General features: G+C 41.5%; 1 protein-coding gene across 5 annotated transcripts; it reads right to left on the bottom strand.

The window, feature by feature from the left end:
- Positions 1–9,781: 9,781 nt before the first annotated feature.
- Positions 9,782–52,969, bottom strand: KCNJ15 (potassium inwardly rectifying channel subfamily J member 15). Of its 5 annotated transcripts, none has more exons than XM_058523104.1 (3): positions 52,649–52,969; positions 14,564–14,664; positions 9,782–12,299 (listed from the first exon to the last, which is right to left on the bottom strand). In XM_058523104.1, exons 2-3 carry the CDS (start codon positions 14,646–14,648, stop codon positions 11,152–11,154), a joined length of 1,233 nt encoding a protein of 410 aa, XP_058379087.1. In that variant the 5' UTR covers positions 14,649–14,664; positions 52,649–52,969; the 3' UTR covers positions 9,782–11,151. The 5 variants fall into 5 exon arrangements, with proteins under 5 accessions (XP_058379087.1, XP_058379088.1, XP_058379089.1 ...); XM_058523105.1 differs by having other exon boundaries at positions 52,726–52,969; XM_058523106.1 differs by lacking the exon at positions 52,649–52,969 and adding an exon at positions 32,352–32,718 and having other exon boundaries at positions 14,576–14,664.
- Positions 52,970–67,316: the final 14,347 nt, after the last annotated feature.

The raw sequence follows: 67,316 nt of genomic DNA, 5'->3' as shown, positions 1-67,316 counted from the left end.
TCTTCCTGTGTATGAAACAGTGGGGACAATTTCCAAGAAAGAATCCTCTTTGTTCTCTACACTGAGAACCAGAAGGAAGGAGTGTCTGCCATAGCTTCCGTGCAGCCAGGATCAAACCACTACGGACCATCTGCTAGAGATCTGCTTTGTTTGTCCATTCTGCAGGACTGAGGAATCCAAGACAGTCACCATAACCGAGGGAAGCCTTTGTCTCTTCCAAGGAGAATAGGAGGAGGGTTGAGTGTAGACAAGCTATGATGACATGGGTAGGGAAGAATGGTGCTATAGGTTAAATTGTCTCCCCTCAAAAAGACACATGGAAGTTCTAACTCCCAGTGCCTCAGAACGTGACCTTATTTGGACATAAGGTCTTTATGAAGGTAATGAAATCAAAGTGAGCTCATTAAGTGGTCCCTAGTCTAAAATAACTTGTGTCCTTACAAAAAGGGGAACTTTGAACACAGACACTCACAGAGGAAAGATGATGTAAAGAGACAGGGAGAGGCTGTGTGAAGATGGAGGCAGAGATTGGAATGGTGCTGCCACAAGCCAAGGAACGTCTGGGGCTACCAGAAGTGGAAGGAGGCAAGGAAGGATCCTCCCCTACAGGTTTCAGAGGGAGCATGGCCCTGCCGACAACTCATTTCAGACTTCTTGCCTCCAGAACTGTGAGGCAATAAATTTCTGTTGTTCTAAACCATCCAGCTTGTGGCAATTTGTTACAGCAGCCCTAGGAAAAGAATTCAAATAGCATAATTCTTTCAGGAATCTGCTTGTATCTCCTTAGTACAAAGCATGTTGCCAAATCAATATTATACAGAAAACACAACTCTCTAAGGTAATCAGGTGATTGTTAAAGTGTCTGTTTTGGCTAGGTAAATATTAAATGAACCACTTCATCTGATGATGAGATATATACCTATGGCTGTAAGGATGTGCTTGCCTTCTGGCCTCCAACCTTTCCCTTGGGTTGGAGGGAGCACTGATGCATGAGCTGTGGTTTCCAGCTCTGATTCCCACTCATCAGAGGAAATGAAGATGCTGTGGGCCATTGGCGCCTCACCAGGTCTACCTTGCCCCAGGTCCTGCTCTCCTGCATCCTTTATTTCCAATGAGGAAGCCCCAGTATTTTACCCAGTTCCATTTCTGCCTTGGCCAGCCTCTATGTGCCTTGGTTTTTTGCCCCAGAAATAAAGTTTGCCTTGCTTCCCTTCTTTACTGACTCCTACTAGGAATAGGGTCCTGCCCCTGATTGGGAGGCCCTGGGTCTGGGTCCTCACTTCTGAGACTTAGCTCCCTTGATCTTATCCTTTATTGTGGATTCATGCTACACAGCCCTCCCATTTGCCCTTCGTGTCACGTATCTGCCCGTGAAATGGGGAGATTTGCAGACCTGTCTGGTGTAAGGACCCATTTGTTAGAACCTCCTTCTACAGTCAGCTCCAGGGTCTCCCTTGTGCCCTGAGTTTCTAGCTTTTCTTGGCATCTGGGTCCTGATCGTTCCTGCTCCAGCCCTGGTCGTTATTACCGCAGTGACTGTATGTGCTGAGGCCACTCATTGGCCACTGTTAGGCTCTATACACTCAGTATCAGATTCCAGCGAGCTCTGCTGATTCTGTAGTGTTTGCTTATCTCTACAAAGCTCTCTTTGTCTCTTGGCTCAATCAGCCAAGACCTTAAGATGATTACCTATCTTAGAGTTTCTCTTAGAGTTTCTCTGAAGAGCTCAGTATAAATCCTTACAAATCAAGCTTTCAGAGCTCAGCAAAACAAAGAGCTGGAAGCTTACCTCTCTGTCCACGGTTGGCAGCACTGTAGCAAATCTCTTATTATTTGCATTGCTGCTCTTCAGCATTAATTTAGCACCCATGGGTCAGGTCTGTGTTGACATAGCAGCTCATCCATGCTTTTGTTTTATCTTGATAAAAACACTTGCGGGCCAGGCAAACGCTTCTTTGCTCCAAGACCATCAACCACCAAGTCTTCTAGGCTCCTTTGGATGCACCCTGTAAGGGCTCATCCAGGAGGCAGGAGAGAGCTTGAGGAGGAAGATAAGCTTTCCCTTCAGGCAGTCTTGAGTTTTATTCCTTGCTAGCTGTGTAACTTTAGACAAGCTACTCGACTTCTCTGAGCCTCAGTTTTATCATCTGTAAAATGGAGATCCTAACTGTGCCTATTTGTTTAAGGAGATAAAATGCAATCATAATGAATGTAAGAAACTTTGAACCAAACTAGGTACATATGCTTGGTCACCACGACCTTCCTCTGGGATTTCTTGATCCTGGTCCCCTCATGTCTCTTCTTTGGCCAACTGTTTGTCCTTACTTAGATGATCAGCAGGGTTGTGGATTCTGTTTCAGCCTTGTGAGTGGCGTTCATATCCCTCTGCCCTTTTCTTCTGGGTCAATTGCTACATATCATTTCTACCTTCTAGATACTTATCCCACATGCTCAGTCCCTGAATAACAGACCCCTTGCAGCATGTTAGGCCTTCCTGTACTTCATCCAGCCTCCCAGCCTCATGTTTTCCCGGGGTGATCCATTCTGCCATCACTTTAGCCCTGATTTTGACCCATCTCACATAGAAATCAGCTCCACGGTGAGATTCCTATGTTGCAAATTTAGAAGACAGAACACTAGACCAGAAGGGAAATACCCAGGTGGCGGCACTGGCTCACTGGGTCACAATGGGTGAGACACTGAACCCCGGTGAGCTGTAGGGTCTTCTCTGATAAAAAATAGATAATTAGACATGTCCTACCTCCTTCGTTGGGTATAAAATGGACTATTAAGTGTTGGAAATTGTTTGAAGCATTAAGAACCCTACAAGTTTGCTCTCTGCAAATCCAAGGTGTGACCAGAAGTCATGAGGGTGTGTGTGTGTGTGTGTGTGTGTGTGTGTGTGGCTTGTGTGTGCAGAAGAGGCATGCTGGCAACAGGACATGCTACAACACACTTCACATGCAGCAGGTCCAGCTGGATTTGTGGTGGGGGCGGGGTAAGGAAAAGCACACACTGTTCTGTGTTTGTGTAAAACGGTGAGTCTGTTGTTTACAGCAGACTTACGGCGGATCTTTAAATCATGTGCAGATCTTTAAATCTCATGTAAACAGAGTTTACAGGGAGACATACTGTCAAGAGCAAGAATTTCTTGCAGACTCAATGGAGGCAAACCAAGAATGATACAGAAAGCGGTCCTTGGGACTGGTGAAAAGTAATGCGAGTCTGGGGCACTCACGTTACTACATGCTAAGCACTATGATGGAAATGTTAAGTTCAAGTAAAGGGATAGAAAATTTGGAATAAAAAAAAAACAAGGTAAGAGTTGGAATAAAAAAAAAACAAGGTAAGAGTTTCTGGGAAGAATATGGACTTGAAAAATTAAACCATTAATATTGTTTGTCTGACATTTTTGAAGGCAGGTGAACAAAATCAAGGATTTCTGAGAAGAGACATTCCGGCTGCCAGGATGCCATGTTTCCAGCGCAGAACCAAAGCTTGCCATGTTGCTGGGACAAACTCCTGTATTCACCGCCCCAAGGACGTGGTGTGGTGAAGGCAAAGCTGTCTTATGTCTTAGACATGGATAGCTCAGTTCTCGGCCAAGGTCATTCTACAAGCGCAAGCAGATGCCTGAGATAATGGAGTAGAAAATAATATGTGACTAAGAAATTTCGTGCAAATTAAAATTAATAAAAAGCATCCCACTGACCAGGCTCATTATTGTGTTCCAGATTACTGTACACTTTCCGGAAAACTTTTGTTTTTCTGCCCAAACAGTATCCTCAAATCTGACATCCTACTATATGCACCAGCCTTTTTAATTTCCAACTGTCACATTCTCACACAAAGAACAGAGTCTTGCCACCATTGAGAATGATGTAATGAATGAGCCAAGATTCCAGCAGAGCAGGTTCCAAAAGGGACACGTGTAGAAGGTTTGGAGCTGTGGCAGCTACTTTGTTTTGTGTGTGTGTGTGTGTGTGTGTGTGTGTGTGTGTGTGAGAAGCACCAGGGAAGAGCTTCAAGGACAACAGCTGTCCCTTGAGTGCATATCTCTGCTGTGTGGATTTGAAATAGTTGTATTGCTTTAAAGCCACACCCATTCTGATGTCTTTATGGCTTATATAACTACGTGTTTTCTTTCTTTTAATCCATCAAAATCAAAGACTAATGAAATGTAAGAGACTTTGGTAAGGAATGAGGTGCTGAAAGGATGTTGTTAAATAGTTACTTGATCTTTAACTATTGACTAAAATGGAATGATCAACAGAGCAAAAAGGCAAAGAAAGAGTTAAGGCAGGGATTTCATTTTCTTTTCTTTGATTGGAAAGGAAGCAATATATATTTCTTTAGGCACTGATAAATAATAACGTCTTAACAATTTTTAGGACTTAGTCATCCCCTAATTATTGTAGTTACCATCTATGGAAACAGTTATTTCAAATGAGTTTATCCCTGAGCTCTCTAAGGAAATATTAGCTCTCTTTCCATCCGTGCACCTCTATAATACCATTACCATTCCAGCGAAATGAGAAGAAATTCAAGACTATAAAATTTGCTTCATCGTATTTACCATTGTTTCACAGATTAAAGTGATTCCATATATAAAAAAAGAAAGGTGTTGGAGATACATATGGAAACAAGAAACGGTTTGACAAATAGAGATATGGATTTGTAGAACATGAAAGTACACATTTCAAGCTGATTTGTCGTAGGGCAATTGGGCACAGTGGTGACAGAGTATACACATATCACTTACTGTGAGATTTCCAACACACACCAAATAATAGCTTAATCTTGAGAAACATGAGTCACTATTCTGCTAAGGCAGATCCAAGCCTAAGACTAGTTTAAAAATCAGAAGAAAGCAAGGACACCCATCTTGCGGCATGGTATAGCAATCAGATGTAATGTTATATATAGCACTACCATAGAAACTTTGGTAAGTGTATGCTGCCAGGATTTACAAGCAGTGGGACCGTTTGCTTGTAAAATCTGCATGTCATTTGGGATTTCGATCTCCACAACGTTCCCGTGAATTTCATCAAGTGGGATTTTGGAGTGAGTCCTTTTGGAATGGAGATGTCTGTTTACCAAAGCATTCTTTTTGTAACTTACAATTCCATGACACCCTACAGAAATAATTCTTCAAAAATAGATCCAAGTTGGATGTTATCCTGCCTTCCTCTCCTGACTGCTGTTTAATACTCCGTGTCGGCACACAAACACGGCTTCCTCTTGCGATCTGGAAGTTTGTTTTTGTAAAAAGTCCCTGATGCAGTCATGCTTCCTGTAATGATTTGATTTAATACAACATCCTTAATCCTAATATTTGATTGCAGGTGAAAGAATATAGTTAAATTACAGTGAATGAAAAAATCATTCCTTTGAACTCCCCAACAATCACCTTCTTGGAAGCTCTGTACTTTTTCTGTAATATTAAGGACATTTGTAATAGTAACAATTATTATTATTATTGCCAAGTGGTCACATTTCTTAGCTCAGAGTCAACAACTTCTGATTTTTCTTTTTTTTTTAGGGAATAGGTACTCTATAATCAATTGTGGTGGCTCTCTTGGAGTCTAATTTTGAGTGGGTTCCAACTTTTTTTACTTGAATAATTTAGTAGGGTGAAATTGCATATCTTAAGGGGGTGGGAAGGCATGGATACTAGATAAGATTTAGCCTTGAATAAAGATAAGATCATAGTTAAGTACTGCATCATGTGGTAGGAGCTACCAAACAAGGAAAACTTGGTGATGGACTTAGAGGTTGACTCCTTCAATTCGGCTTTGCCTGTTCAGTATTGGCGAGGAATACAAAAGCCATTGACCTTATTCTCCAACAGGAGGTTGGGAATCAGGGCTCCTGAACGCCACGTGGAGGAGGACATTGAGCCTATTGTTCTAGGCCTTTCCTTGGTACACAAGCTCAGAGAGTGTGCTGTTCTACACTGAACAGAATGTATCAAAGACCCCCTATATTTGACTGAAATTTACTTTTACTAATTGGGCAAGCTAGGAAAACATCTTCTTGAAATACCCCCTTTCTCTCCTACCAGTAGTTATGAAAACCACAGCTTCCAAAATGAAAGGACACTTGCTTGTTGCTCTTCTAGAGATGAGCATAGTTTGGGATTATGAGAATACTGTCTGTAGAGTTGTCAGACTTAGCAAATAAATATACAAGACATCCAGTTAAATATGAAGTTTTTTTGAATTGCCTATGCAACTTCGTAATTTGAAAAAAATAAAATGCAAGACACTTAGGGCATCTTAATAAAGTCCATACGGGATGCAGGACAAAAGTTACTAAATACAAGACGTGTCTTGCATACATAGCATGCTTGGCGTTCCTAACTCTGGTGTTATATTCAGAGTTATATGGTCTATACTTACCTTTGGCTTTTATACTCATGTATCAATTATGTCCTTTGACATCCACAATCAATTCTTGTAATTTTATTAGGAATTAACTATCAACTCCGATCAACAGCTTTTTCTTGGTCTTTTATTTTTGTGCACCAGCAACATACCAATTGAAAAATAAAAATTCCTGTCCCCAATAATTGGGCATCTAAATGTCCACAGATTACTAATTTGGATTGATTATTTTTAAGACACAAGATTATTTGAATTGACAGAATGGATAGCAAAGATGAAGAACAGTCAACCAAGCACACGTTAAAGTTGAAAGGAAATTGAGTGCAGCAGAAGAACTGACAGAAGATGAAGATGAAGTGAAATGGCTGAAGCTTTATTTCTGCCTCATGTTTCTTTTTCATTAAGTATTTAATGGAAAAACTTTGGAAAAAAGATTGGACTTAATCCATCAGTGTTTCTTAAAGCCTAGGAAAATTGCTTCTTCTGGGAAGCCAGAAGAATATGATGACACAGTCTGTTGTAATGCAAGACTGAATAACCAATTTTTTCCTACAGAAACATTCTTTTCCACTCGTAGAAGTCACTTTATGTGAAAGTCTAGTTGATCAACTATTAGCTTTTATTTTTTACACTTTTCCCACTGCCTACTTTACTCTGAAAACTTTGTTTCAGATTCCTTTAAAAAAAAATCAAAACAATACAACAACAATAAAAATGGAGTTTACTGACAAATACTAATGCCTCAAGAAATTGAGTAACTCTTTTATTCTTTAAAATCACAATTAAGTTCTGATCATACCATTTCATTGCACATTCTAACTCTGGAGATTCCAACTCTGCTCCAAAGACACATTCCCTCTGAGAGAAGAAACCACTCATTGCAGTGCACAGGTCCAAGTATTGGTCGGCGGGTCATTCTGATTAAAAATAAACTGAAATTCACCAAGACTAAAATGTATGCAGTTAATCAATAAGAAGTGAAGTGTTAAGCTTTACACCTTCAAGTGTAAGTCTTGTCAGGGGAAGAAATTAAGTGCATCTTGGACCTACTCAGAGTCAAATTCTGGAATTTGAGTGCACACTACAGAACTTGGAAATCAAGACTTGAAATGCTAATATCTTTCATTTAAAAAAATCCCATCCCGGAAAGCTACGATAAAATAGCCTGCATTCAAAACTAGTTATTTCAAACGTTTAACAGGCAAAGAAATGTCTAGCAAGAATGAAAGCCAAGACTGAGAGACTAGAAGTCTTCATCGTGCCACAAGGTCAAATGTCTGACCCTTTGACCCTAGTGATAAAACACAGAACCAAGCCCAAGGATGAGGATGATCCTTTGCTGAGCTACCAAAGCAAAGGCCTAGTGCCTTCTTTGCTTTTCTTTTCTCTTTTCTCCTTTCTCTGGATGGTATATGAGCACCGAAGATCCAAGCAAGGAAGAAAGAATCATACTGGAGCAGAAGGGTCGTTTTTTTATATCTTAATTTACATTTTGATGGTATCAAAATCACAGTCCATTAAAGTTCAAAATTTAATTCAAAGAAAAACCAAATGAAATAGTTGCTTAAATTCACTCAAATATCTGGTCCACTCATTCATGGCATTTTTCACTTTCAGCCAGTTATTTTAGATTTCTGGAGTCTCGTCTCTGTGCTGTAATTTCCCCATGAGTGGGAAAGGGAACCACTGTGTGCTTCCACCCCCATTCCAAAGGTGGCTCATTCTGAGGGTCAATGAAGGAAACTTTGCTCTGCTCTCTAGGCCCATTGGCTTGTAGATACCATGGAAGTAGAATATATTTCATTACTGAAATAACACACGGCTTGCAGATTACACTGATTTGCTGCTATTTAGTTTGTGGTTTCTCAAACAGAACATAACATTTTGGAATGATCTCACTGAGAAGGCCTGATGTATTGGAAATGTTTCAAAATGCAAAAGGCTTTTTGGGTCAAAAACATTCCACGAGTTTGACTGCTTCTTAGTTGGGTGTTGATCTGTTTCAGTCGAAGACTGTCCAGATATAATCAAATAAGTTTGCCTCCTGAATCCTTTGTTAGCATGTTAACACAAGAGTATTTCGTACAAAGGAATAGTAAGTAAGTGTGCCTGGAAAATATTGTTTCAAACCAGAAGCAACTTTTGAGCTATGTACTGAATATTATATTACAATATTATTTATTGACTTGTGCAAGTATTGGCTTTTTAAGAGACTGCATATTTATTTTGTGTGTAGTGCAAAAGATCAGATGATCAAGTCTTCCAAATTTGGCTGAAATCGATATGCTAAATGAACATACAGATAGATTTCTCAATCTTATCCTACATCATTGTTCTATATACAGTATAAGTATGCAAGATTCCTAATTTTGATCACATTCAAATGAGCAGCGATGTAAATACTTTGAAAAGAATTTAGTAGTGAACAGAGAAACTGTAAACATGCTTATGGCATTATTTTCCTGTTGATTATAACACAATATACAGTAAAAAAAAAACACATATTACAACTCAAAGAGCTAATATCTAACTATGCTAATGTAATTTTTTGAAAGAATTAAGATCTAAAACAGCTTGCCATGAAATTAACAGAAGAATAAGAAAAAAAACTTCCTGAATAATTACAGACAAAAGCCTCTTGAGCATTGAGATTGTTCTTTAAACCTTTACAACTTTACCTCCATTGTTCTTATACCTGCATTAGATGTTCAGCCACGTTTTCTGTTTACTGGAAGGACATTTGAAACTGTGGTGACACCAAGATATGACCAGATGTGCTGTAATCCACATCACCATTTCACTGATAATCTGAATCCATTAGATTACTTTCCCCATTTTCTCTGAGTCCCAAAGTTCCTGTTCTTATAGAACCAAATATACATGAGCATATTTGTCAAGAACTTGCTCTCTCTCTCTCTTTTTTTTTTTTTGCTGAGGAAGATTAGCCCTGAGCTAACATCTGTTGCCAATCTTCCTCGTTTTTGTTTTTTTTTTTGGCTTGAGGAAGATTAGCCCTGAGCTAACAGCTGTGCCAATCTTCCTCCACTTTATATGTGGGATGCCACCACAGCATGGCAGACAAGTGGTATAGGTCTGCGCCTGGGATCTGAACCTGTGAGCCCGGGCCACCGAAGTGGAGTGCGCTGAACTTAACCACTACACCACTGGGCCAGCCCCAAGGACTTGTTCTCTTAATAGCAAATGTCTTTCACTGATCATTTCCACAATTATACCAGAAGAGCCAAAGTGTGTGTGCCTGTGTGTGTTGGTGTGTGCGTGTATATGTGAGCTCACACATATGTCCATGTAGCACCTGCACACATACAGTCTTCCTGGGTGAATATGCAAATTTGTCCTCGTTTGAATGAAATGAGAATTCACCTTTTGCACATTAAGCCAATCCTAGCCCCTTTATTCTCTGTCCCCAAAGAAATGCAGGATACCAGGCTCCTAAATTCTTCCAGAAGCAAAATGTTACCTCTGTAACACTGAGTTGTGTGAGATTTATTTAAATACTGAGGGCATTCTTTACATGTTATCAAGGAGTCATCTGTATATGAACTCTTCATCCACAGCTCCTCTTCTTCCTCATGGCCCCATCCAACATTACAGACTTCAACATCCGAGCATATTTCCTGGATTGTTACGCAGCTTAATTTTCCTTTTGCGCGAATTCTAATCAGCGAGCATGTTCTTAGCATGAGTAAGACAACCATTACTCTCAAGAATTTTATTTTGCTCTTGGAATGTCAGTGGCACTTCCTTTGTGGACAAAGGTATTTTAACAGACAAGGAATGAGATGGCTGAAAGGACTATTGGTCCATGATAATGAACTGAAGAGAGAAGGACAGATCTGGAGGCCACATGGACATGGGACCCAGAGAGCCCCATGGCTTCAGAAAGTTGCTTTGCAAACATTGTCTGGAGTGGAGCTTTTCAAACTTTCACGGGTACACAAACCGCTTGGTGGTCTTGTTAAGAGACAGACTCTGATTCTCCAAGTCCGGGTGGCGCTGGAGAGTTTACGTTGCAAAAACTTCGAGATGGTACTGATGCTGCTGGTCTGCAGACCACATTTCGAATAGACATGGGCTAGTACATTCCAACAAAAAAATTAGTGTGACAATGGCATCAGCTGCATTTGTATCTGTTTTCACAACTGTTAATTCCTGATATGATCAATTTCATTCCGTACAATTAAATCCACGAAAGAGAGGTGAAAATGGAATCATTGCATTTTGTGAGTACAGAGTCCTCCTGCCCCTGTTGAGGTATCACCAGGTAGCAGCCATTATATATAACATTTTCTATGATGGAAAAAAGAGTGTGTTTTAGAGCGATGATATTAATGAATACCGAATCACATTTCAACTCTTGACCACAATATCTTTGATACTTGGATTGAATAAATCTGATATCCTTGTATAGAAATGCATTTCCCTTCAATATCAGCATTGCTAAACGTCTGTCCATCCAGCAGGACATTTTTTTCAATTGCTCTACACCAAGTTTTTTGAAATGTAGCCCCATTTTAGAAAATTTGAATTTTGAGAGTTCGCTTCAGACAAAGCATTTAAAAGGAACCCTCTCGAACATGGAAATGCGTATTTAGCCACCAGAACAAAGGAAAAGATCAATTTTGTAGTCTGTGAGGTTTTTTAGGGTGTGTCTACACATTTTCACTTTCACAGTGACCTTTGCGTTTGGAACGAGCTCAGATGTGGAAACAGCTGGCAGAGTTAAACCGAGGCAACACCACGACCATCAGACGTTGCTCTGTTGTAACAAAAGGGTTCTCAGTTCTCTTTCCCTCTGATCCTCCTGCCTGTACTTCTCCTCAAGTTTCTGCTTCTCAGAATCCGCACAGTAAAAGGTACAGTCTGAGCTCTTCCGGATCTGCTCAAACTGACTGAAATCAGCCACATACTTTCCGTTTTTGGAGAGAGAAACCACAGGCACAAACTCAAAACCCCAGTAGATCTCCTCTGGGATATAAGATGTGCGGCTCTGGCAGACAGCGCTGGTGGATTCCACTGTGGCGTTGAGGAGGACCACAAGTTCAAACTCCTTCTCCTTCAGGTTTTGCCGTGTGAGGTCTCTCAGGGGGCTTGTCTCATCCAGCACATGGTAGAATGTCATGGGCAAGATGAGGAAGGGGCTCTCGGAAGAAGAGTCCACGTGGAATTTGACGGTGGCTTGGTTGAGGAGGATCCGCTCCCCCTCCTTGGTGACATGGGTCTGGAGGAGCTTGCCGGAGAGCTGGCACTGAATCAGGAGACTCTTCCTCATGTTGGCCACTTGGATGACCAAGCACAGCTTCCCGTTCTGCTTGGTGATGACAGCACAGTGGCTGAACTTGATGGTCTCTGCTCGCTTTTTGGGTCTGGCGATTTTTGCCAGGAAGGTGCCCGTGATGAAGATCTCAATCAAGGTCGTGATGACCAACTGAGCAACCAACAGGAAAATGGCATGAGGACATTCCTCTGTGATGGAACGGACTCCATAGCCAATGGTTGTCTGGGATTCTAGGGAAAAGAGAAAGGCACCTGTGAGAGAGTCCACTTTCATGATGCAGGGGTTGTGATTTGAAATACGCTCACTGGGTTCTAAGTCCCCATGAATAAACGCAATGGCGTAGTAGATTACTCCAAAAAGGAACCAGGTCATCACGAAGGTGGCAGCAAACAGGGTGAGCTTGTATCTCCACTTCATGTCAATAACAGTAGTCCACAAGTCTTGAAGGTAGAGTAAGTATATGCCGTCCACTTTGTCGATCCTCACGTTGCTGTGTCCACTCTTGGACATGACTCGGGGCCGGTGGGTCTTGTGTCCAGCTCCCACACTGTGCTTCACCAGAGGAGCACTGGACATGCTAATGTGAATGGCATCCATTGTCAGGCTCTTGGGAACCCCTAAGAAAATGACAAAGAAAGGCGTTCCATTACAGTCACATGTGGTGGAATGTCCAGAAAATAGAAATAGGATAATTATGTCAAATAAGTGAGTGTATATGGATGTACGCAAGAAAGGAGAATTCTGAAGGCAAGACTAATTGATTTGTGCTTGAGGAAATCAGTAGGGTAGAGTGAGGAGCACAGACTTTGGAGACAAGTAAACCTGGGTTAAACGTTGACTCCAATTTATTTACTGTGTGACTCTCAGCAAGCTATTTACCTCTCTGGACCAGAGCTCATTGATCTTTAAAACTGGAATAAAGCCTACTCCTCAAGGTTTTTGTGATGGTTAAATTAGACAATGGCTATAAAGTGCCAAAACAGAGCTCACACTCAAAAAACCGATGCTAATCTTATCTTTGTGATATCACAGTCATACACATCTACTCCGCAGAGTATCATGAATATTTTTGTATATTCAGCTATCGTGGATTTCTAATTATAAAAAATGTAAAAATAAATTGACCAAGCGTAGGGTCAGTACCAATATAACTAAAATGTACCATCTATAAGATAGTTCTTGATATAGCAATGGAGAATATGAATACAAATTTTTAAAACTTACATAGTATTACTAAAATTTTAAAAACCCTACCCTTTTACACAACATTCCCTGTTATAGCAATTCATTTTTTCCCCTAATCCAATGAATAATCTAGAATCCATGACCAGTCCTAGCTGCTAATTACACTGGAAAAGACTGAATTATCAAACCACCAAAAAAAAACCACATAGGGAATAATGAAGTTTTATTAATGGCTTGATCCATATGCTGGTTATTCTTAGAAAAGCGCTGTCGACATACCATAACAGGTGTGACATTTAGATGTGCCACACAAATTCCGCTTTACTTCTTTAGGACTAAGCAGAACCAGCATAGGGATCGATTGTAAAGAGCTAATGAATAAATAAATAAGTAGCAGAACGGACCTACCTAGAAGTGCCAGGCTCCCACACTGAGCTCCAGGGGATGCTCTGCCCTGCATTAATGACAGGAGCAAGCTGGGTGTGAGGACACACAGCATCTTATAGTCCCTGCCTGGGGCTAAAATAAATTCCCCCTACATTCCTTGAAAAAGATAATGTGAGAGATTACCGGGTAACTCTACCTGGTTGGCATGTTTTTTTTCCACCTCATTAGTATTTTAAGGATAAAAAAATTCCCCCTCTTTAAAAAGGAACCCGTATACACTGGTCTGTAATTCATGCAGTAATCTTTGCTGTGATAGCAGCATTATCTCAATAGAAGTTTTGAAAGTAATCCTCCGGGTAAATCCCTTCAAGGAAACTGAAACTGTATCCATCAGAGGCTACACCGGTTGAGGATGCAGTGGATCTGCTGGTCTTTTTCATTTTCCTGTTACATTATTAAGAGTGTGTCCTTTACTGAATGTCCCTTGACATGGTTTTATTTTCTTGGAAAGGAAAGTCACTTTTCCATTTTCATTGCAAAGAAGGGCCATAAGTCATTCAGAATTTATTTTACTGTTTGAAGCCTACTCCACTTATCTGGGGATCAATTTAGAAGAAACGTACAGAATATAATTGACGAGCGTGGGCTTTATCAGACCCTCTGCAGCACCTCTCAGTAACCAAGAGGAAAGGGACCACAACGAAAGTTTGGAAACAAAACGCCATGCTGGCATGCCGAAATGCACGGCCAAGCCCAGAACACCAGCACTGCCAAAGACAAATGATGCTCATGTACAAGAAACCGTATGTACTTCTTTTTTTAAAAAAAAGAAACTGCTAGGGGAAAGTGCATGCCATTCAATCCACTGAAATAAAAACAGGTTTAAGTTTTCCAATGTGAGTGATACACCAGTATCCTGCGGGCACAAGCAAACCTCCAAGCCCAGCCGTCCGCCAGATTCTGGAAAACTTGGCCCTGTTTATATGAAGGCAGTGCCATGAAGCTTCTGTTTTCACCTCTCTTTCAAAGGGGCAACAGGCCAGGCTTGGGATGAGCTGGATATTTTTCCTCTTTCTGCTGAAAGCTTTCTTGCTGCATTTCTGTGCATCTCGCGTTAGAGTTAATGAGACCAATAGCTGTCAGAAGTTGTTGGTCATAAATGGGAGAATGAGACATAGAGCCTCAGGATGGGAGGGTGTTGGGTTTAGCATCTCTCTGCAGAAAAGAGGGTCTGGAGGACAGTACTCAAAGGGTTAACACCTGCTCCCTCCCTCTCAACACCCTGCGCGCCCTCAGTACTGTTTACTACCTGGTAACTCACTCAGCGGGTCAGAAGGCGTCTTCTTCAAGGCAGGTGGGACGTCCTCGCTCCCCTTCACCCACCTAGCTACCATGGGATTCTGCTACTGCCTGAAAGAAAGGAGAACAGGTGGAGTTCACAGGTGTTTACTAAGAAACCGACCCAGTGAAACTGACCCTGAATGATTCCCCACAGACCGGACCGCAGCATTCACCTTCCAATCCTGGTAATCTGGCACAGTGCCCAGAATAGAGAAAAGCTTCAAAGAGTGTTTTAAGAATGAAATTGAAGCCCCAACCACAGCCCTCACAGGAGAATCCCCCTCTCTGGAGGGAGCTCAATGGAAGAACACTGTGGAAAGTGTGGGTTAACTCACCCCCATTGAGGCCCACTCTCAACTTACCGTCAGGCAGGGAGGCAGGAAGGGGAAGTGCAGAGGAAGTAAACAGTGAGAATTGGAAGGGAAGAGTCTAGAATATTTTTACCGCCTGTGGAAATGCATTATTGCTGTTGAGTCATAGAACATTAGGGTTGAAAAGATTGTCAGAACCAGGGCATTTGACACACATTTTTCAGAGGAGGAGACTGAGACCTGGGAGGTTGGTGACTTGTCTTTATTACAGGGATGGTTCATGGCAGAAAGAACGAGCTCCAAAGTCTTTGGAAGTTAGACCAGAGTTCTTGTCAGAACCCCGTGAATCCCTCTTAAACCTCCAAAGTTTGATGTAATCTGTTCTAAATTCAAGAGGTTCTTTTGCATCCTACTTTTCTGATATACTTCTTCCTAAGCCATACATATATATGTGTGTGTATATATATATATTTATATATATATCTCCTCATGTGTTTTTGTCTGTCTCACACCCAGAGGCACACGTTCACTTCACACTTCTTTTCTGGTCCTCCAATTACTGTAAATAATTACTCATTTATCATTTAAATAGTCCCAATTATCAACCTGTATAGCCTCTGTACACTGGATTCTCCCAGTGTGTTCACAGTGTATTTGGCAAACGACCTCTTCCTCACGACTCTGTTAAGATCCAGCATCTCCTTCTTTGCACCTATCAATTTACAAGTATGCTTTATCATTTGCACTTCATTATATGCTCCTAATTTATACTATTTTATTCCTCAACAGACTTTTTTTTATGAAATTTACTTCACTGTTGACACACACACTCTGATAATTTGATGTGACTGCCTCAGTTTTTTTTTTTTTTTCTTAGTGATTCTGCAATTTACCTGGTTCAACTTCTAAAATGTTAAGGGACAATAACTGTTTCCCAAAAGTTAAGGGGGGAAAGAATGATACAAGATATTCTCCTCTAATGTTCCTTCTTCTAAATCTGCAAATAAGCAATATTCCATACAAACCATTAGTAGTTTTCCTTCATCTCTAGAAATTGTGTTTATCTCTTCAGTTTTCATTATATTGTTCCAATATAGGTTGGGACTGTAATTCTTAGAATGGAGATATCTTTGTTGAAGTTAAGTCCTTGAAATTGTTACATAGAGAGGTCAATGTCACTCTCTTGTACTTCAAGCCAATAACATATACATGGCGTGAAGTCATTTGGGGCTTATGCTGTGTAGCAGTTGCTTTCTGGAGATAAAGAAAAAAAAACAAACACATTTTTGAAACAGAACTCAACAGTAGGCACATTGGAAAAATTTCTTAGCTATAAGAACTACGCTTCCAGTGTTAGGGACAAAATGATGAGAATGGAAAAAATGGAAAGGGAGTTTCCATCATCATCCACAGGGAGGAAAAAAACTCTATCAAAGAAAGGGGAGCTTATAAGAATGGATGACAAAGAAATCAGCCATAGTGAGCTGGAACACACTGTCCTGTCAGAGAGAAATCAACCCGTAAATGGCCAGAAAGCCACTGACCAGTTAGAAGAAATTCATATGCAAATAATAAATAGGAGTACAGTCAGAAGTGGTCCAAAGTGGGAAAGATGCAGATAAATAATAACAATGGCAAATACAAAAGATTCAGATAAGTAATAATAATAATAAAGCTTCAGATCAATAATAACCATAATCATCATCATAAATAGATAACACTACCTCACTTTGTACCAGCCACTCTTCTGAGTGCTTTCTATTTGTGAACTTAACCTCATACCAACCCTGCGAGCAAGTACCATCATTATCCCCATGAGGAGGAAACTGAGGCACAGAGAGGTTAAGTGAGATGCTCAAGTTCCCATCCGCTGGCATGTGGCAGGAGTGTCCCTGTGAAGCTCCCCTGCCCACACTCTTGGCCATCCTGACGAAAGTGCTCAAGCTTTATCTGCATCAGGACCAGCTGGAGGACTTGGGGTTTCTGATTCAGCAGGTTTGGGTTGGACCCCAAGAATTTGCACGTCTAACAAATTCCCAGGGGATGCTGCTGCTCCAGGAACACACGCTGAGAACCACCACACCGGGATACACGGGTTGAATGATACCAACAGCTTCTCGCCCTTGATGAGCATCCTTATCTTCTAACTTTCCCTTAGCATCTGAAATAACACGATTGCACACAGGCATTGAGAACATCTGTTTATTAATTTTTAGAAATGTCTAATCTCCACCATCCTTATAGATGAACGCCGGCTACCCTGTGACCCAAGGCTAAATATTAATTTTTTAAAGCAGCAATATATGGAGAACCTGATCAAAACTATAACAGATTATTCATATTTATTATATAAATGTTATATAAATGCTATGTTATAGAATAGGTAAACATTATATGTCATAAAATTTATATTATAAAACATAGTAAATATATAGATATTATGATATATTCTTTATATTATGTTAAATATATATTATAAAATAATATAAATAATTCTAGTAGAAATATTAGCCAAAATTAAGTACAGAGAAGTCTTTAATTCCCATAATAGGCTTTCATCCATCACTTTTACTAGCCAACCTGTGTTTACATGATATCTCTTTTTTTCTAACTCTCAAAAGTGGGATCCTCCAGCTAACTGTTACGTGATGTTTTGTTAGGGAAAAAAATACAGTTTAACAATGATTTTTTTCCTCCTAATTCGTAAAACACTGAGACTTTCTAAAAACTTAGAGCTCTGTGGAGTCAAATTTTGGAAGTTTTCAATTTGCCCATCCTGGGAAAAACGTCTGTGTTCCATGGTAGGCTAACAAGATATAGGCACCTGCAGAAAAATAACTAATAAAAATAGCAAGGAGGCAACAGCACCCTAAATCCAGAGTTTCTCAACCAGGCCTCCCGTGACATCATTCCACATGCCTTCAAATGGGGTGGTGAGGCACGGAAGAATGAAATCCAAATCAAAACATAACTTTGGGTTTCCAGACTAAAATGAGAACTTGAGGGGATCTGATTTTAAAGCTCTAGCAAAACAGATTCCTCTGTAAGAAAAGTTGCTTAAAAAGCTCCCTTGGACGTCAAATATTACTGACAAAACAATTTTTTGATGATCTCTGTCTTTGCCACAAAACTGAAGTACCTAGATTAAATTTCACTTTAAGAATACACAGGTTTAAATATTAGTAGAAAAACAAATGCTTGACAAGAATGCACTCGGGGTTCACTGAACTCAAAAGGTTTAAAATAGTGCAAATAAAATCAGTGAGGCTTAGCTATCCTCTCTTTGGATCCTGTGACTGTGGCCACACAAGCACACACACTGGGACCTTGGCTTTGGCCTTGTGCCATATTCCTCCTTGCTCTTTAAAGCAGTCTAGGACTCGCTTCAATGGCTGGTCTGACTGTTCGTCATCCACCTCTTGACTCCATCAATGTCAGCTGAGGACAAGAATGGCTTTGCCCAAGTGGCCTCACATGTGCACATATTCATTGAAAAAAAACATGGTGGACAAAGTTGACTCTCAGAAGATTCCATAGGGTGGCCCTTTGGTTCTTATCTGCTGGGAAAATTACTCTTTCCTTCTGAAAACCCATTTTTTCCCCCTCAGGCCACTGAGGACTGAGGATGGATGGGAGGAATGACAGCTTCTCAGAGGCAGTGGAATTGGTCATTCTTCTCCATGAGAATCATAAGAATCCGAGAGGAAGCACCAGTTGAGATGATGGCAAATTCATAACATAGTTTCCTCTACCTTGATGACCTATGTGTTGAAAACATGAATTTGGAATCTAATTGGTGGAGCTGTGATAATTTTTGGTTATTGTGGTTGATTGTCTATTACTCCCAGTTATTCACTGTCCCTCTCTGCTGGGCACATCTATAGAGAATCCTTCCCTGGGGTTGTCCCTGTGTGGGAGTATGCTTTCACCTTTTGGGTCACCATTTTTGGGCACGTGACTTGCTGTGGCCACTGGATCGTGAGCTGCAGTGACTCATGCCACACCTGAACAGAGGCGTGAGACTCGTGGCATGGTCTTGAGTAAGTCTCAGATTGGGCTGTTCCTTCTTCTGGGGATGGAAAGGGAGACACAGTTGGAGCTGAGCTACAGCTGAACCAAAGCTGACTTGTAACATGGCCCAAAACCACTGAATTCTTGAAATTGTTTGTTACTGAGGCAAAACCTAGTGAAAAGCCTGATCACAGAGACACCCTTACTACATGCTTTTGTATTTTAGGATTACATACCTGACCTAAAAGGTACTCTGAATGTTAGTCTATGACTACATACTGGATAGAAAAAGGAATCCAAATCTAACACGATTCCAGTAGGAAGAAAGATTTTCCTGACCTGTAAAGACAACATAGAAAAGGTGAATAATTCTTCTCATTAAATTAATTCTAAATCAATGTTTAAATTTATCATGACAAGACAACTTTTCAGGGAAAGATATAAGGGCCTCAGATACTATCACTCTAATCTTCTGTGGAGCGAGAAGCCCTTGTTAAGGATCTGGTGGCCACACAATGTGTGATGACAGACATACTGAGCAGTCCTGGGCACCATTATCATTATATCATGGATGGCTTCATTTGGAAAGGGGGGACTTAAAAGGGACATTTCACTTCAAATTCAAAGCAATTACAGACAGTATTTTATTTAGTCTTTCTCTTTACCTTGTGAAGAAAGTATTTTCTCAATTTTCTAAATGAAGAAACCAAGCTAAGAGCGATTAGGTAATTCACACATGTTCATAAAGTTCATGCACGGAGGACGTCATTGGCAAATCAGATCTGTCTCCTATCTAACCACTGTGCACCTCTGTCATCAAAACTCACAAAGACATCTCTTCTCATGATGCAGTGCTATGCAGCATAAAATAAGTTCCTGCTCGTTACACGTTAGTGTCCATTATAGAATAGTTATAATTTATTTATTGTTTATCCTGTTCCAGACCTTATATCAGGTGCCATATACTAATTTAATTCTCACATAGATTTTGTAAAAGGTACTACTATTATTCCTGGATTCCAGGTAAGGAAACCGTGATACAGCGGGTCTGTTGGAATCCATGGTCCATGCTTCTCATCTCTATAACACTAGTTCTCGAACTTCAGTGAGAATCAGAATCATCTGGAGGTCTTGAAACTCACATGGCTGGGCCTCACCTCAGAGTTTCTGATTCAGTAGGTCTAGAGCAGAGCCCAAGAATCTGCATTTCTAATAAGTTCCCAGGGGATGCTAATGCTGCTAGTCTTGAGACCACACTTTGAGAATATTATCTACACTATTCACCACTTAATGAGTTACATAGAATACCTGGGAAATTCACAAGCACATAAATCGAGTAGTCTAAAAGTTCAGTCTCATTAATTTCAAACAAAGGAATGGGCCTTTTGGTGTGAGAAGGAAGAGACAGTCAGTGGGGTTAAATATACAAATATGGCAGCTGTCCATAGAGTTTTCAGTTAGATAGGAAGAGTATCCTAAAGGATAGAAGTTCAGGTGTATTGTCTTGGGGGGAAAAATGAGAATTTCTGGGAAAAGGAAAGCAATCAGTTGAAAATTGCTCTGAGGTTTCTTCCTTGGATGGTGGGTATCATCTTAAAGTAACTTTCAGGGTTTGCTGGCTAAGAACACCAGATGCCCGAGAAGAGATCCTGGATTCTGGGCTGAGAGAGCTAAAGTTGGAGGGTCTTAGAGGTCCCCTCGCTCAGCCTTCCCCCGAGTGTGTGGTAGAGGCATTCCACAGATAAAGGGATTTGTGGTCAGATAATTTTGGGATGCTTTGCCTACTGATCCTCCAAACACTTCACTGCCTGTACCCATTGGAGATTCACACTGCACAGTTGTATATTACAGAGTCTGAGAAGTCCTATGGCAAAGAAACTTGCTTAACTCTATATACCTGGTGTTTATCTGACATTTGGGAACACTTTGAGGAGTGCCAATCTGGTCTAAACTCTGCACTTTATATCTGGGGAAAAAGAGGATCAAAAAGGTTGAGTGATTTGTTCAAGGTCACTGAGCCAGTGGCAAAGTTAGGGCTGGAAGCAAGGCTTTGTGATTCTTAGTCCGTTTGATGGGCAGGTATCTCTCTGCTGTCATGAAGTATCTTGAGATGAGCTATCCATCTCACTGGATACTGAAGACTGGGTAGCATAGAAGAGGAAGACCCCCCACTCTCACCAACTGCAGCATCAATATCACTTGGGAGTCCATTAGAAATGCCAGTTCTCTGGTCCCACACCTGAGCTACTGAATCAGAATCTCTGGGGATGCTGCCCAATAACCTGTATCTTACAGAGAACCCAACTTCCCAAAGGACTATGTGTCTAGAATTTGTCAGTGATGGTTGGAGAGCTGGCAAGATCATTCTTTTGTCCCATTACACATTGGAAAAGCAACAAGTTCTCCTTTAAAGACAAATCCCACATTTTGCATTGCATGTGAGCGTCTAATGATCCAATTTGCCTCTGTGGTCAAATATTTAGCCTTTCTCCTATGTTTCCATTCCATTATTATTGTTTCGAATTCCACAAGTACTAAAAAATCCTTTTCCATCTCTAAGTGCGGTTTGCATAGTTATATTCTTCACTCTTCAATGCGGATTTTTTTCATCCTGTAGAACATCAACCTTTCTCTACTCAGCAAAGACAAGTTCAAACAGATACTGGGTTCAACACGATCCTTGTTTTCCATTTTCCATGGCAAAGAATCTGAGCACTGGAATAAGTCAGAGGTATCATTTGCTGAATATTTTTGTAAAGACAGTTTAATTTCAGGCCCTTTATTTGCAAGAGAGCTGGCTAACCCAAATAAAACATTATACATCTGTCTGTTGTTACGGGTGACCAACTTCAGCGGAACATTATTACTTAATAACAGCTAACTTTCCTATAGACTAAGAATGTGCAGCAGCTAAGGAGCGAATGGAAATTTCCTTCGGTTTACCACCTGTGGTTTCTTCGTGCTCCAACATGTGAAGAACGTGGGTAATAAGCATATTCTCCCCTCTAATCACAGCATGACTTGGACATGCATTGTTCTGAGATGACTGGTAAAACAGGAAAATTTATGTCTGAGGGGAGAAAAAACCAAGGCAAACTGTCTTGCTTTAGTCTCCCTAACGCACTGCCCCCAATTTTCTCTCCAGGGAAGAGATTTCTGTAACTAGCTCATGGAATCTCATTTACTCTTCTTGTCTGGATTAGTTCAAACGTAACCAGAGAAGATGGCTCAAAACAGTGCCATGTAGATAAGGAGAAGGAAGAGGAGAGCACTTGGGTTTGTCTGCCTGTCGCCTGGAATAAGTCGGAATGGAAGGCATCTGTTTTTGCAGACAGTACTTGTAGAGGAACAAATATATTTCTTTAGTGTATTCTATTTAACGAAACTTCAAACTGGGCATACTCAGAGCATGAAAAGAGGAAGAGAAAAATGGAAAGAAAGCAATGATGCTCATTTTCTCCAACCTCCTTCTCTGTCCTTCAAAGTTACTTGAGACCAGGTCGGTGCATTTTTGCAGTGCATCATTATACAGTTTGCAACATTTCAAATTGATTTTCCCCTAAATAAATCTCTCACTCACTAAGACATTGAATCTACCACCTTTAACCACTCATGTCTTTCTTTATAACATTGTTTGCTATGGTGACAACATAGAAATATAGAAAGAGTATCAAGTTATAAATAAACGTATCAATTTCAGGCTGGCTTTTTTTTCTAGCTTCAGGCTGAGGACTTTTTCTTCTCTTAAAATAAATTTGGAATTGTTGGTCTCTGTCAATGGATGATTAATGGACTTTGGTGTGATTCGCCTGGATTCGAGGGTAGAATTCTTCTCCTTGGTGATTTCTGTGCTCATTATTATCATGATTGGAATCTCATCCCAGACAGAGGAAATTATGACTTTTGCTTGATTTGGAACAAGTTATTTAACCAGGGATGAGTGTCAAAAGGTTTGAAATTCAGTTTCACTGTCAGTCTAACCTTTGACCACATTTCTCTGATATAGAAACCGGGTATCACAGGATGTCAGGGGAACAGAGTTGATATCAAAATTCTTGGATTGTGATCAATTTACTTAAGGACTGGTAATATTTCTGAATTGTCTGCTTGTCCCAAAGTCGAAAACATAGATGCTTGTGAATATTGAGTCATAATAAGAAAATTTCAATCTTCAGAATACTTTCAGATTCAATCCAAGTTTGAGACCTTTGGCAGTTAACTAATCTCCATCAGTAAACAGTGTAAGAAAACACATTCTAACCATCTGTAGCTGATTAGCTGGAGGACTCTTAGCCCAATTTTGGTGTTTTTAGGGTTTCCAAGTGAAATACAAGATGCTCAGTTAAAATTGAATTTCAGATGGACAACAAATAATTTTTTAGTGTAAGTATGTCTCATGCAATATTCGATATATATACTAAAAATTGTTTGTTATCTGAAACCCATATATTTGTACTTAATAGATAAAGTGCAAATGAGTTCTATATTTTTATTTCCTAAATCTAGCATCCCTAGGGAAGAGCAAATTTACACTCAAGAGTAGCTCAGACGGTCAAAAAACTTAAAGACAAAGTTTAATGTACACACAGCATTCTTAGAAGAAGAGCAACCCAGATTTTCCCATGACCAGGAACCCTGAAAACAAATGTAACCTTTGTGGGATGAGAGTACAGCCTTTTCGTGTTTGGCAAACCAGAGGTGTCAGAAAGTCTAGTAAGCTAGTATCATCTTTAATAGTTTAGCTTGAGGGTTCTTAACCATTTTTGTGTCATCATCTTTTTTGGCAGACTGGTAAGGCCTATGAAAGCCTTCCCAGAATGTGTTTAAATAGATTAAAATCAAATAAATATGATTACAAAAGACGCCAATAATATTAAAATTCACTCATTAAGATATTTTTAAAATACCAAAATTGTGCTTCCTTTTCAAGCATTAATTATTAAGATCTGGCCTTTTGAAGGTGTGGCGAGCAGAAATGCTCTTTCAAGATCTCTCAACAAATACAGTGGCAAGTTGAAATACTTGTGATTTCTACCATGACAAAGTCGCAGTTGCGGCTACTATGATTGTGCTGTGTTGCACAATCGTAGTAAAAAAAGTATAAATTTTAGTTAGAGGTGATTGAGAATAAACTGTTCCTATTTTTCCCCCATCCTAGGTCATGGATCCTCCTGAATTCTACCCATAATCTCTCTAGGCAATGGGTCCCTGGGTTTCAACACTGCTGTCAATCAGGCTTCCACATACAGTCATTCTGATCATGTCACAGAAATCGGGCTAACCTATTGAATCCTTCTGGATTGATTTCCCCATAGACACTCTCTTGACACTTTTAACAACTCCCTTTTAGGTACTGCTTCTTCTCGAAGAACAGCCGGTACACTTAATAATGAGAATCACAGTTAATTCCTCTGCCAATAGGACATTACCGCATGCACTAGTGTTCACAGGACCACTGCACTGGTGCTCACGTAATTGGAACAACACCAATGGGGAGACATTCCAATGCCCCCTGCTCTGGAAGTAATGGTACAGTTTCTCTTACATGGAAACAAAAGAGGAAATAGAGCTCAGATACATATGTAATTCTCCTTCTTCAGTGCCTCACATGTTGCATTTCTCAGAATTGTGAAGCTGGATTTTTACAGTTAATCTACTATCCAGTCACAAGCAACTGTATATTACCATGGTTTCATCATAGCCCTGCCCAGGAAAAAAGAACGCTTAGTCATCTACAGGGTAGTAATTCAGACAATACTCCTCTTCATAAATCCTTCAGCAGCCTCCACTGCTGACAGGCTAAATCCTGAACACCTTTACAAAGCAAAAGACTCATTTAAGCCCTGAATCTCACTCCCTCAGCTTTGTTCCCTTCAACATACAGCCTGGGTGTGTACTTGCCTTTTTCTGAACTGCTCAATGCCCTCATGGCTCCATGCCTAGGAGCATGCAATTCCTTCCAAAAGTTTGTCTTTTCTCTCCCCTTCTAGGTTAACTCCCACCTGTCCTTAAAATGCCAGGTTGAATATTACCTCATCTGGATTTTTAAAAAATTAAACATTTCTTTGGAGGCATTGTAGCGCAAAGGTTAAAAGTACAGAGTCCTTATTCTGTTAATAGGAACTATGTGACTTTGGACAACTTACTTAACCCATCTGAGACTCATTTTCCTCAGTGGCAGACAAGCAATAATCATAATTCCTATGCCTGATAGGGTTGTGTGAGGTTAAAATATATAACACCATCAAACTCTACCTGTTCATGCTAATTATTAAACATGAACTAGCTATTATCGTTATATGTTAAATACAGAAAACACTCAAAATATGACTGACGGAAGGGAAATCACATTTACCACAGATGACAGCAGAGGGTTAATAATCTGATTATAGAATGTTCTTATAAAACAGTAAGAACCCTTGTCCTCTAAATGGGCAGCAATTCAATAAAATTAAAAAGATGGAAAAATCTTGAAGACATTTCATCAACATTTATTCATTCATTTCTACACCAAGAGCTTATCACCCACCCTCCAGGTGGTAAGCACGGTGCAGGGTGCTGGAGATCCAGCAGCGAATAAAACTGTTAGTGCTTGCTCTCATGTAGTTTCTAGTAGAGCAGGGAAGGCAGGTATTCAGTAAATCATTAGACGAGTTACGTAAAGACATTTGTGGGAGAACTAGGGAAAAAGGATAGATGAGAGAATAGAACGTGGGGTGCATGTCCTAGTCTGGGGTTCCAGGAAGGCTTCCCTGGGATTCCATTAATGTGGAGACGTGAAGAAAGAGGAGCACTGGCAGGTAGGGAAGCTGGCAGGGAGAGACATGAGTGTTCTGGGCAGAGAGACATGGCATTTGCAAAGGCCGGAGGTGATGCAGAGCTTGTACCTTCCAGTAAGTGGGGAAGAGTGTCTCAGGGTTTCAATCAAGGAAGAGATAGGATCAGACTTGCTTTCTAAGTTAGTCATCATTTTTGACAGAACGTGGAGAATGGATTGGAAAGAGGCAAGCATCGATGCTGAAAGTCTGGTTAATTGATGCTTTCAGTAATCCAAACTAAAACCATTGATGCATGAACAAAGACAGTGCCAGTGGATTGAGAGAAGCGAGGGGCTCTGAGTTACATGTCCAGTTGGAGTCAACAGGCATCTCTAATAGGCGGATGGTGGGACGAGGATGGAGAGGCAGATGAGGTCCCCAAGATGACTCCTGACCTCCTGGCATGAAAATGAGGTGTATGGGATGGGGTATATTTTACTGACTCGGAGGACACTGGATCTTCCTCTGTGATTTAAAAATCATTCATATGTTATTGGATACCCGCGTCGTTCAAATGTTTTGATGTTATATCAGTGGGCAGCTCCCTCTGGGACATAATCTCAATATAGAAGGAGGATCCAGTGCTGGGGGTTGGGAGCTTGGTACAGGTTTGAGGGAGTGCACTGGGGCTGCATGGGACATATCTAAGCAGAGACAAGAACTGGGGTCTGTGTTGATGGGCTCGACGTCAAAAGAGTGGGCTGGGCAGGAGGGATGCCTTTGATGTTTGAGTCTACAGATGGAATTTGAAACATGTAAGTGGATGAGATTCTCCCAGACACAGAGTGTTGGAGAAGCAGTCCCAGACTGAGACTTGGGCAGGCAGAGGAGGAGATGCTGGCAAATGAGACCAAGAAGGAGCCACAGGTCCAAGAAACACAGCTTTTTGCTGATCAAATCACCAAAGATTTTAAAGGACACGTCAGCATTCCCTATGGACAAGCACGCAGAGATGAATGGTTTCGTACGTGGCTTCTGATGGAGTAATTTGGCATAGCTTTTTTTGGCGGCAATTTGACAATGTATAGCCAAAGTTTAAAACTATTTATTTACATTCTTTGACCCAGTAAATTTACATCTAAGAATTAATAAGAAGTATGCATCCGGATTCTGTACAAGAGTGTTCTCTACCTTCGTTATAATATTAAAAAATTCAAAACAGCCTGGATCACCAATAATACAGAAATAACTTTAAATTCATAAAATATTTATAAGCTGAAATGTTACATAGTCTTTAAAAATCATGGCAAAATGCTAAACCTGTTAAATTAAAAAAGGGCATTTGATAAAGCTGAAATACAGTGTAATCGCTCTGTTTTTCTCTCTCTAGGTAAGATTAAAATGAAATGCCTCTAAAATGTTAACAGCAGTTATTTCTTCAAAGGAAAATGAAATTAAGAAGGTTTTTGAACCAGACTTTCCATTTTTATGCAGTTAACCTGAAAATTCAATTTCTCTAGCACAGACCATTCCCAAACATTCCAGATTTTACTGTAAATGAGATGTACTTACTGTGCTCTACTGAGAAACTTTCCACATACTGCCGTGGCCAAACCTTATGAAATAATCTACTCTCAGAGCGTTTCGAGTGTACGAATCCAAGAACCTAGTGTTCAGTAAGCGTTCTGGGTTATTGTTTCGTGTCAACTTCAGGCTGCATTTAATTGACTGAGTTAAAAATGTTTGCACTTCACCCAAGAGGAATGCTGATCTAGCAGGTTTCCTGCCCAATGCCTTTGCTCAGGCAGGTCCCTTTATCCCAAATTCCTTTTCTGCCCTGTGTTTGGCAAACTCCTACTCATCCTCAAGGACCAGCTCAAATGTCACCTCCTCCAGCTTCGAGGGACAGTTCTTCTTGCTCCTTTCTTCTGCCTTTTGCAAGTTGTCCACACCTCACGGTAACACTTATGTGCTGCCGTCATGATGTTTCAAAGCTTGGCTTTCTTCTTAAACCAGGCTCTGTGCGGTGGGTGTTCAATTCGTCTTTTAACACTAATGCCAACACAAGGCCTGTCACATGACAGGGACTTAATGTTTGAGGGAGGAACAGAGTGGGCAGAGATGCCACTCAAATGAACTGAGAGCCATCCAGACTTAGTAGTTCATTTAAAGATATGGGATATGATATGGGATAGGTCAAAGAGCATACCCATCCAAAGCTAGGCACGTTGGGGGAAAGTGGGGGCCAAAAACATCACTGACTTGAATGATTGAACTAGAAATAAAGGTCTAGACTTCCTATTTTGATTCATAGCACCAGGAATATCCTACCTTGAGGAGAAAATGAATCTTAACATTTCTCAAGCTGATGAAATTGATAAGCACTACAGCATACATATATTCAATTTAGCCCAAGGAATTACTTTCTAAGTGTGTTTTGTGTTCCATGAGGCCTTCAACACACTGACCATCATACATAAAGGGTTCTGGGATTCTTTTAAGCAATCTATTTGCTCCCTTAGAACAGAAGTCTTCAATGTGTTGTAATCCAGTAATCCAAGAGAGGACAACAAGAAAATAATAGAATTGTTCAAATTTATCTTCTACTGCAACTTCTCAAATGTTTATATTTTGTGCATATTTTTAAATACACATAAGATCATAGTACAGGACAAAAAAGTTATATATCATGCATATATGTGCCAAAGTGTTCATGTGTGTAGAGGGGGATTGTCAATTTTTGAATCCCTTGCTTTAGACCAATGTTTATTAAGCTTTCATGTGCAGACGGATTCTGTGGCAATCATGTTAAAATGCAGATTTCTGACTCAGAAGGTCCGGGCTGAAGTCTGAGAATTTGCATTTCTAACAAGCTCCAAGGTGATGTGATGCTGAGGCTGGAGGCGGCTACACTTGGAGTTTCAACTAACCTTTTGCAGCCATGGTTCCTCATCTGACTACACAGCACAGAACACAGAAGATGGTTTCAGTGACTATTTTCTCATATCTCCCACAGATGACTGTGACTGTCTCTAGAGCACAGGAGAGAAGGTAACTCATTTCAAGAAAAGGAAGCTATGAGGGCCGTGAAGGCTGATTTCTCTCACAGAACTCTGTTGAGAAAGGGGTCTCTGAGGAACTTGCTGGGCATATGGCTTTACCTACAGGAGAAAGTTCAAGGTCACTAGCTGACTTCAATTGAAAAAGAAAAAAAACCACTGTTTATAAATCGCCGTAAAGTATTACAAAACAGTCCTGTAGTCAGCAATTCTTTTCCAGTGTTTGGCTTATATCTGGAAACTTCCTTTACAGGAAGCACAGCTGGAAACCAAGGTCTTGACCACTTCTGATCATCAAAGTTCCTGTGATGATAACGTCAAGTAGAAGAGCGCTAAGTCATTGGTCTCTTCCTTTCTGACTCATAACAGCTACCTCCATATACCCTCCCCCTCACGGGACCCTGGTGTTGGAAGTCAGTGGGTTATCAATGCTCTTTATCCAAAGAGGAGGAAAATAACACATACACACACATAGTCCCCCATGAATATTTGTGAGTTAACACAGACACACACACACATTATTGATAAATAAAATGATTCTCTTAATTCACAAGATCTATCCAGCAATTCATGTTTGTGTGTCCTAGTACAATTTTCAAAAGATCACTTTGATCTAATCGGAACTATATGCCTAAGCTTAATTTCAGAGCCAATTTGCGCTATGTAACAGTGGTTGCAAATAAGTTTTCAAGTATCTACATCTTCTATACTGTGTAACTCTTGTCAAAGAAAAGTGATGTAAGATTGAATTAGAAAGATGTTTCCTCTGAAACTAGGTCCACAGTCCACACAAAGCCAACAATGCAGCCCAACAGGACTCAATCTCTAACCACCTCAACACCTAAGAGCACATGTTCGAGATTAATAAAGACAATGGAGAGGACAGAAGAGGAAATTCCAAGGGGCCGCTACATTGGCCACTTGAAATGAGTTGGCCCCTGAATTAAACCTAGTTGGCCAATTCTTAATGTTCTATCTTCGGCCCTATTTTCAGCCAAGAGGTCCAATTTTCAGTGGGTGAAATTGGGAATGGGAGCCTGGTTGAAAGACCTGGGCAATGCCCTCCTGTTCGTTCTGTCTGCCTTCTCCTGTTTCCTCTAAATCATTGGTAATAAAACTCATGAAATGAGAAAGGCCAAAAATACCTATCTTTGGGTTGTGGAGAGAGACAAGGAGTTTGGCTGAGGAGAATGTTTTGCATCACAAAGCCAAGTTTTGGGGAACAGAATCGAAGGGTGTGGAGAAGAGCTTTAAGGAGGAAAGAAATGACACTTTGCCTCCATTTTCTCGGTGGTTGAGTGATGACTCTTAAAACCCCCGGGAACAAGTCTGCCCACCACTCCGCTCCATCAGCATCACTAAAAGGCAGTGGGCACATTTCATTCCTCATCTTACCTGACAGTTCCATAGCATTTCAGACTGTTGTTACAGTCTTCTCTCAATTTCTCCCTATTGTTCCAGCTCCTTCTCAGTTCCATTTTAGGCTCCTCCTCTTCTGCCAGTCCTTTAAGTGATACTTTTCCCAAAGCACCATACTCCAAACTATTTTCTTCTCATTAAACACACACTGCTGCCTCCACTCCCACAGCTTGAGGTGCCACCTTCATCAGTCAGGAAGCCCAGACCTTGCATCTCCATCTCAAGTCTCTCTCATTACTGCCAGGCCAACAGTCAATGAATGGCTTATGGTCTCTCATTTGATTGTCCACATCCCAGCTTCATTATCCACTGCCCAGCTTTGCTCCCCTCCTCTTGCAGACCCTCAGGCACTGAAAGATACTGAAAACCCCTAGTTTACCTCAATATCCCTTGCAACCCCCTCTCCCTTCCCCCTACCACTGTCTTCATTTAGATGCACATACTTTCTTTGGTGAGTGCAGCAGGATCATAATTAGCTCCCTGTCTCAAGTCATCCTCCCTGTAAGGCAATCCCCATAGTGCAGCCTCAGTGATCTCCCTAAACCCACTTCCCAGCTGACCAGCTCAGTGGCCCCCATTTTCTACAAAACAAAGCCTCAGCTCCTGACTTAATGAACACGGCATGTGAGACCCTCCAGGAGCTGGTCCCACCTACCCTTCAGCCTTGGCTCCAGCCACTCTGCAGCCTGCTACCTGCTGAATGACTCGCAGTGGTACAAATGTGTTGGTCCTCTATTGATTGACTCAATGCCTTTAAACATACCAGGCCATCTGATGGAAAGCCCTCTCTCTTTCTTCACCTGCTTTCTCATGTCTATCTTTTGAGACATTGCCCATTCTAGATACGTGCTTTCCCTACCTGTTCTCATAGGTTAAGTGCTTTCCCCATATACTCGCCTGTGCTCTGTCTCCCTGAATATTGATCTCAGTGTAGTGGAGTTGTTTGTTTACTTGTGTATATCTAATTACAATAATACTTATCAAACTAACAACTACCATTAGTTGAGAATGTACATGTGACTGTGTTGGCAGTTCATTATTTTAACTCCAAACTTCAGAGTAACTGGTAAAAATAAGTAAATGGAGGCTCAGACAAGTTAGTTTCCCTAAGGTCACACAACTAGTCAGTAGTGGTGACAATATTTATATTTTGGTCTGTTTGGCTAAAAGCCAGTTCTTTCCATCACAAGCCATCGCCCGTCATTGGAATGTGAGCTACCATATCTTATCTTGTATATGCCAATATTTAGGTTCTAGCAGGGGCTTACTGTTTCTGAATAAATGAATAAATGAACGACTGCATGGAATCAAAGGGAGTTTGGAATCTTCCAGTTTTGGAAAAGCAGGCTTTGGTTTCAAAAAGAATGTTCCTACATATTGGTTGTATTGATGACCTAAGTAGGGGGAAAGTCACTTTGCCTCAGTCCCCTATAACACACAACTGTTACTGATGGAAAACATGGGTTGTATCTTGCCTACAAAGTCAGTTCCCTGGAAGTTCATTGTGTCACACTGCCTGCAACCCTCACCCTGAACCTGATCCTAGCCCTGTATTATTTATTTCTACCAGTGGCTCCATGATCACCCAAGCCAGATGCTACAGTCAGCCTCCCTTTCCCCCTTTCTTTATGACCACAGCCACAGGGTCTTCAGTTTTATCTCTTTAATAATTCTTGTTTCCATCCCCTGCCCCTCTACCCTTTCATGGCTTCACCCTGCTCACTGCGTCTGTTGCCTCCTCTTGAGCCCTCTCCACTCTGACTCCCTTTTAGAGCCGATCTCTCTAAATGCAAATATAACCTTTCAAAAATGAGAACTTGTCCATGTCAGTTCCCTGTGTCAGCCCTCAAATTGTTCTTCATTTCTTACATGATAAAGTCTAAACTATTTCTCCAATGTCCAAGTCGTCTAAGGGATACCCTTGGCTACCATTTTGGTGGCATCTCTGGATGCTCCCCTCTCCATCGTCCACACGTCAACAATGATGAGCTGCTTTCACTTCTTCACACACTGCACGCTGCCTCACATCTTCCTACCCACCTTTGCTCCCATGTCTCCCCTGCCTGGAAAGCCCATCCTAGTACCAGATCCCTCAATTGTCCCCATGGCTCTTCCCATGGCTCACTCCTCCCACTGCAGGTTCATTTAAGACCTCGTCTCTCCTTTACCACTATAAAGTGTAATATCACCACACTCACCATGGTATCATGATTTTCTCTTAATGTATCTCTCTCCTCTTCTAGACGGCGAGCTCTTCGATGACAGGAATTAGGCCATATAACACAGTCCCTGGCATATAGTAGGTGCTCAAAAAAAAAGTTTTAACGACTCATACTTGTAGCTCTATAAATAAATCAATGAATGAATCAATAAATGGATTAATAATCCATCTATAAATTAAAGAATGAATGAATGTCAAAGATATGGCCCAAAACATATGAGCGGTTTCAAGGCAATTGTCATTACATGTGAAGTTTTCTAAATGGCTTCTTCGAAGTGATTTATATTTACATATTGTTCTACCTCTGTGGGAAATGAGTTTCCATAGTGTTGAAATCCTCTGGGTTAAGTAACACTTCCTTTTATCTGTCCTGACTCAGACGTTCCCGGAAGCTGGACTAACCCTTTCAGCTCAGTCTGTTGATGACTCATGCCGTGGTTCGTTGGTGTCCTCAAAGAGTACATGGACATTCAGATACGGCTTTTCTCCCAGAGAATGGTTTAATTCTTAGGGTATGATTAATCACACCTGTAGTTGCTTGAAGGCTTAAAGGTTTCCACTGGAGATGCAATTACTTTCACATGTGCATTGGTTCATCACTTGTTTAATTCCCCCGACACACACACACACAAAATTAGCGTGGAAATTATTGCAGGGTCCTATTTGTCTTCATTCATTCGGTGGCCATTTAGTAGCTTTCACAACATCTTTTCGAGGCCCAAGAACTTAACTTGAAGGTCACGATAAGATCAAGAGGGAAGGAGGGAAGGCCCATGGATCTGTAGGGTGGGCGAATGTTTCTTCTAATCTCCCCCAGTTCTTCCTATCAGCTTTCAAGACATCACATTTGATCTCTAGGATTGGATTCTTAAAATCAAAGGGTCTAAGTATTATTTCGGACAGACCTTTACCACTTTCTCAGTCATGAGAAATGGGATCTAGTTTCTAATATGCTATTCCTATTACCATTTTAAATAAACTATGGCATGAATGGTTGAGGGAAATTGTAAAACTCACACATAGCTTAGGACTGAAAATGATGACATGGGTCTTTGAACCTCAGTGGGACAGCCCTCTGCCCAGCCAGGTACTGAATATGGCACTATTTCCTTGAATATGCCACTATTCCCCAACGGCTCTTAATCACCAATAGATCATTCATTCACTCATTCACTCACTCATTTATTCAGCAAACATTTAACACTATTATAAGAAAAATGTGGTCTTTGAAATACATAAAGGTGAATGATGCGTGATCCTGGCCCTCAAAAGTATACCATCTAATAGAGGAGATGACATACATAAATTGTTCTTACACCAGGCAGAATAGAATCCTTTATGCCTAAACACTATCTCACGGATGCTTCTATGTTTCTGTCGTAAAACTTATGATATTCATTGGTTCACATGTTTCTCTCATGCCACAAGACTGTAAGCTGTGTAAAGACATGGATCTCATTTTATTCTAGCACTTACATTGTCCTTAAATAATACAGAGTCTTCCTGGTTGACATGAATGAATGTAATATATAGGAACATACGAAGGATTTCCAGGCAAAGAGTTGATTCTTTCCAACTGGAAGAATCACAGAAGTCTTCCTGCATTTTCTGTAGGAAAAGGAAACAAGGGAAAGAGAATTGGCTGCAAGGGGAACTGCCCAGGCAAAAGTTTGGGCAGTGATAAAGTCCTTTCCTGAGTATGCTCATCTGATAGGATCGTAGGGTGTATCAGATTCTCAACCATGCTTGCATATAAGAAACACCTGGGGAAGTTTTTAAATTTCACATTTTTAAACTCAGGTTCCCTACAGGTCAATTGAATCAGAATCTCTTGTTAGGGGGAGGGGAGGAAGGGACATATGAGTAAGAGCCTGAGTTTTGGTACTCTTTCAAAGCTCTCCATTTGCTTCTAATGTGTATCCATGGAGAATCACTGTGGCACCTGAGGAAAGTTAGTATGAGGCCGTATTGCAAGATATACTGGCAGTAGATTTCAAAAGGCCATGGAGATTAAACTGCAAAGTTTGATCTTTCAACAGGCAAAAAGAATCCAGCCTCATCTAGCAAGATGGTAACTGTAGAAAGATTATTTAGGAGGCTGTTGAATTCATCTAAGCAATACATGAACTTGGGGGCATCACCACCTTGGTTTACCAACAGGTAAAACTCACACATTTATTAGATGTGAAGTGGGGAATGGGAGAACAGGAGATGAAAGGACTCTGGGGTTTGGTGCTTGGATGAGGAGGAAAAGTAGAGGTTGAAGTCAACGTGTTGAGGTTGGCTCTGAGCATGTTTGCTTCAAGGTGTCTGTCTCCAGGAAACAAATTTGGAGCTGGAGATGGAGATTTGGGAATCACTGCACAAGAAGTAGAAGTTGACTACATAAGAGTCAATGAGATCTGAAAAAAAGAAAATGCCAAGAGAAGATGGTGCTGAGGGCAGAATCTTGGAGCCTGCCTGTACTGAAGGGAAGGAGAGAGAACTTTCCAACAAAGCAGCTGGAGGAAGAACAGCCAGATGGTTGGACAGAGTGGACAACTAGGGAGGCAAGATTTCAAGAAAGAGTACATGACCCAGAGGTCAAAGATTTGAGGGTGGACAAGGAGACACCGATGCTCCTGGGAGGAGTAAGTCTTAGAAAGGAGGGGGACACCTGTTTCCCTAAGACAGGAGGGAAAGAGGAAAGGTTACTTTCATTGCACATGTATTTACTGAGCACCTACTATTTTTCAGACTATTGTAGGCACTGGGGATACGTCAGTACAGACAAGATGCTTGTTCTCATGAAGCTTATGTACCAGTTGTGGGGAAGGGGAAGAAAGACAAGAAAAGTTATAGAAAAATTTTGAGTTATAGAGGAGGAAAATGCTCTTAGTCCCAGGAATGATGGCATGGTCTTTTGTTGGAAGAGCAAGAGGGCTGAAGGATATGGAACAAACCTGGGCTAGCTCCTGAGAAGTATATAGGAGAGGCAATAAGAGATGAAGAAAGGAGTCCAACCATCTGCAAGTGCCCTGTGGTTTCCCAAGCATGAACTGGTACCTTCAGTTACACCTATGGTGACTTTGTCAATACTGAGAAGCCTGGGAGCACTGACTGAGTATGGAAGAGGTGGGCTTCCCAGAGTTGAGGATTGGCAAGGCCTCGGTGGTAAACGTTTACAGGAACTCAGCATTACAAATACCATATTAGAAACATAAACGTTTGAAAACCCCAGAATGTGAAATCTCAAGGTCACAGCACCCTCATCTACTCATGGAATCTATATCGTAATTGAGCACATTAAGAAGCCTACTAACTCTGCTCTTTAGCATTAGAAGAGCTATAATTTAGTATCACTAGCTATCAATTAGTCCTGTTTTCCTCATCTGTAAAATGAGAGGGTCCGGTGAAATGACCTCAAAGTTCTCTTCGGGCACAGTCAACGGTGAATGTTAGCGCACACGTGAAATTCTGAAAGTTAATTTGCTTCTTCAGCGTTCACATCTCATGCTTAACTATAGTGTTCAAAAATGCAGCTGCAGAGCAAATGCAACTCTGTTAGGTCTGTACCTGCAAAGCCCTGAGTTTTATGGACCATCCTGGTTTTGAAATAAATTGCCCCGTGAAAATACATGACCTAAATTCTGGTGGGAGGAATCTCAAGTGTCCTGGGGAAATGGAAAGGGTAATTGGTAGGTCATTCATAGGATCAACTAGAAAATTATTAGAAATGAATGGGTACTGATATTTGCAAGCTGGGGAAATTGCTTTGTGAATATTGGGAGAAAAGAGAGAGAGATTGGTTAAAGGATACCCCTCCCAAAAAAGAATAAAAAGAAAGAAAGAAAAGGAGCTTTCAAATATTAGGATGATAGTAGCTAGGGATATTAAATAAAGTTATGCAAATATGACTCATCTCCCAGAGCTAAGATTAATTTAAAGCAATACATGTAGAATCTCTTTTATCCCTCTTTAATATGTGAACAAGAGCTACCCAGGCCTTGGTTAGATCTTGAAAACCTAAGCTAAATGCAACGAAGTGGACAATCAGTAAAGATAAATAGGTTACCAGCTAGCTACTATCACCTAATATTTTAAAAACCTTATCTCTTTGCACACACAATGTGGCTTGTAAATAATACTATACTTAATCTTAAAAGAAATAAACCTAAGTATCTGCTTTTTCAAACAGGTTGAATTGAAATCAAGGTCTGTAAGGGTCAAAACTCAGCACTAACTCTGCAAGTTATTATTTGTAAATTTAATCTTAACTAATAGCTAATTGCTATTTTCAGAAGCATGTTTGATGTGTTACTCTTGAAAGGAGGCTTTGGCTTAACTAACTTACATTTTAGTTTTACACCGAGACCTTTCTTCATGCAAATAAATGGAGGTTTCAGTTCTTACAGTATAGGGTACAAGTGTTAATCCCTTGTTTTCCTGACAAAGTTAATATTACATTTTATTTGCAATATCATAGAGTCATGCTTAATTATTGTTAAGCACTGGAATTTTCAAAAGTGGGAGTTTTCTTTAAATAAGTAAAATATATACTAGTTGAAATTAAAAAGAGTGGAGAGTAGGGGAAAAAATTATACCTGAGGTCAAGAAGAATCACTTTGGTTGGACTTTCCAGAAATTGCCAGGTCCTTTGAGGTTTGGGTGTTTTATTTTCCCCTTCCACCTGTACCACCCCGGCTGGTCAGCGGGAAGATCTCTTGGGGTCTTACCTAGAGTCCAGGTGCAGGGGTGCAGCTCAACTGAAGATACCAGAGATCTGGGGAAATGATGAAGGGGTCTGGCTCTGTAGAGAGGAAGCCTTGGGTGCTGAAAGGCCTGTGTGCAATCCCCAACCTGCAGGCTACATGCTCAGGTGACAGCTGAGAGAGTGAGCAGGGACATGCCATCCACCCCAGGAGGCAGAAGCTGGGCATTGGAGCAGATGCCTCTGTCCCCCGCCCAGCATCCCTCATCCACCTCCAACGTCAGAGACCTTGAGCCATGAGGGCTTCCAGCACAGAACTTTGATTTTTATGGGTGAAAGACAGTCCCCTTGCATCATAAGATATTTATATCTAATGTCACTCCAGATTTTTTTAAGCTATTTAACAACAAAAACTGCCAAGCAGAACTACCACAGAGCCCTGGAAGGAAGCACAGCATTTTCATACTCTTCAGAGGCGCTAACGGACACCAGAAGTTCTTTGTCTCTCTTGCATTCTATCCAAAGGGCTCTGGAACCTTGGAAAATTATCTGGTCGAGCCTCATGTTTTAGGAGTTCTCAAAGCTGAGTGGGCTTCACATTCTATCATGGGCCTGATCGTGGCGCTATGTCACAGGTTATCAGGCCACTAAGTAGCCCCTTGTGGTGGATAATTATTATAAACAAATGGGAATACGCTAGCAACTTCCCATGACACTGGATGGATCTCATGTACCTTTGTTTTCGATAACCTCCATGTGTATTTTTATAGATGTTTCTTCTCTGTGCAGTCTCTTCCCATAATGACCCCTGGACAGGATATGGACTCTCTGCACTGAATAATAATGACCAGATCCAGCAGCCAGGGGTTGGAGGATTATATGGCGTAAGCAGTATAGCACACAGGCTCACCGCTTTCCGATCAGAAAAACACTAAAATGCTACTCAGCTCATTTCCCAGGGATTTTCCCTGTAGGACCATCCTTATTAATGAGAGAGTTCAGGAAAGGAACTATTGACGAATGTCAACAGTTTTGGAAAAGTAGAATCCTATACCTTTTTAAAACTTGCAAATATTTAACTGATTTTTAAATTTCTTTTCACTCACTCCGCTCATCCGTTTCCAAACTCTAAGATAGTTTAATTTCTTTGCTTCCTTCTGAGTTTGGGTTCGTCTTTTCCTCCTTGGGTTCCACCTGGGATGAGAGGGGACCCGGTGAGGAGTCCCAAGCACTGTCAGAAGAACCAGCTTTTCCATGTGCTGCAAAACCTCGGGCGAGTCACACGTCCCCTGAGGGCCTCAGTCTCCTCATTTGTAATGGGAGAGAGGGTTGCGTTGACTTCTCTGAAACCCCTTTAAGCCTTAACTTTCTATGAAGTAAAATTTCAAGGAAAAGCACAGAGAGACTAGACTCCAAACTTGAGCTTATTTAAACAGGTATGACAGTTTTACAAGACCACCTGCCTGTGAAGATGCCCAGCCTGGTTTTGCCACTAAGAGGATTTGGAAAGGTAGAAGTTCATTCACTAAGACTCTGCTGCTTCTGGTGCTTTCTGGTGCCCAGAGAGACTTGGCTGCACGACTTGAGAGCAGTGTTGCCACTCAGAGACATCTTTGACTGTTGGAGACATTGGGCTGTAAACATATCTGTTACACTTAAAATTCCTTATGATGCATCTGGCATATATGGAATTTTATGTGACCCAAGTGATAAAAGAGTTACACACTCCCTTAAACATTAACATGCTTATAAACCTTTTTAGCCTGTTACTATAAAGCAAAGAATAAGGAGCCAAATTTTGTCTTGGTCCTGTCATAAATATACACGGAGAAGGAGCTATCAAGTCATGAAAAGACATAGAGGAAACTTCGATGCATATTGGTAAGTGGAAGAAGCCAATCTGAAAAGACTACATACTGTATGATTCCAACTCTATGACATTCTGGAAAAGGCAAAACTGTGGAGACAGAAAAAGATCAGTAGTCACAAGGGATTGACGGGGGAAAGAGGGATGAATAGGGGAAGCAGAGAGGATTTTTAGGGCAGTGAAACTACCCTATACGATATTAGAATGGTGGATACATGCCATTATACATTTGTCCAAACCCTTAGAATGTAGGACAAGGTGAACCCTAGTAGAAACTATGGACTTTGGGTGATTAGATGTGTCAATGTAGGTTGATCCTTGGTAAAAATTGTCCCTTTCTGGTGAGTCATATTGATAGCAGGGGAGGCTTTGCATGTGTGTGGGCAGGGGGTATATGGGAAATCTCTGTACCTTCCTCTCAATTTTGTTTTAAACCTAGAACTGCTCTAAAAAAATAAAGTATTGAAAAATAAAATATATATAATTTTTTTATATTTATACTATTTTTAAGACTTTATTATATATATAGACAGAGAGACAGAGAGAATACTGCTGCTAATGTCAAATTTTCAGATTTTTGTCATATTCCCTTGGTTTTGACAAAATGAGATGAGTCATCACATACTTGTTTAATATTATTCCATGTTCAACTTTGTCTTGAGCATTTTGGAGATAAGGAAACAACCTGATATGGTGGAAAGGTATAGGGTTGGAGCAAGACACACACTTGGGTTCAAATCTCAGGTCTTCTGTTTACAGCAGTGAGGGGCAAGTCACTTAAAGTCTGAAAGCTTGCATCAAGGCCTACCTAATGGGGTCATCCCAATGATGAAGTGAGAGGTTTGTGAAAGGTAATTGGGCCAGTGATTTTGGACAAGTGATTTCATCTCCCTGATTTTCAGTTTCCCCCTTTTGAAAAAGGGAGAGATAATAAAGCTCACCTTGCATTAGCCTAGGATTACAAACACTGAGCTGAATGCACCCAACTCAATGTGCAAAGTGGGACTCAGCAAAGGGTAGCTAGGGTTTTTGCTTGGCCAAGTGTGAGGTGCTCTCAGCCGTCCAGGGCTTGTAATCTGATTGGGGAAACAGGTGGCACCTGCACAGAACAAATGCTCAGATGGGGACACAGTTTATGGTTAGTTCTCAGTGGCACAGACACATTCTAGGTTTGGTCCAGCCTCAAGAAAATGACAGTCAGTAAGTGCAGAAGTGGTCAGGCTCCATGTGGAAGGGGAGCCTAACGGGCCTTGAAAGGTCTTGAAGGATGGATAGTGAGGATCTGACAGGAAAAGGAAAGAAATGGTGGCTTTCAGGAAAGAGACCTCGCAGACAAAGGCAACAAGTTTGGATGAATCCAGGAGTAACTGAGCAGGGGGCCTTGGTGGGGACAGGTGGGAAATGAGCGTGGATAACTGGGGTCCGGTGATGGAGAACTTGGCCACAAGCAGGTCGTCTAACAGATAGCTCCAGGATACCCTGGTAGATGCTTATGATAATCAGGTTCCAGAGGTCCAGTGAAGACTGCTGCTAATGGCCAACATCCCCAACTTCCAGGGGCACCTGATGCTCTCTTGGTGCCAAATGTACTCTCTGTTCCCTCGTCTCTGATTTTGAAGAGCATTGTGGTTTCTTTCCATACCAGCCTGTGCAGGATGTACCCAATTTATAGTTTACAGGGATTACTCACACACCCATATAGGTTTTCCACTGAAGTCTGTACTTTTTCCTAGACCCACCCGAATTCCAGAGCATGGTTCACTTGTATGCCAAGTTCATAATCTTTCTCTTTGTCACTTTCCTCTCCTTATAAAACCGAGGAGAAAGTTACCTTTTTAATGCTTCTATGTATTTTTAACAGAAAAGACTGAAGGACTTCAAAAAAAAAAATAATTACAAGGGTAATTTCTGATTCAATTTGCATTGAGAACAGTAGTGATTTCTAGAGGCAAATCCAGTAAACTGGTTCTGCCAAATCCAAACTCTTGTTCATCAATGTTTGAGTAGTTTTAGGGGAATAATTTCTTCTATAAGTTGAAAAAAATTTAAGAAACTGCTTTAAGATTTTGTAACGGTAGTAACCTAGACTCTGGACTTCTAATTTCTTTATACAGTAAGTTTTTAAAAAGCAGAACTGTATAAAAAGGGAATTAGTTCCTTAGAGAGGAAAGTAGGATCATTTTTGGTCATTTTGAGAATATTTGTTCTCTATTGACTCATAGAAGACAGAAGTGGCTTCCACAACACTTTCACAAAAATCATCTCATTTACCTCTCCTGTTATCCTTGTGGGTAGGTATTTCTCCAAGTTACCGATGAGAAACTAAGTTAGATGACTTGCAGAGAATCACGCAGCCCATGAGTGAGGGCTCCAATTCAGGGCTTCCACTTCCAAGTCTAATTTCTTTCTCATCAGCTGCCTTAAAGAAAAGCCTTGTGTTCACCTTGGGTTGGGGGAGATGGTGAGGAATCAGTGCGGGCATGTGGGGACCTAGAGTGGAGAGAGCAGGAACCAACCTCTGCTCATTGCTGCCCATATGCTCTGCAATGTTCTTAGACACTGAGGTTCAGAATGTCAGTGTACTCATCCAAGGGTGCTAGGGCTAGGAGTTTGTGCATCTGGAATTCACATCCAAGAATGTCAGATTCCAAAGTCCAAAGTCTCTTTTCATGACGCCAGTCCACCTCTCTTAAGAGAATGACTCTGTTTGTCAAGCTTCCACCATTACCTGCCAGGGGCCTTTTCCCACTCCTGTCTCATCTTTTTGTTTTCTATATGGCTTCAAGAACTCTTATTAGATGTTTATATTCTCCTATCCAGAAGTTTCCAAACTATTAATCATTTGACATTTGCTAAGAAAATTAAGGCTGCAATTCTTTTAATCCACCTATGTATTTTTCAAAACTACTATCACACGGCACTTTAGCTCTGCTGAAGTTTTGCTTAATCACAATACAGCACCGAAAAACCAGAAAATAGTCCCAGCAAAACAAACTTTAAACTGTAGGTTCAAAGCCAGCAGCAACTAATTGTTCTGAGGGAATTGGCATTGTCTCTCATTCTCTCTCCATCGTTATGACTATCTTTGTCAGATCATGGTCTGACATGATCAAAAGGTCACCGATCTTATGAAAGAGTAAACTTGAAAAGTCTTGCTTTAATCATTGCTGTAATTAGCAAATTTGGAGACCGCATTATTTTTCTCCTTTTATTGGAAACACATTCAGGAATGAGCTTATAGTTTATTTAGAGCTACTCAGAAAACCGAAGCACGGTACTTGCAAAAACCAGGTATTCATCTAGTTTCTAAGTGGCCTAAGTTGCTGGAATCTTCCTTCAGGAACATATGTAGCTACCCCTCCATGGTAAGCAGATATTTTTAAAATCATGGTAGATGTTAAGTTATTGAATAACCTAATTGTGCTTAAGGAGGGAAGGGAATGGGTTAGCCATATTTAGAATAGGAAACAGAAGAAAAGAAAATTTTGCCACGAACAGGCTTACAAGTAGCCATCCTTCACGCCTTTAAGGACTCTGGTTTGCCAGACATGCAATCGTCTCTCAATTCCTTTGATTTTCTATCTGGAGTGTGAGTTGGGAGGGGGCTACAGAGCCCTCCTCCGCCATCTTTTCTTGCTGGCAGCTTCAGACTCTCCTCTGCTTCTTCCCTTTAACTCCCAAACATGTTTCTCCTCTTCTCTGATATATGAGTCAAGAGTGGTCCCAGTAACTGTGTCTTCAGAAAATTCCTACTGTTGGTTGCTGCTGGGTGAGAAGACTCTGGTCTTCTATCTGCTTCTCTGATAATTCGTCGTCTCTCTGCTTGGTCTGGCACTCATCTACTTTTGTTTCTCTTCACGCTCTCTCTTGGCATCCTCCACCTTACCCTCTTGACCATTCCCAGTTCCATTTCTTTACCTGTTGCTCCCCAGCAGCACCTCCTCTGAGATCCAATCTGGGTTTCCAACATCCCCTGGGACACCTCTCCTAGACAACTGCTCAGAACTGCCTTGTCCAAAACAGAACTCATATTATTCTCCCCAAATCCAGTTACTTATCCCGATTTTTGGTTCCAAATAACGGCATCCTCATTCTCCCACCTGTCTATCTTTAGAATCCTTCACTCCTTGCTATCCTAACTCGAGCCCAGAGATTTGACCTTCTTAATGCATCTTGCATGTGTGTCTCCCTCTCCTTTTCTACTGCCACTGCACTCAACTCCAGGTCTTCATTCCTTTTACCCAGCCTCTCAAAATACTCTTCTGATAAGTCACTTGGCCTTCATTGCCAGACTAATATTCCAAAGTGCAGCTCAGAACCCAAAAAACCCAAAACTTTCAGTGACTTCTCATTGCTTACCAAACTGAACCCCAAACAGTTCTCCGCAACCAACCTACCCTTGAGTTTCATCTCCCACGGTGGCACTTAAGGGTATGGCCTTTAGACGCCAATGACCTCGGTTCAAAGCCCAGCCCCACCCCTTCTGAAGCCTGTGTCTGTAAGCAAGTTACTCAACCTCTGTGCTCTGCTTTCCTCATCTCTAAAACAAGGTTAATAGTAAAGCCTACTGGATAGGTGGTTGTTGTGAGGATTAAGACGTACCTAGACCATCTGGCCTCTAGTGAGCACTCAGCGGTGTTGGCCATCAGCATCATCATGATTATCATCATCACTCTGTTCTGTTCTTTCTTTACAGCAGACTCAACCCCTGTGCACATGGTGGTCCTCCCTTCATTTTCCCTCCGGTGCACCTTGGTGCCTGCTGTTCTCTTGACCTCTGATGGCTTCTCCTCCTCACTGTGACCTTTGAAGTCCTGTTCACTCTCCAAGGCGCTCTCAAATGCCCCAATGCCTTTCCCGACTGTCCCAAAGGATCTGGCCTGTCCTTCTTTGACTATCCCCGGCCCTTTGTCAGGGTTCCTCAGGTAATTCTTCTCACGTTCTATCTGGCATCCCAGCCATTCTTGTGCTTTGAGTATTTTTCCTATTTCTCCACTTCCATTCCCATCTACATCCCCTCCCAACAGTGGACTGGAGGTTCCTTGAGATCAAGGACTGAGTCTTCTCCACTTGGATCTTCTGAGGCATGGCCACCAACCTCCTGCAGAGCAAGCTGCCAGCAAGCATGTGCTGGGTGAAGATGACTGAGGGCTGGAGCCTAACTATCCAAAATCCTGATGAGAGTTGATTTAAAAACTCATTAAATATACTTTTCTACCAACTCTAGGGCTAGTAAGTCATAGACCACTTCTTCAGATATTAAAAACTAAATAAAGTGCTGTACAAAAAACATAATTTAGAGAACATTCACAGGTTATTGGACTAGACAAGTTAATATCCATAATCATAAAATTTATGTTTAAATATACATACCCTTGGGTAGCCTTAGACTCTGCAACACCAGATACTGGCATCGGCTGCTCCCAGTCGGAAGGAAATGCATTGATTATAATCACAGAAAAGTGTCTCTCATAAGTTTTAGTCCTACAATATTTCATTTTTAAAATGGGAAAATCTTAGAAAATTCTCTTAACTTAAAACACATTGAGAGCCAAATATCCTTACTGCCACAGTTATGCTAACACAGACCGTAGCTAAACATAGCATGGAAGGAAGGCTGAAATGATGTGAATTTCCTCGTCTCCTGAGTTGGCTGCGCCATGGATCAAATCACCCTTTTCCATCCCAGGATTGCAAGATCCTCTCCTTTCTTTCTCTTGTTTTCTTCCCCAGGATCAAACTTTCAGCCTATGCTCTCACGCCAAACTCTGCCAGCTCTGTTTTACTTTTCTGTTTTATTTCAATCTTCTTCTCTCTAAAATACTCTGTGTGTTTCTTAGTTTCCCTCTATGGGATTTACACAGCTACTATATTGTAGGTACATGGTGCCCTGTTTCTTCTCACACATATAAATACGTCTCCGTCCTTAATAACTCCACTGAAGCAATTCTAGCAGCCAATCTATCACTTTATAATGTTCACCGAGGGAAATAATGCACTAGTTAGCATTCTAAATTCACATGTATTTATTTTCAAAACACTTCAGATAAAAAGTTCTGTATTGCATGTTTGCGAGATAAAATGGATATAAATCATGGTTCAACTGAAGATGTAATTATAGCAAAAATTGAGCCTTCGTGTCAATGCATATTGATTCAACAGGCATTGCCTGAGAGATTATGTAGGCCAAGCTCTAGGAGCACAGAGGAAGAATCAGGTAAAATCGCCATTCGCACTGAGCTTGCAACCCCATGGGGAAGAGAGACAAGTAGACAGGCCATTGTAAATTAGGGCCAAGGGGGATGAACCAGCTACGTCCAGGATGGGGAGGGAAATCTACAGAGGATTCCTAACCCAGGCGTGGTGGGGCATCAATGTTCCCTGGAGCTGGTACTAGACCTGAGTCTAAACCAATGGAGAAAGTTTATAACCTCACTTAATGGACAATTAAATTATAGACATAGTGATGAAAAGAAAAAAGATCCCAAGAGACAGAATGGACATTGTCTATCAAAAGATTATAAAATATGGTGCATGTAAAACCAGATTCAACAAGTGCCTAATTGATTCCCAGGTTCAAGTACGAAGCATGTTTAAAACTTACATTTAATTCTGAAGTCACAAACAAGATTCTGTCACTGTGAGTCTGCACATTTAGTTTGGTTTTTAAAAATACAGTCCTGCATTGCTTAATGACCGGGATATGTTCTGAGAAATGCATCATTACATGATTTCCTTGTTGTGTGAACATGCTAGAGTGTACTTACACAAACCTAGATGGCATAGCCTACTATATACCTAGGCTATATTGTACTAAGCTTATGGGATCACCATCGTATTTGTGGTCCATCATTGACTGAAACTTTGTTACGTAGCACATGACTATAGATAAAACTCATATAAGTAAATGATTTAATTAAGTTACTTCTTTCAGGCTTACTCTTATGTTTCTTTTCCATCTACTTTTTTTTTTACTTTTTTTTTTTTTGGTGAGGAAGATCAGCCCTGAGCTAACATCCATGCTAATCCTCCTCTTTCTGCTGAGGAAGACTGGCTCTGAGCTAACATCTGTTGCCAATCCTCCTCCTTTTTTTCCCCCAAAGCCTCAGTAGATAGCTGTACGTCATAGTTGCACATCTTGCTAGTTGCTGTATGTGGGTCGTGGCCTCAGCATGGCTCGAGAAGCGGTGTGTCGGTGCGTGCCCGGGATCCAAACCCGGGCCACCAGTAGCAGAGCGCGCGCACGTATCCGCTAAGCTGTGGGGCCAGCCCATCCATCTACTTTTAATTCATGTTGTATATATGTGAGTGTATATTGATGTGTCTTTGTAAATTCACTTAAATTCTCTTGGGAATAAGATGGACATAAAGAAACAAAGAGACAAAAAGTAAATAAATTCTTTGGGGCTACTGTCCATGGCCACTTTGTAATCTCAAAGGCTGGCCAGTCACCTGCAGGAATGGCTAAGGTTCCAAAGGTATGACTCACAGCCAAGTGGAGCATGAACATCACAACATGTTCTTTCTTGGAGCACCACACAGCTTGCCACCCACACCAATCATAGTGTGTAAAAGTGTCCCTAATGAGCTTGCATGAAATAACAGTGAAAGGAACAAATAATAATTTTAAGGAGGTAGGAGGAGGTGGGAGACAGTTTTGTAGTCCAAAATGGTTGTACAACTTGGGATTCAAAGTTAAAGGATGCCTTTGCTGTAGGACTTCTCAGGGTTTTAATATGTTAATGATCATGTGAAGTTTCAACATGAAACACAGACTATGACAGATTTCCCAAACCTGTTGGAGTACAGACCTTCTTATGTCTTGCTGGGCGAGAGTTACACAGAACCTTCTTCAGGACTCGTTGCTTGTCAGCAGAACCTCCCAGGATAAAGGATGCTTTACTGTCAAACTTGATGATTGTGTTTCAGGATAGCCTTCCCACTTTCTGGCTAGGGGAATCTCTCTTGCCCCCAGACCCAGAGATAGGAAGCACAGGGTCAGCATCTAAGGGGTCTTCTCCTCAATTCCCAGGAGATTGAAGGTACTGGAACGGAGCCCTCATCTCTCCATACCTCCCCAAGGCAGCTTTGGCCTACTCGGGAAAAGCCGGTCCCTCTTCTGTCTATAGGGGCCTGCTGGGTTGTGGTGCCAGGAGCTGGGACCCTGAGTGTTCCTTGGTCAGCTGATCACAGCATTCATGTTGACAAGAATCAAGTCATGTAACATAATACCCAACTCTTGTTAAGAGGTGATGTTAAGATCCATGTCACCCTGACAGCAATTTTTCTTTTAACACTGTTTAGAGGACAATTTTTCCGGACATTTAATCTTTAATCTGGACTTTAGGCGGAAATTATAGATGTGAAATTTATTAAAAGAGGCAAGATGTTGAAAATAAAGCACCATTGTGTTGTGATGTTGTTGACATTGGAATGTTCTCTGTATACCTACATAGTTCCATTATTAATATTCTGGCGAAATACACACCCACACTGCCTTTGTCACTTGCATATATATGGTTGGACCTGATGTAGCTCACTATCTGTTTATATATAAATTCTTTCCATGGCCTTTTGAAAATATGAAGAAGACAGGGCAGTTTCTCATTCCTTAGCATTTAGAGAATTCTAGACAAAGGAGCCAGGTGCTCCAAGGCTCATATATTTCCTTGAACTCCTAGCAGTTACATGGGGATGGGATTGTTAGGGAGAGTACAAATGATGCCAAGTTTCATGATGTTTCCAAGCAAAGGATAAACTTTTCAAGTGTGTTCTTAAAAGGTAGGAATAGACCAAAGGGTCATTCAAGAAATAAGAAAGCCAGACTTGGGCGGCTGACCTTGCATTCTTTGGCAAACAGGACTAGGACAGAGCAAGATATCAATCTGCAAATATTCGAAGATGTAAACATCACTGAATGAGAATTATTTGGCCTGGTAGGCATGGGTTTAGCAAGCATTCATACCCAGAAATGACACTGTTAACTGCTATCCAAACTGGAAACGGCATTAATAGAACCAAAAGAGAAGAGATCATCCCTTGCTAGACATACAGATATTTCACTGGGACAAACCCTTAAGTTTGTTAAAAGAGAAGCATATTCTTGGGACACTGGCCCTGTGGCCTAGTGGTTGGGTTCGGCATGCTCTGCTTCGGCTGCCTGGGTTTGGTTCCCAGGCGCAGAACTACACCACACATCAGTGGCCATGCTGTGGCAGTGACCCACATACAAAGTAGAGGAATATTGGCACAGATGTTGGCTCAGGGTGAACCTTCCTCAGCAACAAAAAAAAAGAGAAGAGAGAAGCATATTCTTGATGACGTTAATATCATTCTAGGTTCTAGGCTCACCACTAGCCTGGTGTTCACAGGTTTTAACTCGGGGCTTTTCAAATGGAAAAAGTGCACCGTTAATTTCAGCACCCACATACTCTGCTGTGGGAAAAACAGAGCTTTGATAGCATCCTGCCCTTGGGCCTAGTTATGACCTACAGGTCCGGCCACAGTGCAAGGATCTACCTTTCATGATGTGAAATGAGAAATGTTCTAAATATTACCCAGATCAATTTTCCATATATCACTGATCATTAGGTATGTATAAGTGTGGTTATTTGGTATTTTCACTTATTATTACTAGGGTTATTTAGAGGGCAGTCAGCAGCTAAAATTTGCATAAATTAGTTCAACCACTGCTTCAGGAAACAAGTACTGAACTTCTATTATGCATGACACAGACTGGAATTTATCATGAAGTTAATGAAACTCAAGCTTCAGACCTCCTCACATGCATCAGCCCTCTCCAAAGCTTCGTTCCCAATTTTGTAGTCATAATTTTGCATTCCCTTTCCTTGAAGAGGGCCCCCAAATTGTATAATCTTCAAGCTCCATAAAATCTTGATCAGCTTCTGATGCTGACACTGGAGAAAACATACAAGAATTTCCCAGTTACCAGTCTGACACCAGGGCAACTTTGACTGAAATAGGATGTGGATTGAAACCCAAACCCAGCCATCTGGGTCCTTAGAACACCCTAAGAATTGGATCCCCTACCACAGCCTTCCTCCCCTGAGCTACCCACTTTGTATTCCATGGCCCCACATTGACGCTGAGGATTAGTCGGGTCTGTAATCCCAGGACATGGTCAGGCTCAGAATGTCATTTCCCTGAGCTCAGAACCCTGAATGGGGACATGAGTAGCCAATGCAGCCCTGTGGCTATTGTCCAGACTCCATGGAAGGGGCTGCTGGCTTTGTTTAATGTGGATCACTGCACATCTAGATTGCTCTGCATTTGAACCGCAGGGTCCAGTACAAAATAGAACTGTGCTTATTCTGTTACTAATTCTTCCCATCTCCTCTAGGTCCTCAGTCGCCAGGTAGCATCAACACGCTCTTCCTCTTAATTGCCTCCTGCCACGTGTACCAAAAATCAATGCCTCGTCCTGTTGTATCTTCTGATACTGTGAGCATGATCACATAATCCTGATTCATCTTTGTATCATGATTAAAATATCTGGAATTTTGTGCAATAGAATTTTAGGTCTAGAAGCACAGACTATTCTGGAATTAGGCCACATGTGAACTTCTAGAGTCAAAGTGGATTACAGTGACTACGGGTTATTGATCTCATCACCTGTTAAGGCATGATGCCCACTGAAGGGAATGCAGGTACACAGACTCCTCATGAGCTCTGGACCTTTCCTTACGAAAAGAACAGAAACATTTTGGGCTAAAAAGTCCTGGGAATAGGGTAAGAATTTCATGTGGACTCCAGCCGCATGACACTGAGGGGGTGCCCACATCACCCTGTGCATTATCCCAGAGAGCATTTTGCAGAGGGGGCAACATTCATCAGATTCCACTTTCTTGCCTTGTCTTTATCAGGAACGTCTATTTGCTCATTTTTTTTCTTTCGTCTTGACAGAGTAACACTTAGCAAATAAAACTTCTTTCCCAGTATCTTTTTTTAAAGAATGTAAGTCATTTTGTCTCCTTCTGTGCCCTCAATTCTCCCTTTAAAGGTAGGGAAGCAGGCTTCCCTTAGTTCTTTTAGGAGAGGGAGGGGTTGGCACTTCTGGCCACACGGCTCCTTTACCTGTCTGTAAAACTGGCGCCAGGAAGCTACCTGAGCAGCAGTGAAGAGCCAGGTGTGTTGGGTCAGATCTGACCCTTTCCGGGGCACTGCATCCTTGGGGGGCACAGAGAAAGGCCGCCTTGGTTCACTTTGCTCCTCTGCTACCCCAGTACCCAGCCCGGCCACACCCCACCCTCTGACTGCACAAGAAGCCCCACTTCCAAGGTGGTTGTATGAGATGAAGGTGAAGGGCAGGAGAGAGAGAAGGATGGATAATAACCTCTGTCTGATATGCCTCTTGCATTTACCCATTAATAAGCAACAAATACTTTTTTGCAAGCACAAAATCTAACATTATCTCTCACCCTAGCTTCCTGATTATTTTGGACTAGAGTTATTTTTACTTGAAAGAAGAAATAAAACAACACATTTGGAGATACCCCATTTACTCCAGTGTGAAGGGCTTGCATTGTTGCAGGAGAAAAGATGGCAGCTAAAGTACTTATACATTAAAGACTGAAGGAAACGATTAGGGAGGTATATATGCTTTAAACAATCGTCCCAGGGGCTAGTCATCTGCAGCCGGCCAATGCTCACAGCTTATTCTCTGGACTGTGATGTTGGTTCTAAGATTCTGATGCATTCACTAGGTAAATACACTCTACAGACAGCTCTGAACTCAGTGTATGCAAGGAAGTCAGTGGGCTGCTTCGTGTCTCTGACAGATGAGAGGGGGTGCGGCAGGAAAGGATATTTCAAGTATTTGACTTTCACTGATTAAGTCTGAAAAAGTTTGCCTCTGTTCAGTGCCTCAAGCTATATATTGTTGGTTTTTCTTGTACCAAGCATGTCGCTGCCATTCAGGTGTATAATTATACACACACACACCCCAAAACAAGAAAGTGCAGCCCTTTCAAGCTTTCCTCCACGCAAGGGCAGAGCGAGAGCATGCTGAGTCCTGCGTGAAGGAGCCAACAGACCTGCCTTTCTTGGCTCTCCGGGGCTGCCAGCGTGGGAAGCCTGGGGTCTCACTCTCTTTCTTTCCGCCCCAAGTAGGGGCTGTCTGTGCTGGTTCTAAGTGTGAGGAGAGGAAATTGGGGAAATAGCACTTTCTATAAAATGACCACAACTGTTGGTGAGAGGAAGGAGTGATAAGAGGGCGGGGGGGACTTTAAAACTGTATTTTCCTTAAGCAACCAGAATCACATGATTCAACTAAGTCTATTTCTATAAAACCCTCAAACTACTTATACACTTATTGAATTCAGTGAAGGAATGTCATTTTCGTGATTTGATTAGCATTTCTGAGATGCGACTTCTGGCCATTTGGTTCCACTCTTCCATCCTCCAACCTTTTGTGGACTCCCCATGTGACTTCTGGGTGGCTCCCTGGACGGCTATTTATTATATTTATAGCTAGAGAAGGAGGAAATCTGCTAAAAAATAAAACCCAGGGAAAGAACAGTGCGGAGGAGAGCTGTGTGTGAGGTAAGTGTTTAATTGTTCAACTGGAAGTCTCCTGACATTAGGGTTTTCATAAAATGAAGGTTTTTAAAAGTGCATTCTAGTTGTATTCGACTCTTTCCTTTTGATTCTTAAGACAAGTTTAAATTGAGATAATTTATCACCTACAGCCATTGTTGATCATTACGTATTTGTTTAAACATTCACGAGAGGACAAAACAGGATAGGATCTGATCTGGGGTAACAGTTGAGTGTGTGTATGTGAGTGTGATTCTGAGTTTCAAGAAAAGAACTTTAAGAATCACTTATAATTTTTTTCAAAATCCTTCCTTTAGGTAAAAAAAAAAAAGATTAAGATATTTTCCGATAAGAAGAAATAAATCTAAATGCTCGAATCGAGGGAGACAAATTTGGTCTTTAATTTTCCCAAGTTAAATATGCCATTGGTTGTAAGTTTCTGAACCTGTGACTTAAAGAAATTGTGAGGTGAAGAAATATCTATGGAACAACAAATTCTTATTTCCTCAGGCAACTAAATGCGGAAGTGCAGACAGGAGATAAAAAAACTAGTTTCACAGAAGCAATGCGGAAATTTCACGCAACGTAACAATTATTAGCTGAGAATAGTCTCAACTCACACAAAATTATACACAGATTATAAAACGCATTATCTACGGGTCGTGAACAAGATTCATAATGTTTCCAAAGTCAGAATTGTTTACATTCTTTATACCTACCACGGAAACTTACGTCACTTTTTTTCTCATAAGGCTAGGTAGCAGATTTTAAAATATTCCGGTGAGGTTTCGCCTTACAGCAACCTAAGCTGATTTCTCCACCAACAAAGAAAAATAACTGCCTGAGAACGACCCAAAGAATATATATAATCGGAGAAAATCGATAACAAACTTGCTCTAACAAATACTATGAGAGAAAAACACTTGCGAAAAAGAAGTTGGAGTAATTCTTCTCCCCAGATCTAGATCACTTATATCCACAGCAAACAAGACAACATCTGGAGATTGTTTCACAGGCAAGAATAAAGCACTTTTTTTTTGCCCCATCATTAAGTAAAAACCCGTTTTCCACATGCAAACAGCACTTGTAAATTCCCTCAGATAAGCTTGGATGTCTTGAATGATTTAAGTAAGTTCTAAAAGAATCGCAACTTTTTCATTACCTTTAGAAGTAAAGTTTTTCAGAAATATCTCCAGCATGCTGCGTGCTCCAGTATTAACAGAAGCGCGTCCCTCTTACCTGCAGAGACGGATGAATGCAGACTCCTGGCTAGATGGGAAGTTATGACAAGGCAAGAAGTGATCAGTCGATGCAGGTTGTCTTGGGAAAGAGACGTGTTTAGGTTCTCTCAAAACGAAGCAAACTCTCTTCGCTGCTCGCTGTCAGTCAAAAACAAGTCGGTACAAGTTTGAGTGGGATTTACCTGAAGGAACTGAAGAGAGAAAGAAAGAGATTGGGAGAGATTGGGCAGAGAGAAGGAGGGACAGGGAAGCAGAGAGGGAGGGAGAGAAAGTGAGAGAGAGAGAGAGAGAGAGAGGGAGAAACAGAGAGAGAGAGAGAAAGAGAGAGAAGGAATCTAAGAAAGGAGTCCATGAAGTCAGTAGTATGTCTTAAGGAAATCTACAGACCAGCAAGCGATTCTAATGGAATACCCAGTCCTGAGCTCTGCAAACACCTGTATAAAAGAAAACTAATGCCCTTTTAAAGAATGCCAGTTAATCTTTGAAGAAACCTTGGTCGCTCTTATCAAAGCCTGTTTTAAGGTCCCTTTGTCTAAATAAACTATAAATAAATAACTAGATTATCTTTTCTGACAAGCTCTCCTTTACCCCATGTTCTTTCAAGGTCTTCCCTCTCCACACTCCAGATGAATATTAACAAAAATCCTGCTTCCCCGGGGCAAATCAGGGTGAACCCATACAGACGATACATATATCAAATACACATAAGCAAAATGTCACAGAGGGAAACTGTGTTTTTGGCTCAATCTCCTTATGGCCAGGTTGATTTTTCCTATAGCCTCTGTTTTGCCTGAAAAAACCTAAAGAAGTTGGGTAGACATGGGTAAAATGGGGTTCTTCTGGATCATGGAACCTGGGATTGAGGTTCCATGTGGGGATCTGGTTTCCAGCATCTGTGCCCAGAGTCCGGCACTTTTATGAGAAATGGTAAGGATGCCATCCTTGTAGCAGAAGTCTAAGGGGCGTGTCAGTCTCCGGAAATGGAGGCAGTGAGCTTCTTTCTGGAATGCAGTTGTGTGTCCGTCTTACACCAAGCAGTTTCTTGCAGCCATCATGTCAGAGGAGGCCAGTCCAAGGCCCGTGTGGGTCACCAGCTTTCCCATGGCCAGAGTGCATGGGGACCCTGGTAAATCCTAAGAGAGATGGTGACCTTCCCACAGGTGCTTTCCCCAGTGAAATCCCCCACACTGGTCCAAAGGCAATGCTAAGGGAAGCAAATGCTCTCTGTCACAAAGGAGGCGATGACATGCTCACATGTCCTCTGTGCAGGCACTGTGGCAGAGCCAAGGCACTGCAGCTGCTTTAAATCGGAGGGAGCAGAGAGTGACTTGGTTTGTTGGAAGCAAATGATACCTCCCCCCTACTGGGTTCCGGGTTCCGCATTGCTGTGTCTCTCACTGCTTCACCCTGCATGCCGCTGCTGCTGCGCTGGGGACTTGAACTAAGGAGGGGCAGGGAGGGGCAGCGTGTCATTCCGCGTTTTGGGGGGAAGGTCTGAGACCTCCCCATTTCATCCTCCCCTCTCCCCTCACTCAAAGCCTGGGCATGAGCCATTCCCCTTCCCAATTTCCCACTGGGGAAACAGGGACTCCTTCCCTGTTGTCCTTCTCTTTCCCTTGAAGCAAAGGTTTCCTCTTCAGCCTGGGCAAGTATGGTGGTCCCTGAGAGAAGACGCTGGACTCCCAGGGGCTCAAGGCTTGACAGAACAAAGAAGCCACACAAGGTTCAGACATCTTAAAGCTGTTGGTCTTTCTACAGAACTGTAAAATCAGATAGACCTCATAGGAGGATATTATACAAGTCCCGTATAGAACAGGCAAACACAGAGGTGTAGAAAAACAAAAAAGGGAAAATCCAGCATTCTAGATCTGACCATGTCCTACCTCAGGTAATTTTCACAGGCTGTTCCCTCTGCCTGGAATATTCTCCCTCAGATCCACCAACCCCTCATCACCATTCAGCTCTTAGCCCAAATGGTACCTCTTCGGGGACATCATTTTTAAGGTCTTCATCTCATAAGTTCCCAATCTAACTCTGTACCTCAATATTCCCTTTTAGTGTGAAGGCCACTTCACACTGTCTAAACTGCCCTAACTCTTTATCATTTACCGTCAATGTTCCATTTCAGAGATCGACCACGCTGTCTTGTTCACTAAGTGACCCTTGAGGGACACCTGGCACATCATAGTCCCTCACAAAAATACTTGTCAAGTTGATTGACACAAGATTATAAATGGAGGTCATGACTTGTCATGATTGAACTTACTTCTTATCTCCTTATCTTTAATGAATATTTCTAGTGTCAGCTTTAATTAGTAAACTAATATTTGAATACTCTTTCTCAATTTATAAAGCTCTTTCAGAAACATTTTTAATTCGATGCTCAGACCAAAAAAAACATGATTAGTTGTATTTTAAGCATGAGGAAGTGGAGGCCAGAGAGGGTAAATGATTTGCTGAAAGTCACAGAGCTAGAAAGAGGTGGGTTGAGGTTCAAAACAGCCCTTCTCACTCCCAGTCCACGCATTTTTCATTAGGCTACATTTTTCTCAAATTAGTCTATTGTGGGCATACATATGCATGTGTAGATTCCTTTGAGTATCAAGTAATACACTACATGAATTATAACTATAGTCTAATACTCTGGCAAGTTTTAGTTCTTGCAGAACCATACATGGTAGAGCTCGTATTCATTCATAACACAGACAAAAATATTGAAAGAAGAAAATGACTCCAAAGTAGTATGAATATGTGAAATAACTTAAATGTTAAGATAATATACTTCATTTTGTTGATGTTTACCTGTTTTCATTCTTTTTCATTTGGGGATATTTCAACAATTAGATCTTGAAGCTGCAGATCTGACAGAATTTACAAAAGGAGGTGAGGCATTATAAATTAAAGTGTTGAGAGGTGAGTGGGAAAATTCTAGGATAAGCATCTATGAGATTTCTGTCACAGGGAACAGACTTGACCTGGCATGTTTTAATAATTGAATGATCTAAGTATTTCTGGAAATTTTTGAGGCTAAGTGAGGGAAATAGGACAAACTATTAATCTTGACAAAAAACATTTTGTGTCACTGAATCTCCCTCTCACCCAGTGAGTAAAATTTGCTTCACAGCCTGGTTCTAAGGAGTAGGGTCTGGGGCCGGCCCCGTGGCCTAGCGATTAGGTGCCCATGCTCCGCTACTGGCTGCCCGGGTTCGGATCCCGGGCGTGCACCGACGCACCACTTCTCCGGCCATGCTGGGGCCGTGTCCCACATACAGCAACTAGAAGGATGTGCAGCTATGACATACAACTATCCACTGGGGCTTTGGGGGAAAAATAAATAAGTAAAATTAAAAAAAAAAAGAAAAAGGAGTAGGGTCTGGAATCTACCATATAAGATTACTTCCAATAACACAGCTAATCATTTGGTAATTGAAGATGGTCAATGTTATTGATCTTTTAGCTTAAAATGAAAAAACAAATGTGGATGACTATTTAGTAAACCATCTTTCTTTCCCTCCTTCTTTCTTTGCCCAGTTAATTGAAAGCAAGACTCTTACATGTGTCAGATTTGAATAGAACTTACATCTGAAGTCTGGATTCTTATCCAAAGTTCTAAAAAGAGATCTGAAAACTGGGCCGACAAGACCATAAGAACCAGCTTTTTCAAGAGAGCTTTTTTCCCAAGAATAATTTCCAAAAAAGAAAAAAAAAATACCGTAGTGCTTCCAATTCTTATCTTGGCTTGAATTGAGACATGAAAGACCTTGAAGTGTGATGAGAGGAAAAAAAAACAGTTTTACCTCTGAACAGATCTATTTAAGTTGAGTTAGATATGGAACCATTTATGGAGGGTTATGTCAGTTTTTGAAACTTCATCAAAGCCTCCTATGACCCCGCTGGCTGAAAGCATCCTCCACAGGCTAGACAGGATTCAGTCAGTTGTCTCCAGTTTACTCCCACAGTTCCTGTCCCAGAGGCATGTAGAATGTCCCCTTGGAATGTGGGGGAGGTGGAGAATGCAGGATGCCCATTCCAAGCCCGTCAAGACTGAAAGCCAGACCTGCTTACTTTTGGCCTTTCCAACAAGAAGCTTGTCTTAGGGAGCCACAAAGTTGAAATCTTGTCTTGGGGTAGGCTCTCTAGAAGCAGATGCTGAGACAAGGATGCATGTGCAATTTATTAAAGAAGAGCTCCTGGGAGGAATCCGAAGGAGAGAGGGGGGAGCAAGTCAGATGAAGGAGAAAGTCAAGTGAGAGTGCGATTTGGGGCCAAGGCCAGTTCTCTGCCTGATTGTGGATGGCGTTCTGGAGTAAAAATAGCATCTTAACTAAGGGAGCTGGGCCTTCATGCTCCACTCCGGCCCACCTTTGCTAAGAGTAGAAGGGGTGATGGGGATGCAAACTTCCAAGGGCTCTGGCTTTCTGCATCTGCAAAGAAGTGGCTCCCATAGCCCAAGACCCAAAGATAGTCTTATGGAGATGGTAGTAGGGGCTGCAGACCATCAGAAGTAAAACACAGAAGCATAGGAATGGGCATACAGAAGCAGTGAAGGGGATCCAAGGGGATCCGGGCAGACCACCAACAGCATTGGCTACAATTGCTAATTCTGTGAATGCTGGAATGATTCCCTTCCATTGGTACAGGTACTCCCCCTTATCATGGCCCCCTCACTCCCCCAGCATCCTTCACCCTCCTCCTCCACTACATCAGGTTCCCAATCAAAATGAAATTGGGAATCACGGCACTAAAATTTGGGATTCAATTTAAGATGCACACAGTCTTGTTGTACACAGGATCAATTCCTCAAAGTGCCAGGGAGGATCCCAGAAAAGCCTTCTAGCACTAAATGGAACCCTTTGTTATTGATATCAGGTCAGTGTAATTTGGTTAGTAACTAAATTGTGTGCCTTCCCTTTGCTGGGTTATAAGGACTGCACAGTCCCTGTGCTAGAGTAAATTACATTTCGGCAGAAAGGTGGGCAAATAGTTGACCATGATTCGGTATGATAAGTGCTATGTGATCAAAATATTCCAGAAGCCCACAGGAAGGGCAATAAACTCTGCCTGGGAGTTTGAAGGTGAGCTTCCAGAGGAGGGAACAATTGAGTTTAACCGACAAGATTTCCATAAGTAGAGACAAAGAAAGAAAAGGAACAGAACAAATGGTAAAGATTAAAAGAGCCAAGTGATCTGACCTCTGGGACAGCTCAACACTGTAGCTCTAACTTTAGCTTCACAGAGTTTAGAGGGCAAGAATCACAAGAAAAAATGGACTTGTTTATAGAATCATTAAATGTGCTTTATTAAGTATGAAAGAATATTGGTCAAATTTGCCTTAGTATGACCTCATGGGACAGAAAGTTACCCTTCTTTTAATAACATCAGAAGGATAAAGGTCATATTTTATTTATTAACATTAAAATTTTGTTAATAGTATTAATTTTTTAAACAGAGAAATTGGAGCTCAAATTTTTTCTCTCTCGTTCCCACCTTCCATTCGGATGTTTTAGTCACCCTACAGAAACGAGCTTGCCCAGAACCAACCCTGCAAATCCCTTTTTATTAAGGCAGCTCCCCACCTCTCCACGCCATTCCCACTCTCTCCCCTTTGCAGTCTCACCACTCCCATCCAACAGCTTCCCCTATTCCACCTGTCCTTTTCATGGCTTGGCTCCGAGGGAAAGGGAAACTTTCACTAGGAGTTACGTTCCAGAAAGGAAGCAAGAAGAAGACTCACAGAGACTTAGTGAGAGCTTGAAGGAACCTAGAGATCATCCTGTCCAGTTTTGTAATGTTTCTAGTGACTTTCATGGTGTTCCCAGAGCCTGGAACCCAGGATCTGTATCTATCCCTCATTGAAGGTTCTCATACACTGCTATGCTAAATTAGTCCCTACATTTATACATGTTTGTACCCACATAGGTTACTCAAGTGGCAGAAACCTACAAAAAGTTTGTATTGGTGTAAAAAGAGCTGTGGGTATCGTTTTGGGGCTGTTAGGATGGGACAACAAGCTGCTTGACATACTGTCTCCCCTAGACTTGGCTGATGGTCTTGGAGGCTTAAGCCAATGGAGTTTTAGTGTAACAAAAAGACTCAGGCACGAGAACTCTCCTAGTGGATACTACACAACATTAGGCCAGAAACAGAACAGTGTCCCCAGGCACTTAACTCATCATGGAAGCAGATGCCAGCCCCTGTCCCCAGAGCTCATCCTTTGCTTTTGGTGCTTCAGTGACTTATCATTGAAGACACTTGGAACATCTCTGAAAACTATAAGGGCTCACTCCCAGAACAGTTTCATTTGCCTTTTGAGGATGGCGACCAGTTCTAGCATTTTCTCCTTCTTTGCTCCTCCCTCCTGTAGCATCCATATGGCCAAACAAGATTCCTGCCCCATTAACTTCTTCCTGCTCTCAGTTTGCCTCAACCCAGAACTCATATGCTACTTAATTTTTTTTCCTAACTGAAAGTTCTGACGGTAGGGAAGCAGATGTGTAAGTGTGTGGCCCTCTTCTGTTGAATACAGAATCATGACCACATGCCAAGTTTGGGGGCATTATTTAGGGTGAGGAATATGGTTGTGTTGTGCTCTGTGAAAGACGTGGGAGATTTTAAATTATCAACAACAGCAAAAAATTCTGAAAAGGAACTTAAGAAACCCACTACCCAGGTGATAAGGGCTAGCATTGAACAAATAAGGCCAAGTAAAGATCTTCCCGTGAACCTAAGAGAAGAGCTGGCCTTGTGGGTGAGCTGGCTTTTATGTTTCCTAGACCTTGTGACAAGGCCTGTTACTTCTTTTGGGCTGAAGGAAGACTTCTTGCAAAGAAAAGGTGAACGGCCCTTGCTGAATTCCTTAAAAGTTCATATGTTCTTGAACTTGTTTCCGTCTACTGGTTTTTAAACCGGGTCCCACAGGACAAAGACTTCACAGACACGAACACTCCAAGTAGCAGATCGTCTGCCTATGAACTCTTCTGGCAGATCTCCAATTACTTGTCTCCTCTTGTCCCTTGGGGTTCTCAGGGAAGAATCACATGGGAGTGAGAGCAACCTCCAGTCTCCCACTGGAGGTTTCTCTATCTTTCCACCGCCATTCTCTACAAAAGGAATTCCTCCTCAGGAAAACACTGTGGCTGTTTTTGGGTTTTCTCACATTCTTATTTAATGGGATGGTACAAAAACTACCCCAAAATGCAAAAGTTACTTAATAGAAATATTACCTCCAAGTTATTCCCCTGTTGGGGGACAACCATCCTGGTTTTCCCATAACAGTCCCAGTTTTAGCACTGAAAGTCATGTCCTGGGACATCCCTTGGTCCCAGACAAACCACAATGTTTGGTCACCCTGTTTCCCTGTAGGTCCCTGTTCTTTTGTAGTCATCTGTCAAATTTTAACACTTTAAAAAAATTTTAAAGTGTTAATACAGGCACGATATCCTAATTTGTTAGCACCAACTGGACGTTTGCTAGGGCATATGTAAAATCTAATTTTGTCAAATGGAAAAAAAAGTATACTTAAAAAGTTAGATGCAGGAACTGCCCAACACTCCACATGGAGGCTGGCCCCCTTCCTTTAAACCTCCACTGAAGTTAGCGGGTGATTCTGGGTTCCGCCAACAGCATGGCTTGCAAGGCACCACTGACATTAAGCCAACACTGATCTGGTTTCCCCTCACCTTATTCAAATTGGACTTTGTTGTTTTAGCTGTTTTTGGTGCCACCTTACACCGCAAGTTAAATACACACCATTTGTTCCTGGTTCACTTCAGGCCCACTATTTTTTTTTTTTTTTTTTTTTTTGGTGAGGAAGATCAGCCCTGAGCTAACATCCATGCTAATCCTCCTCTTTTTTCTGAGGAAGGCTGGCTCTGAGCTAACATCTATTGCCAATCCTCCTTTTTTTCCCCCCCAAAGCCCCAGTAGATAGTTGTATGTCATAGCTGCACATCCTTCTAGTTGCTGTATGTGGGAGGCGGCCTCAGCATGGCCGGAGAAACGGTGCATCAATGCGCGCCCGGGATCCAAACCCGGGCCGCCAGTAGCGGAGCACGCGCACTTAACCGCTAAGCCACAGGGCCAGCCCCCAGACCCACTTTTACCAAGTGAACTGTTCTGTGGAAATTCCCATCAATGAAAGGTATATGGTAATGACTGTTTTTCACCACTGACAACATCGGCTGGTAAATAGAAAAGCAACGTCTACAGGGTAGGATTTCCATCTTCAGACCACCCAGATGATCCCACCTTCCTTTCAAATCTAAACCATGTCATTCATCTGGCAATGTGTTACCTGCTGGCTTGTATCAACTCACCTCTTCTATTGTTGTCTTATTGTTGTTTAAGTCTGAACCAAATATACAGATAAACTTCTAGGCCAGACAGCAAGATATCTGTGGCCATGGCCCCTGTCTCCACCAGATGGCCAAACACACTATTTTGCATGCAGTAAATTGAGTTTGAGGCCAAAACTCCAAGAGCCACCTTTAGAGTATTTAAAATAGAACGGTACAGAAAATGCTATTATCACCCAGAATGATTTCAATGATCAATTGGGGAAGATAAAGGCAGTGAATCATTCTACGTTATTCCTTCTTTTCGTAGTTTAGAGACTGGTCCTTGCTTAGTAATAAACCACATATTTCAGGTTAAAAAAAATCACTGAGTCGATGGGGTATCTTTCTTCTTGGGTTGGCGATATCAATGGGTGAACAACGTGTTTGATTCTATCTGCTGGATGCAGACAATATCCTCCATCACCAAGTTCCACCAAACTGTCCCTCTCTACAGGCCTCACTTGTTCTGACATTTCTTGCCATGCAATTTTGATTCCTGAGCACAGGTAGGGCCTTTTTCCCACTTTTCCCAAGTTCAGTCCCTGGCCTCTGGCACCGCCCACTGGGTGCACATTGTGTGTTTTCTGTACCTTTATTTGGTTTAGCAATTAGTGATATTATTACACTGTAACTCCCTCATTGGTGATGTCCTGAATCACTTCCTTATGAATCCGTATAGTTTCTATCTCTGATAACCACATAGAAGAATGTCATCAAAACCCCAAGTCTGTAGCAAAACCCCTATTCCTGCATAGCATAAATGCAAGAGAGCCTAGGAGAATTCTCGGGACTCATCTTAGATATTTATTATTAGTAGAACTGGATAAACAACTAGATTTTCTACTTTGGGATCATTCCCATTGCAAAACTGTACCTTTTTGCCAAATATTCTAGTTATTGTGGAAAAACTGAGCAACGCAAATTGGCTAAATTGTGTAAAGTGAAAGATCCCAGCTGAGTTGTCATAAACTTGAAAGGACTTCACACTGAAGATGGAATATAAGCATAGAAAGAAGGTGTTGGACACTCTTAAAATCTCAGCTATAAACTCCATCTAGGCCTTTTCGACCTCAGCAAAGGGTAGGTGCTAATTAGGCAAACACTGCCTGGGGAAGTTGCAGCGTTACCCAAAGCTACACAAATTTATTAAACAAAAAACAGACTCAAAGGGAAAGCTGTTCATGATCATGCTTGCTCTAGCATCTCACGTCCCCTTATCTAGTACACGTGTAGAGACTGCTGAGTCACCAGCAGAACAAAGATATGGTAAAGAATGCCGGTAAAAGGATATTTTTTCTTATTGTTCTCCTCTTTGATGGTCCAACCTAAACAACAGAAGCTGGATAATTATGAGGCAAGTGTAGGCTCCTGAAACCAAAGTCATACAGCCCTCAACTTCTTTGATGTTTGATAACATCTCTACAGACTAGAAATGGAGCGACTGGATTTTCTTTACTCCCTCATTAAGAAATATTCCTGGGGTTATTTCACCTTCATGCATTTATTCTTCATCTCATGCTGGGGAATATTTTCTGTCCCTGTCATTTGTGCTGTCCCACTAGCTTTGGTTTGCCATTTTGGCCTCTTCAACTTAGAGTGAGCGTAGACATATGACTTGCTCTACTTCAAATTACTTTCACTGGGGAACTTTTACTGATCACTGAAAACTTGCCAGAGCTCACTTCCCTCCTGAAATCTGTGTGTACTTAATAGGTAACAATGATCCCAAAGGCACAGCGTTTTGGTTTATCAGTCAGTAAATAACACTCATCACCCAATGAAGGATGCACACCAACAAGAGCTTTTAGATTATCAGCTTAGACTCATGGTGATCTCTTGGGCAAAATCGTTACGTTTTTCAAACTGCTTAATGGTATATCTTATGCTGCTAGTCAATTCTTACTTTACAGTGTGGAGAACAACAGAAAAATTAAACCTAAAATGTAATCTTGGCTTCAGAACACTAAATCATTTTATTATTTCTTTCTGGTGAGGAGGACGGTATCATGGGGAAAAAAGTCTATGTTTAGTCTCAGATAGTCGTGGATTCAACTCTAGAATGGCTATGTACCAACTGCATGGCCTGGGGCAAGTTAATTGACTTCTGTGAGCTGGTTTTTGCACTGATGAACTGGGGGAAACAAATTTACCTCGCAGGGTTCTTACGCAATTTAGATGCGGGAGAGTGTGGAAAGTGTCTGGCCCCACCAAGGTTCTATCATAGGACGTTAGGGAGCAGAGGTCCATGGCTAAGGTGGTCAGCCTTACTCCTCTTGACCGTTGTGCTCAGCCACTGGGACAAAATACTCACTTGTTTTGCCTAAACTCACATCCAGGAATGGTCATTCTCTTTTCTTCTGTGTTTGAATTGTGGACAGGTAAGCTGGGTACTCCAGTTCCTTCAAGATCTGCTGTGTTTTCACCAGTCCTTATGCAGAGACCCTGAGCTGGCTTAAAATACCTAAAATGCTTTGCATTCCCCAGAAGTCCTACTGATCCTTCCAAGGAGAGCAGTGTAGGTACAAGGGTTTTCTGAGTTTTACTCTATTTCATTTATTTCAATCCACTTGAGTAGTCAAATGGTTTAGATTAGTTGAATAAATAGAATTTAATTAGCTTGTTCCTGGGAAACTGAGTTTTATCGTGCCAATTTTCCTGAAGTGCCTTGCATTGCAGTGATAAGCTATAATGTTTATGCCACTTAGTTAAGCATTATTTCTTGACTTTTACAGGACATTAGTATTCCCAGCAATCGCACACGAGAATCTACCGTATTCCCAGCAATCGCACATGAGAATCTATCTCCTATCTTGGTTATAGAACATAAAATAATATTTGACATTGCTCAGACACCCCTTCTGTTCCTTGTTTACTGTTGAAGCTCTGACATGGCCTGACACTGAGTCAAGTACAGATATAATTAATTTGCTGATGTGTGTGAGTGTGGAGGAGCAAATATAAGGGGGTGAGGGGTGTGTGTATGGTGTATGCCGTTCCTTATGATGTAATGAGCTCTTACTAGCAATAAGTTTACAGTGAAAACTTCCAGCTGAACTGTAGGAATCACTTGGGCAGGGTCAACATGGGCCGAATTTGGAAGGAATGACACATGTCAGTTCGCTGAGTCCTAGAGATGTAATTTTAGTTAAGAGGGAAGCTTGCGTCAGTTAAGTTCTTTCTAGTGTTTGTTAGGTGTTGGATTTCTTCTTCAGATGGCACTGACGGGGTGGCATGTAATGGAAACCTTCTTTCCACAGTTGTCCATGCTAAATCATATGTATGTTTATGAGGAACACAGGAAAACATGGAACCTAGGCAGAAGATGAAACAAAAATGACAACAAGGCTAATTTTACAAGTGGCCGTGAAGAACATGTGGGTATATGGAGTAACATAGATTTCTTTTAACTCAAGTGTTTTCTTAAATCAATCAATCTATCTATCTATCTATCTATCTACCCACTGATCCATCCATCCTTCATTTTCTGGTTATATTATGTAACTACCCTTTCCTTAAAATTGAAGCTCAGGATAACTTCCAACTTTATAAATCTCCTATCAGAAGAGTTAAGTTCAAGTTTGGCTCTCAAACTTGCTATTTGTGAACAGCAAATCCCAGATGTTAAACTTGTGGAGTAGGATTGGCTACTACCAGTCTGATGGGTAAGCAGGCAAATACATGTCCCTTTAACACCCACACATGCACCAGACTAGCCAGAGAGCAAGTACTGTGACCATAATACAGGGCAGCATGAAACATGATTTACCTCCTAAACTGGAGGAAGTGTGTTGGAATTCTACTTGCTTTCTAATATATTTCCTCTTTATGTTTTATTGAAATCAAACATGGGAGAGATTCATAGTTTTCCTAAATGTTTAATGCTAATTTTAAGGAAGCTTTCCAAAACACTCCCTCCATGTCACCGTACCTTATCTCTTGACCCCCAGCAGATGGTCAGGAATATGGAAATATTCTCACCCCTCATGTGAGCTGCTGTGAATGCAAAGGAAATCAAAGGCAGCCCCAGAATTTTTATTTTTGGCCTGCATTCTGCTGAAAGATTCCTCCCGAAGTTCGTCTTCACTGGATGCCGACAGTAACCAACACTCCTGGATCTGATTGAAATTGGCAACACAAGAAAACTCTAGTGAGCTCACTGCTTCAAGAAAAGTCAAGATCTTATTAGTGGGCTCAATTCTTATTCTTGAGTCATTATCCCATGCAACAAGGAATCACGACTCTGGCCCAGACACAGAATTCATTTTAGTTCTAATAATAACAGCTGCCATTTGTTGAAGGCTCACTGTGGGTCAACAATTTGATTAGGTGTTTTATGTCCGTTACCTCATTTAATTATTATTAATCATTAAATTATTTAATAGTATGTTTATTGTCATATTAACAAATCAGTGGCCTGTAAGAAAGGGATTATTCTTCTCGCTTTATAGGTGACAAAACCAAGTCTTAGACTAAAGTCACCTGCCCAAGGTCAAATAGCCAGTGATATGAGGCGCAGAGATTCAGATCTTGGTCTCCCTTCACAGTCCACACACTGAATCTTGTATTTTACAGCCACCCATGAATTCACAGCCCACTTGGGTCATCTCAGGGTCAAGGGACCATACCCAGAAGAAGGCTGAAATGGCCAAAAATGAACATGTGCATCAGATCCAAGTCCTGTTTGTTTTCCAGCTATAGACACCTTTTATTTTTATAAAAAAAATAAATGGAATCATTTGTAAATGATTTCATAGTTTGGTTTCAGATGCAGCCTTATGAGGAAGTTCTCAGGTGAAGGGACTGGGGGGCGGCTGGCAGCCTTCCTTGTTTCTCTCTAGTAGCATTTTTAGCATCATGATGGTAGCAAAGTAGAGCAGTGGTTCCCAACCCCAACTACACATTAGAATCACACAGAGAGATGTTTTAAATGGCCGAGTGACCCTGATCTATTTGGTCTTGGGTGGGGCTTGGACATCAATATTGTGTTTAAGCTGCTGAGATGATTTGAATGAAGCCAGGGTTGAGAAGCAGGTAGGTAGGCATGGAGAGAGGATGTTGGGAACAGAACCAGGACAAGGTAAACTCAGAGTTTGAATCAGGTCTCTCTCCCCTCATCTCTTCCCACTGAGCCTCTCCCTCAGACCTCTTCCTGTTTTCAAACCCTGTGATGACAGTACCCATATAAACCTTCCATGGTCACAGGGGGCGGTGCCTTTTCCTGCACATCATGGATGAGTCACCAACCCCAAAAAGAGCATCTTAGACCCACAACATCCTTGTGGTCATCTACCTCAGGATGTGTCCAATTCCCTTAGCTGGCCCTTTGGTCTGCTCCCAGTTCACAAATCTGGTTACTTTAATTACTTCCTATTAAGAAGAAGAAGCTATTCTGAGTCCAGAGTACCCTATTGGTGCACATTAATTCTGTAGAATAAATACCCTAAACGTTACAGCAAGACAAACCCCCACTGTCTCATTAGCTGCCAACGCTGTTGCCCAAAGGACGCGGGAAGAGACACAGTCCTCCAGGAGTCAAAGGAAAATATTCCCCTTCCCTCCACTTGCCTAAATTATTTTGAACTCTGGGGTGTGCAGGGACTGGGGTGGAACCAGAGAGAATGAGTTTTCCAGTGGGACTTAGGTCTGCCTAGAGGAAGCAGTTGGAGACCAGGGGGCTCTGGGTGACCCTCCTGCCAGGAGAGTCAACAGTTCTCTTGGAGATAATCTCCGACCCACTCCAGAGCAGCTGGAGGCAGTGTTGGGTGAAATGGAAGCATGCCTATGTGGAAGTTGGTTTGGTAACCACCAGAGGAAGAAACACAATAGCTCTATATTCAGGTCCTAAGGCCCAGTTCAGGTTGGGTTTCTGTGCCAAGCCTGGAATGTGGACTCATCTCTGCTTCTTCAGTATTTTTAAAGTCTCAACTAAGGGACTGAAGTCCACATGTCTGTCCTCCCTTGTATGAAACTTGTGTACAAGGATCACTTGTTATGGGGCCTGGGAAGGAAGTACAATCTGGTTTATATTACATATCAATCCCTCCTCAAAATACATGTAATCTGGTACAGTCCTTTCTTTCCCTCTAGAATCTAGTGGGTGAGAACCAGTTTAACCACAAAGAGCTTAGTGAGCTAGCACTAGAAGCCTTGTCTCGGGTTTAGTTTGGGTAAACAAGATGGTTACAAAGATGGGATATTATTAACAAAAAAAAAAAGGAAGAAAAAAGAAAAGGTAGTATCTCAGTACATATCT

The sequence above is a fragment of the Diceros bicornis genome, chromosome 27 (genome assembly GCF_020826845.1).
Source record: "Diceros bicornis minor isolate mBicDic1 chromosome 27, mDicBic1.mat.cur, whole genome shotgun sequence".
In the NCBI taxonomy this organism is placed as follows: Eukaryota; Metazoa; Chordata; class Mammalia; order Perissodactyla; family Rhinocerotidae; genus Diceros; species Diceros bicornis.
The sequence above is the reverse complement of the archived record's forward strand: the minus strand, read 5'-3'. Positions and strand labels throughout refer to the sequence as shown.

Excerpts from the sequence above, each read along its gene's own strand:
- KCNJ15 (XM_058523104.1), bottom strand. The coding sequence starts at position 14,648 with ATGGTAGCTAGGTGGGTGAAGGGGAGCGAGGACGTCCCACCTGCCTTG. Across the intron at positions 12,300-14,563 it reads CCCGCTGAGTGAGTTACCAG|GGGTTCCCAAGAGCCTGACA; the intron begins GTAGTAAACAGT and ends TCATTTTCTTAG.